Below are 68,493 nucleotides of genomic sequence, written 5' to 3' on the forward strand. Positions count from 1 at the left end.
TTTAACTTGTAAGGCAAGTTTTCTATGTGTGCGACACATAATTAACTTATTCTGTAAGTTACAAATATGTGGTTAACTTGTTGACCAAATTTCTAACCTATCAATCAACCACAAATACATGTAAAGTCAAAGCAGTCTCTATGAAGCTTCTAAAAAGCTTGTCTAAAAACTATTATGAAATAAATCTACTTTTATCTACTTCTACTCAATCATTTAAGTAAATATTAGAATAAATATGTATATTTATCACACAAATATGGAATAAACATATAAGCCATTATCAAGTAGTTTAAAAGCCTTATTAAATACTAAATTCTTCATTTTAAGAAAAAAAAACATCATAATAATTGTATATTTAAAAAAAACAAAAAATCAAAAATATACAATTGAAAACAAAAAGTTCTATTTGAAAAAATTCTCAATCATCATTCTTTTACAATTGGCAACAAGTAAGAAATAAAGATTAGATGAGAGATGTTGGCTTCAAACTACTTTATAGAATAGAATAGTAATTGGTTTATTTAGAATTTATAAAAGATTTTATAAAAAAATATTGCTAAAAGAACAATAATAAATTTTAAAAAGATTGATTCTAACTTAGCTTGAAAATTATATCTTAGATAAGAAACCAAAATATTATCAATAAGAATAAAAAAAATTATGATGATGTTACAATTTAAAAAATAAATATTTTAGATCTATTGAAAAATTTTAAAAATATAAAAAATATTACTATAAATATAAGAAAAAGAAATTTAAGTCTTAAAATTATCTAAATATATAATTTTAAAAAAATCAAAGGCTATAATTTAGAATTTCAATGAAGATGGCATATTTTAAGAAATATTTATTGAGCATTAATAAGATACTTGTCTATACTATTGCAACAAGCAAATAAGCAAGTAACTTTTTTGAATGAGCATCATGTATCTTTTTTTAAATATTAAATAATATTTTATTAAATTCTATAGAAATAGAAAAAAAAATAACATAATATAACATAATATATCATTATAATTATATATTTTTAACAAAAAAATCCAACATAACATAATAAAGACTCTAAGAGTTCTAAAGATATATATATGATATAAATATCCTAAAAAATAAGTATGATAAAAGTTTAGACAAATAAGAATCTTTAAAAAATTCAAAAAATAAAATAGAAATTAAAAAAAATGGTAAAACCAAAAAGAGGTTGCTTGAACCAACCTATTAAATTTGAATAGCTAGAATTATTTTTTGACAATAAGGAGTTGCTTTAAATGTATAAAATCTAAAAATATTATTTTTAACACTACTATAAATATGTATATTATATCTTTTAAAATAATTCAAGGTATTTTTTTAAAAAAAGAATCAAAATATCATATAATCTTGAAAAATATTTGTAGATCCTTAAAACATTTAATACATCTTAGAAGAATCTATAAGATTATTTTTTTATGTTATTATCTAAAAGTTTTTAAAAATCTTCCATAGTCTTTTATTACCATGAAAGATTTTTTCTTGGACTTCTAAAAGATTTTTTAAAATTTTGAAATTTTTTGATAAGTTTTAAACTTCTTTAAGAAGCTCCTATATAACCTAAATATGTTAGTATGAATGAAATTGGCAAGACAAAGAATACGTCAATGTTTTCTGCATAAGTTTAAAAATAATCCAAATAATATCTTATTTATAGTATTGTAGTTGATTTATTTTCTAATCTTATATTTCTTATACTTTTTTTAAAAAAAAATTTCAATGAAATATTAAAAATAGAATTAAGTAATTTTAGAAGATTATTATTAGAAAAAAAGATTTAATTGCTTAATAAACTATAAGAAAAATCTTATTATTATTTATTATATATATAATAAACAACTAAAAGTATTAAATCTTTTTTTAACAAGTATTAAAGTAATTTTTTAGCAATGTATTAAAATAAAATTTAATAATATTATAAAATATATTTTACAATCAACTATATTAGAATAATTATAAAAGGTTTAATTTAAAAGTATTAAAGACCTCCAACATTCAAAGGCAATTCTAAATTCTTTTGGAAATAATATATATATATATATATGAACATATTATGCAATATATTATGTACAAATCTCAAATTGCTATTGATTTTTATTCTTATTTCTAATTTTTTTTTTAAAATATAATAGAAAATATTATATAACATATTATGGTATTAAAGGTAAATATTTAAAATTTGTGATAGTATATTTAATTTCATACAAAAATAATTATTTCAAAGAAAATATATAAAAAGATGAAAATACCACAAAAAATTAACATGTGCAAGAATCATCAGTAATAAAGAAATAATATAAAAAATAAATACTATTTTTCATAGATATTTTTAATGAAGATAATCCAAATATATTTTTTAATGCTAATAAATTATATTTATTATATCCTATTCAAAAATTAATTTAATTCTTTTATTTTTTGAAAGAATAAATTATACCTATAATATTATTTATTATTATTATTATATATATAATATGTTTAATTTACTATCTATTTCAATATATAGAATCATTGATAATATCTTACTTCAATGAATATTAATTAAAAACTTGAATGGTTATTGTATTAAAAATATGTATATTTATTTAATATTAGATAAATTAAATTGTATTATGTAAAAGTGATGAATGCCACCTTTATTTTCTATTTAGTTTATATATATATATATATATAATTTTAAAAAACCATTTTCTTCTTTTTTTAAATATATTGTATTTATATTATTATTTATCACTAATTTAAAATTTAAAATAAGAATGCTGAATTATTCTATGATTATGTTTATTTTTTCTACTACTAATACCTAAAGTAATGGTTTTATTTTATGTTGTTTTTAGATAGCGTATAAATAGTTGAAACAAAAACAGTATTTGTATTTCAAAGTTATAATCATATATCATGTATAATCATAATTATGTAGACTAAGAAACCACATGTGTAAATATGTTGCATATGTTTTTTATTTATATTGAATTTTCATATAATAAATTTTATTAATATTCAGATTTAAAGCATTTCGGAATATTCTTTTTTATGAATTCCAAAATTTCTCCTCTTAATAACAGTAATAAATATATATATATATATATATATATATATATATTGACATATATATTCCAAAAACTTCAAAAAGTTCAATATTGCATTACGGCAAACCTAATCCAAACCGTGGCCAGCAGCTAAGCTGGGCAGAGGGTAGGCTCAAGTGAGGGCCAAGTGGTGGTGCAGACAAGGCTTGTCTTTTGGTGGATGGACCAAGTCCATCAACCAAGGGTACATGCTTCGTACCCAAGTCACCCCTTCAGCTGCAACATTCTTAACACAGTTTCACCGAATTAATGCTAGAATTGAGTACATTCCAAAATTTGGGTTTGAACTTGCAGTAAAAGTCCAAACATTTAGAACTTTTTCTCGGTTGTATTACTTTCATGTGGAGGATATGGATTTCAGGCAGATTTTCAGAGATCATGGTGCCATGCAAGCCTATTTCATTTCATAACGGTTTCAGTTGCCATGATCTCCAAATGCGTGAATTAAAAAGAAATACATTGTGTTTGTCGAGATCTTCTCATTTGCAATGTAAACTTAACCTAACAGGAAGTTTTACACCTTGTTCGCATAGTTTGCAGGAATAACCGTCGAGGTTTAGAAATACAGCATAAAGTGCATGAAAAAAGTTAGAAAATTAGATTACCGTGGCTTGGCTCTTAATTCTGGGTTTGTCGTGGTGCACATCACCAGCTAGCATGACGAAACCAAGCCAGCTAGAGTAACAGACAAGATTTGAATGATTGTACTGAATTACGGTTCAGATTCAAAGTGGATAGATGCTCTTCGCTTCAGCTCAGTAGTGAACACGCATATCTCGATCCGTTGTCTGCGAGTGTCTGCAGAGAGGGAAACCAGGATTGTGCAAGAGCTTCCCACCTCCTGGAAGTGTCCGAGAATATGTTGTTATATGCTCAGCACATGCAAGCTATTGAAACAGGACGCGTTCTGGAATAAGGAAGGCTTGCATGTAAGCATAGCATGTCAAGAAGAACGGGTACGTTATTGCGTCAGAATCCTAAACCAAGGATATGAATGCAACAGCTTAGGTGACCCTCGTTAGATCAGGAAGAGGTGCAATTATGCTGTGAACCGAAGAAAATGTATAGCACTTCTTCTCAGCACGTTGCAGCCTGAAAATACTTACAAGACCCTTGTGAATCTCATACCTCAGAGGTTACCACTTTTCTGTAGGTGTTTCAGCGCACTTGAAAGATTGCGCTCCTCGCGTTTCTTGTTGGCGATAGAATGAAACGTAGCTCAGATAACATCCACATGCCCCAATATAGATAGACAGAGAGATATATAGATAGACAGAGAGAGACCTTACGAGTATACTATTTTGACACAGTTTCACATATGTGGAGGGGCCTTGCATATGTCGCGAAAAAATGTGGACACATACAGGTCCGACTCTATCTACTGGAACTTCCTCTCTGGCTTGACATCCAACCCTGAGCAAAGCAAGCTGGTTTATGCAAGCGATGATGTTAAGGCAATTACAAACACGCTCTTCTAATTGTTCGTTCACTTCTTCATCGAAGCCACCATCATATCAGGTAGTAAAAAGCAAAAGACCTCCAAAGCCTCGGCTTCACTCACAAAGGTCTCTCTTGTTGAGTTGAACATATTAAAGCTGCTGGATCGACGCCCCGTCGGATAGAACCTACCAGGATATAGACATCAACTTTGTAACTGCCTGGACTGATAAGTACTAAGTCCTGGATATCGAACCAAACATAAATAGGATATCCACCGAACAACGGTAACTCTAGTTGTATAAAAACAACTCTCTATAAATGGAACAACAGTTCACTTATTTTATCACCTAGTGGTGTACTAGCGTTCGGGGTTAATCTTTGTGTTCAGTGATTTTTACTCTTATTGTGAATTATAGAACACTGTTGATCATTGGTATTGTATCTTGACTTCTTTCCGTTTCGTGACCTTGCTCAATAAAGCAAGCATCAACATGGTATTAGAGTGAATGATGTGAGAGAAATAAAGCTACGAGAGTGAACTATGGGATTGATGGACTCGATTATTGCAACTTCTAAGATGCTTGCAGGGCCCGATAACTACAAGATGTAGAGCAGCACGATTTGGAGAGTGCAAGAACATGAAGACCTGTGGGACGTGGTGGTTCTGAGCAAAACAATACAAAAGAATCAAAACAAGGAGGCTTCACTATCAGTCAGCGTCACCTCATCGAGCTCAGTCTTGATGGAGAGAGAAGAAATGGGAAGTGTTGATCAAGCGGATGACTCTGCCTCGAAAATTGGTTTAACAAAGCAAGAACTGGAAATCCTCCGCAGACGGAGAACGCGGGCCATGGGATTCCTCCTGCTATCTTTATCAAAAATGGTAAAATTTTATATGCGTGATACTTCTGACCATGCTGTGGCTTGGAAAATTCTAGCAAATATATATTCAACAAAAACAACAGCAGATGTGATGAGAATACTGGACAAGTAGGAAAATCTCAAGATGACAGAAAATATGACATAATCCGCCTTTATGCAGCATGTATACAACTTGCTGAATGACTTGAAAGAAATCAATGAGTTGCCAATAGACGTTGAAATTGTCCACAAGATTCTCAAGAATCTACCTGAAAAATATGAAATGTTTGTGAAGATACTTTAGGCAGAGAAAGTAATGCCATCTCTATCAAATCTGACTAATAGGCTGCATATGGAAGAACTTGAAATGAAATTAAGATCCAAGCTTAATGAGGAAGTGTTTATGATTGGAATAAAAAATACTCCACAAAGAATATTCATTGGATTCAAATATCTGAACTAATCAAGCAATAATTTTTGAACACCTTCTCAAGGTAAGACCATTGTAGGAAAATGCAAAGAACAGCATACAACAACCATATGTCATCAATGTAGCAAATTGGAGCATATAACAAGGTAATGTCAAGCTTTTATGCCAATGAAAGAGTATCGACAGCCACATAGAGCAAATCAAATATCTATTGATAGATTTCCTTCACATAGTAAAATTCAAAATGTCTTACATGTTTTGTCGATAAAATCACAAGAAAAAGATTGGATCATTGATAGGAGCGAGGCTTTATTTGTTGGTGAACGTAGCAACGACTTTGGCCAATGAGAGGAAGGCTTCTTTTATCTCTTTGTGGGATAGCGAGGCTTCGTTCTTCTCACTGTTGTGTAGATAGGGCCTCCCTGAATTGTTCTAGGCTAAGTAGCAGTGGAGCGTATTCTAAAACTCAGTAACAATGAATTCTGAAAAAAGGAACATTGTAGTTGTAAGGGCGCACCAGAGCGCATGGAATGGTTGTGCGAGGAGGGGAAGGGTTTTTCAAATGTGTTCCGTAGTTGATAATGTTGTGGCATGGAAGAGGTCCACTCTCCAGTGTTGCTGTTGCTGTTGCTGTTGTATGTATGTTCCCAGCGGAGGAAGAATGAGCTAAAACAGGAGGCGGTGATGGTGAGGAGGATCTAATGCCAGGGGACGTGGACCAAATCATACCCGGCCAGCGCAATACAATACAATACAGATAGATAGATAGATAGAGAAAATAAATAGGGCACGTGTACTCCTCAGGGTATTCGCAGTGTGGCATCCATAGAAATCAAAACAAGCATGTGAAGCACGTCCTAAGAAACAATAGGGAGTGCAAGCAACACCACTGAACAGAAGAAGCAGCAGCAGCAACATCAACGGCACGCGGGGGGGGGGGGGGGATTGAATTCCCGCTCCCTGCAAGTCCACATCGCCAGGCACGCAGCCACGCTGTCCAGGAAAGGACAGGACAGATCAGATCATCCGTCCATCCATCCACCCATCCGTCCGGGGGACGAATAGACGAATGGGCGGGGGACGGGCTCAGCCGGGATGCTCGTGATGCCCCCCACAGAGGGCCTGCGGAAGTCCGGGTAGCTGTCCGGACTCCAATCCATTGGGAGAGAAATGCACAAGGGAAAAATTGGTTCTCGCTGCTGCTGGCTATGGCGATGGCGCTGCTGGGCATCATCCCGAACCTTCTCTGCCTTTGCTGCTAGCACCCTTCCTCCCTCTGCTGTCCCCCTTTTCCCTCCCCATCCCTCCGTCGTCTGCCTGCTCCGCTCCGCCCCCCTCCTCTCTCTCCCCCTCCCTCCTCTTCTCCGCCTCTCTGAATAATGCGCCTCTCTTCTCCGATGCTTTTGGTGGAGATGGTGGAGATGGTGGAGATTGCGAAATATTCTCCATGTTCCCTCGATCGACCTTGGCTAGGGTTTTCTCCGTAGGCGCGCTGGGTTGAATTTGCGGTGGATTTCTGCGGAGTGCACAGTCCGGCGGAGATCCCTTTTTGAGCCTTCCTCAGTTCTGTGGCTGGATCGGTGTTGGCGTTCCTTTTTATTCGTCGGCAATCTTCTGCGTTGTGGGGACTTGGCCGATGGTTGTGCAGTCGACCGAACTTCTTCTACTTCAGTTTAGTTTATTTTATTTTTTTGACACAGTGCTGTCCGTCTTAAATCTGAGATGCAGGGGCGGTCTATTTTCTGGCTCTGGGTTTTGACAGCCTTGGTGATTTGAGCAGCGGAATATCTGAGCTGCTTTCTATGGCGCAAGGGCTCTTGTTATGTCGTTTGATGTACCGTCGATTTATGAAGGCCCAGGTGTCTAGGAAATGAGGTGCTAGGGCGTTGTTGAATTGGACGCGAAGGTGTTTCTCTGCGTTTAGGGCACCTTTTATGTAGCTTCCTGCATCGAAAGGTGGAGGAGGATTTCTTCCAGCTGCGGTCTTTTCAGTGATTTTTTCGGCGTTGAGAAGCTGGATGCGTGGAGTTGTTCTTGGCGTGAACGCAGGGAATTCTGTGCTGGACATAACCGGCAGTGCTTGCTGCCCGTGCATTTGATGGAGAACCGCATGCGAGGAGGATCGTGATGGATGGGTTAAGACTTGCATGACGTCCTTATGTTGATAGACGTATCTATGTGGGTTCCGAGACATGGGGCATTTGGATGATTCAGTGGCAGGTTGGGAATGGGACAGTGTGCTCCTTCTGGCCAACCCGTCCTTAGACACTAGTCCTTTGCAGAGCTCGCTCCAGGCGCACTCTTCTCTTGATTACATCACAGATTTTGCTGTGGGGCAGTCCTGGGCTGGGTTGGGAAGTCTTCAGACGAGCTCGCCGAAGCCCCCGGATGGAAAAGTAGCGGCTGGACCTCAATCGAGCTCTTCGGCTGAGAAAACGACGACCTCAGATTACGAATTGTTTCGAGACCCGCGCCTTGATTGCCCCAATTTTCTGGCTGGGAGGGTTCCTTGTGCCTGTACTGATGAGGACGACGACGAGGGAGGGAGCCGAAGCAAGAGGGCCAAGGTGTCTGCTCGTTGCCAGGTCCCCGCTTGCGGAGCTGATTTGGCTGGTCTCAAGGGTTACCATCAGCGGCACCGGGTGTGTCTCCAGTGTGCAAATTCGACCACAGTGATTTTGCGTGACATCCCCCACCGATATTGTCAGCAGTGCGGCAAGTAAGTACTATTTTCAGTTGGACCGAAGTTGTGTCGACCAATTTGCTGTATACCCTATCGGCTCCCATCGAAGCGCTCACTTAGTTCGTTTGGGTTGAGTACATGTGATGAACAACATTTAAATGTTTGGGTACCTTCAAACTTCTCTAGGAATGGGAGTTTGGGGCTTAACATTCAGCCAAGGGCCACAATCTTCGAAGTAAGTGCAAATGCTCTAGAGCTGAGCTTGTTAGCAGTTACTTCCAATGTGGGATGCAAAACATGATGTAACTAGTCAAAGTGATTTTCCAGGGGGTGTTTGAGTGTTGTGTTACTGGGAACACGGTAGCACGTGAAAGCGTTCTCGGTGATTCACAAAGCCGTTTTTTGGGGGCGTCAGGGTAAAACCTCGCTAGTTACCCAGGAGAGTGTAGTTTCCACATGTGATTCCTTCACTATTCGAATTTGCTGAGGTGGGAGGAGTTGGTTGCGTGTACGAAAGGCACATAGTTGTATTGTTTTTTGATGGCTCAAAGGCGTGGGCTAATGCCTGATGCACGCTTGTTAAATGCCTCTTTCTACCAGTTGGAGCTGCAGTAAGTGATCCGTATTTGTCGATGCTGCATGGTCTGTTTTGTGCTGGGACATAACACTCTGTAAAGCACGGGTTCCATTTGTTGGGTGTGCAATCACCTCTTGTGACGACATGCTATACGTCTCTCAAGCAGCGATTTCTGAAACAGGTTTCATGTGTTGAGCGACTTCGACGAGGGCAAACGGAGCTGTCGATTTAAACTAGAACGCCACAACAATAGGCGGCGGAGGAAGGTACAAGAATCTGGAGAAGACGGTGCAACTCCAGGCGGTGGAAGCGATAAAGCCAGCCTCAATAGTGGTTCGTGTTACAGCTTAGTGTGCCTCTTAATATCTTGCGCTATCGTTGTAGTTTTGGTTGCATGTGATGAATTTTGGCTTTCCACCCGTGCACATAGCGGCCAGTTGGGTCCGCATAGCTGAGCCTGACCACTCAGACTTCCCGGTGTGTTAGAATGTTGAGGAAACTGGGTGCGTAATTTTCGTCAGCTTTATTTGGAAGAAATGTTGAGGGGCTGTTTGTGTCATCAGATTTTGTTGCAATGTAGTATGGATGTGAAGTTTATTTTGGGTTTTATTTTTGAGGTTGTATTTTGGATAAAAGCACTAGTCACCTGAAAATATGTCTAGGCTGAACCTGGGAGCTTGAACGTTCCTGTGCTACAGGAGAAGTTTTTGGGTGCTTATCCTGGGAGTGCATGCGCTTTATAATGCATGGGTATGGCATTGATGGTTTGGGTGTTGTATCGTTTCCTCGAAGGTGGAGGAAGGGTGAACGGAGACGAAAATTCTGCAGTTGAAAGCAAAGCCCACGCAGAAGTAGAGCAAAGCGTAGTGGTGCAGGTTTCTAAAGAGGCTTCCTCTCCTGTTGAGCAATCTGATACAACCGACACCACACAGATCCTTTCTGCTGGGATAGTCGATGGTTCTGGATCAAGAACTGATGGTGAGGGCACTGATTTCGCTGATTTTTATTAAGACCTGAGACTGAAATCAACATTACAACATTATTTTAGCACATGTGTTCTGCACTGCACATGAGCGGTATGTCACATAGGTGTCCTTCATGCTAATGTTGTCACGATTTTGTACTCAGGCTTGCTCACTTACGTGTCTGGTTTCTTTTGTCTTCTAGTTGCCATGCTTCCGGTCTAATCCATGTGCGATCTTTGCGGGTTTTTACGCATCCTAAGATGGCTGTATGGGAATTCTGAAAATAATGCCCCCCCCGCCCTATTGATCGAGTGTCGGTGATGATTAGGGTAGTGTTGATGATCTATCAAGATTGTGGATTTTTGGAGAAAGGTTTGTTACCTGAGTTGGTTATCAATGCCTGGTTACAACTTTTCCAAACGCGCGTTCTTATCTACTGTATTGAGAACAGCTTTGATTTATCGCGTAATTACTGCAATTACTGCAGGTGCACAAGAGGCTCTTTCTGCCCCAAGGAGCAAGGAGTACACCATGCCTGGCCCCAATGTTTCTGGTATTGCAGAGTCCGCTCCACTGTGGAACTCCACAGAAACGCCTGGCGGTGTTTCCAACGGGCACAAGAGCGGAGTTGACGAAGATTCTTTACTAGCATTATTGTTGGAAGACTCTCCAAACGTAGACGAGCGGTTGCCCTCCCGTGGTTTTGAATCGACGTCTCCTATCCCGCCAAGGTCCTCCAAGAAGCCAAGCGCATATGCATCTTCGGTGGGTTGTGCTTTATCGCGGTTTAATCTGCGTCTTGTGTTACACATGCGTTTGTTTGTATAGATTTGTTTTACTGCACATACCGAAGTGCGTGACCTTTACAAGGTCCATGCAGCATCTCATGCACTTGCCAATTGGTGTCAGTCGGAGTTTAATACTAGTGTGTTTTTTCAGCACCCAACTGCCCGGATCTCCTTCAAATTATACGACTGGAATCCAGGGGACTTTCCTCGTAATTTAAGGCAACAGGTACGGAATTTTGGTATTTATTTCACGTTCTGGAAATTCCACGGAAGGTTGCCGTATTTACGTTGAAAACAGTGTAGCAGTTTGCATTTAAGCTCGAGGGGTTTGAACTGATCGCACATGCAATGGGCGTTGTGGGTAGGTTTGCCCAGGGTTATAGTTGGTGCTGTCATTTTCTGTGATAAATTGACAGCGTAGATATCGGTGCTGCAGATTTTGGAGTGGCTGTCGAATATGCCTGTGGATCTCGAAGGGTACATACGCTCCGGCTGCACCATCCTCACCCTATTCATTTCTATGCCTCAGTCCATGTGGGAGGGGGTAATGGACCTCGACCAATTTTAGCCATATCGTTATCTGTACAATTATGAGCCTTATTTTGGGTTGAATCTTGCTGTCATCATTTTGCGAACTAGAGCCTACATTCGATTTTGGGTGCTTAGTATAATTTTATTTGAGAAATTAATGTGGTGGTGATTTGTTTTGGCAGCTGAATGCAGACTGGGAAGGTGCCGTTGCGAGGCTTGTGTGCAACCCTCAGAACACATCGGGGTTCTGGGAAAAAGGGTACTTCAAGGCCAAGCTCGGCCGCCAGACAGTACACTTTGAAAATGGTAAGCTCCCCTCTTTTCAGGAGTTGGCGCTGGCCAGTTTTGGACGCAGTTTCTTCAAACTCATAAGTGCACTGGTTGTCGTTGAATTGTTTGTTGTATGTTTCATTGAGGATGGTAGAAGTTGTTGTGGGCTTGCATACAAGGACGTGTACATGTATTGTTAAAATAGGTGGTTTGCGAGATCAGGAAAAGCGGTGAATAGGAGTGGCGGAAAAGAAGACTGCATGCCGTGCATGCCTGTCCTGCAATCTGTTGAGCCTGTATGTTTTCGGGCAGGCACAGGCTGCATGCTAAGCATTACTGGCCGCAACTTGCTACAAGCAAATACAAAGTGAGTTTTCTGGTGCATGGCTGTGTGAAGTTGATACACATCGTCTTCTTTGCCGATCAGGTGTAAACCTGTTCGGATCCCGCTTGTTTTTTGGGTTGACCTTAGTAATATCAGTTAACAATAGCAAATACCATGAATAGAGGGGATCGTTTGGAGTGTTGTGCACGCCACCGTCATGTGACTTCCATCATCGTAGTTGGATCTCATGCAATTAACTTGTCTTGCAGGTTGCTGATGTCTCACGGCGGAAAGTACATTAAGGCTTGGGTGCTGAAAGCAAGTTCTGAGGGTAAGCAGGAGGATAAGTGGCAGATCGTTGTTCCGCCTGTCGACGAGTGTCAGGCTGGGCCTGTTTTCATTGAGGTACCGGTTTGGCCTAGTTGAATCCTAAATGTGTATTGGTTGATAAGTATGACGGATATAAGGTAGTGTTTATGTTATTGCCATGCGATGTGAGCTACCCACATGACGTGTGTCGCTGGCAACTACGAGCATGACGAGTGCAGTGTATACGTTCTGTTTGGTTTACGTCCGGGCAGAACATGTTGGGTTGGATTTAGATACTTTTGGCGTGGTGCTGGGCTCAAGTCTTTGAGTCGGAAGTTTGATGTTACTGGTGTTTCTTGGGAAGACCGTTCTATGGTGCTTGTCGTTGACAACAGGCGACTAGACGAATTTCATGAAGTGGAACTTGTGAATATCAGGTTGAGAACGAAGACAGACTCAGCAACATTATGGTGGTGCTAGTCGGGGATGCAGAATTTTGCAATGAGGTGGAAAGCATGGAGTTGTATACTAGCAGCTGCGAAGCTCAAGATCTGCTGTTCGACTTGGGTTGGATGCTCAAGGAGAGCACCCTTGATTCGGGTGTTTTGATTCAACGTCTCCGTTCGCTGCTCGATTATGCGAATGCGAAAGGATGGGAGCGAGTTGCTGAGCGCATTCTAGAAGCAGCTGACAGGCGGGGTGTTTTGCGTAAATTAGTCGGAGCCGCGGACGCACGCTCTTTTGACTGGAGAAACATCTGGGCCGAAAGCACCGGGCATAGTCACTCGACTTACAAGCTTTCATCATTTGCGGTTCCAGTATCGAGCCGAAGTTACTCCATGCCATCGCTGGCACAGAGCAAGGTTCGTGTGTTTTGTTATTATTGTTGGGAGTTATTCTGTGAATTGGGTTGGAGGACTGGGTTTTTATCTGGTCATTGATTTCTAACTGAATGGCAACCGATAGTAGTCGTCGGCATGTGTAAATTAGAATTAGGTGAATGTTTACACTCGCAGTTACGTGGTTTTTGTGCGTTGATAGTTGATGAATTGTGTTTTACATAATGCCAAGTAAGTTATTAAATTTGTGTCCCATGCGGGGCTTTGTTGGTGTCAGAGAGATGCGGACGAGCATACACACATTGTAGTTTGTAACAGCAGCAGCAAGGATTTAACGACCACGTCTCTACTATCACAACGGGGGATGAGAGAGAAGCGTCGTTCTCCATGGGGTAGGAACACCTACAGGCTTGTGTTTGCTGTTGCAAGCGCGACGGCAGCATGTGCAGGACTTTGCGTAGTCCTGCAACACCCGGAACAGGTTGCCCAACTATCGACATCATTGCGGCGTTGCCTTTGGAGTAATTGATTTAGTGTACTTTGATCAAGTGGGTTCTGCGGAGAGAATATGTACATGCTTCGAGGGAATATTTGTACTTACAGCCCATTTCAAATAGCCAGTTCTGGGAGTCTTCAGGACCCTTCGGACTTAGAATGTATTCATGCGCTTTTGTAATTAATGAGGAGGTCTTGAATTTAGATGAGAATGCTGGTGAAATTGTTGAGTAGGTTGAGACGAGCTCTGAACTTGCCTCCGTGTATACTAGCCTTGGAGGTTTTAGTCAAGCTTTATAGGTACGATGTGGCGTGAGGTATTGTATTTGATTGAGGATTCGTATTGTTGTTGAGTTTTTGATGTATACCTGTCATCATACTAAAAAACAATGGTAATTTTTAGTCTCTCATTGATTATTTAACTAATTGACAAACAAAACGGGAGATTCAAATCCTTGAACAATATTCGCAGTATTCATCAACTATCACCTATTACCATTGCAATTTGACACCTCTCTTGCTGTTACTACAATTTCCGTATAATAATGTAATTCTCTCCGCTATCCAATACACCGTGTTTTGCCATTCATGGTTCTAATCCACATTCTGATGTCTAACTTTTGTAAAGTTAAAATTCTAACACCAAAGAGTTCATCCCAATAAGCATCAAAGCTTCATACGACAACAAAAGTACCACTACACAAGACTCGAGAACAACAAATAGCATATGTCAGAGATTTTAGAAAATACCTTTCACCATTAGTAGATGGTGATAAGGTACGGTTATTCTATCATCAAATCAAGACTAATCAGCCTCATGACAACTATGATTATCAAAAATTTAGATTGAATATTATTCAAAAACTCGCACATCCTGTGATTCCAACACATTGACCAATTTAGTAACTTCATTCTCATTCATGAAAGTATATGATTCTTAACACTCTCAATCTACATTGCGACACAGAGGATGCTTGCTAAAAATATCTAACATTACCGGAACAAAAGTGATGGAAAAGAATACTACTTCAGACAGTACTAATAACAGTCTACATAGGATTCAAGACCATTTCTTACAGCCACGGCTCTTCTCGTCCAGTACAATCCTCACTGCAGCGAAATCAACACACCCGTGCACACAGTGCAGCATGGCTCAACTTTCAAAGGAACCGCTGCCAAGTGGTCAGATCAGCGAACTGCATCATTTGAAATTCCAGACCAAAATGATGCAACAAGGTTGCACATACCTCAACTCAACCACCCAATCATTCGAACCAGTAATTCAACCTAATACCTAACCCAAGTGTAACAAACAGACTCTAAACAACCAAACGCCCACACTAAAAAATTATCACGACCACACCGACCAATCTGAACCCAACCACTATTTACAAAGGGGCATCCGTACCTTCTAGGTCCAAAGGGTCCTAAAGACTCCCAGAACTGGCTATTTGAAATGGGCTGTAAGTACAAATATTCCCTCGAAGCATGTACATATTCTCTCCGCAGAACCCACTTGATCAAAGTACACTAAATCAATTACTCCAAAGGCAACGCCGCAATGATGTCGATAGTTGGGCAACCTGTTCCGGGTGTTGCAGGACTACGCAAAGTCCTGCACATGCTGCCGTCGCGCTTGCAACAGCAAACACAAGCCTGTAGGTGTTCCTACCCCATGGAGAACGACGCTTCTCTCTCATCCCCCGTTGTGGTAGTAGAGACGTGGTCGTTAAATCCTTGCTGCTGCTGTTACAAACTACAATGTGTGTATGCTCGTCCGCATCTCTCTGACACCAACAAAGCCCCGCATGGGACACAAATTTAATAACTTACTTGGCATTATGTAAAACACAATTCATCAACTATCAACGCACAAAAACCACGTAACTGCGAGTGTAAACATTCACCTAATTCTAATTTACACATGCCGACGACTACTATCGGTTGCCATTCAGTTAGAAATCAATGACCAGATAAAAACCCAGTCCTCCAACCCAATTCACAGAATAACTCCCAACAATAATAACAAAACACACGAACCTTGCTCTGTGCCAGCGATGGCATGGAGTAACTTCGGCTCGATACTGGAACCGCAAATGATGAAAGCTTGTAAGTCGAGTGACTATGCCCGGTGCTTTCGGCCCAGATGTTTCTCCAGTCAAAAGAGCGTGCGTCCGCGGCTCCGACTAATTTACGCAAAACACCCCGCCTGTCAGCTGCTTCTAGAATGCGCTCAGCAACTCGCTCCCATCCTTTCGCATTCGCATAATCGAGCAGCGAACGGAGACGTTGAATCAAAACACCCGAATCAAGGGTGCTCTCCTTGAGCATCCAACCCAAGTCGAACAGCAGATCTTGAGCTTCGCAGCTGCTAGTATACAACTCCATGCTTTCCACCTCATTGCAAAATTCTGCATCCCCGACTAGCACCACCATAATGTTGCTGAGTCTGTCTTCGTTCTCAACCTGATATTCACAAGTTCCACTTCATGAAATTCGTCTAGTCGCCTGTTGTCAACGACAAGCACCATAGAACGGTCTTCCCAAGAAACACCAGTAACATCAAACTTCCGACTCAAAGACTTGAGCCCAGCACCACGCCAAAAGTATCTAAATCCAACCCAACATGTTCTGCCCGGACGTAAACCAAACAGAACGTATACACTGCACTCGTCATGCTCGTAGTTGCCAGCGACACACGTCATGTGGGTAGCTCACATCGCATGGCAATAACATAAACACTACCTTATATCCGTCATACTTATCAACCAATACACATTTAGGATTCAACTAGGCCAAACCGGTACCTCAATGAAAACAGGCCCAGCCTGACACTCGTCGACAGGCGGAACAACGATCTGCCACTTATCCTCCTGCTTACCCTCAGAACTTGCTTTCAGCACCCAAGCCTTAATGTACTTTCCGCCGTGAGACATCAGCAACCTGCAAGACAAGTTAATTGCATGAGATCCAACTACGATGATGGAAGTCACATGACGGTGGCGTGCACAACACTCCAAACGATCCCCTCTATTCATGGTATTTGCTATTGTTAACTGATATTACTAAGGTCAACCCAAAAAACAAGCGGGATCCGAACAGGTTTACACCTGATCGGCAAAGAAGACGATGTGTATCAACTTCACACAGCCATGCACCAGAAAACTCACTTTGTATTTGCTTGTAGCAAGTTGCGGCCAGTAATGCTTAGCATGCAGCCTGTGCCTGCCCGAAAACATACAGGCTCAACAGATTGCAGGACAGGCATGCACGGCATGCAGTCTTCTTTTCCGCCACTCCTATTCACCGCTTTTCCTGATCTCGCAAACCACCTATTTTAACAATACATGTACACGTCCTTGTATGCAAGCCCACAACAACTTCTACCATCCTCAATGAAACATACAACAAACAATTCAACGACAACCAGTGCACTTATGAGTTTGAAGAAACTGCGTCCAAAACTGGCCAGCGCCAACTCCTGAAAAGAGGGGAGCTTACCATTTTCAAAGTGTACTGTCTGGCGGCCGAGCTTGGCCTTGAAGTACCCTTTTTCCCAGAACCCCGATGTGTTCTGAGGGTTGCACACAAGCCTCGCAACGGCACCTTCCCAGTCTGCATTCAGCTGCCAAAACAAATCACCACCACATTAATTTCTCAAATAAAATTATACTAAGCACCCAAAATCGAATGTAGGCTCTAGTTCGCAAAATGATGACAGCAAGATTCAACCCAAAATAAGGCTCATAATTGTACAGATAACGATATGGCTAAAATTGGTCGAGGTCCATTACCCCCTCCCACATGGACTGAGGCATAGAAATGAATAGGGTGAGGATGGTGCAGCCGGAGCGTATGTACCCTTCGAGATCCACAGGCATATTCGACAGCCACTCCAAAATCTGCAGCACCGATATCTACGCTGTCAATTTATCACAGAAAATGACAGCACCAACTATAACCCTGGGCAAACCTACCCACAACGCCCATTGCATGTGCGATCAGTTCAAACCCCTCGAGCTTAAATGCAAACTGCTACACTGTTTTCAACGTAAATACGGCAACCTTCCGTGGAATTTCCAGAACGTGAAATAAATACCAAAATTCCGTACCTGTTGCCTTAAATTACGAGGAAAGTCCCCTGGATTCCAGTCGTATAATTTGAAGGAGATCCGGGCAGTTGGGTGCTGAAAAAACACACTAGTATTAAACTCCGACTGACACCAATTGGCAAGTGCATGAGATGCTGCATGGACCTTGTAAAGGTCACGCACTTCGGTATGTGCAGTAAAACAAATCTATACAAACAAACGCATGTGTAACACAAGACGCAGATTAAACCGCGATAAAGCACAACCCACCGAAGATGCATATGCGCTTGGCTTCTTGGAGGACCTTGGCGGGATAGGAGACGTCGATTCAAAACCACGGGAGGGCAACCGCTCGTCTACGTTTGGAGAGTCTTCCAACAATAATGCTAGTAAAGAATCTTCGTCAACTCCGCTCTTGTGCCCGTTGGAAACACCGCCAGGCGTTTCTGTGGAGTTCCACAGTGGAGCGGACTCTGCAATACCAGAAACATTGGGGCCAGGCATGGTGTACTCCTTGCTCCTTGGGGCAGAAAGAGCCTCTTGTGCACCTGCAGTAATTGCAGTAATTACGCGATAAATCAAAGCTGTTCTCAATACAGTAGATAAGAACGCGCGTTTGGAAAAGTTGTAACCAGGCATTGATAACCAACTCAGGTAACAAACCTTTCTCCAAAAATCCACAATCTTGATAGATCATCAACACTACCCTAATCATCACCGACACTCGATCAATAGGGCGGGGGGGGCATTATTTTCAGAATTCCCATACAGCCATCTTAGGATGCGTAAAAACCCGCAAAGATCGCACATGGATTAGACCGGAAGCATGGCAACTAGAAGACAAAAGAAACCAGACACGTAAGTGAGCAAGCCTGAGTACAAAATCGTGACAACATTAGCATGAAGGACACCTATGTGACATACCGCTCATGTGCAGTGCAGAACACATGTGCTAAAATAATGTTGTAATGTTGATTTCAGTCTCAGGTCTTAATAAAAATCAGCGAAATCAGTGCCCTCACCATCAGTTCTTGATCCAGAACCATCGACTATCCCAGCAGAAAGGATCTGTGTGGTGTCGGTTGTATCAGATTGCTCAACAGGAGAGGAAGCCTCTTTAGAAACCTGCACCACTACGCTTTGCTCTACTTCTGCGTGGGCTTTGCTTTCAACTGCAGAATTTTCGTCTCCGTTCACCCTTCCTCCACCTTCGAGGAAACGATACAACACCCAAACCATCAATGCCATACCCATGCATTATAAAGCGCATGCACTCCCAGGATAAGCACCCAAAAACTTCTCCTGTAGCACAGGAACGTTCAAGCTCCCAGGTTCAGCCTAGACATATTTTCAGGTGACTAGTGCTTTTATCCAAAATACAACCTCAAAAATAAAACCCAAAATAAACTTCACATCCATACTACATTGCAACAAAATCTGATGACACAAACAGCCCCTCAACATTTCTTCCAAATAAAGCTGACGAAAATTACGCACCCAGTTTCCTCAACATTCTAACACACCGGGAAGTCTGAGTGGTCAGGCTCAGCTATGCGGACCCAACTGGCCGCTATGTGCACGGGTGGAAAGCCAAAATTCATCACATGCAACCAAAACTACAACGATAGCGCAAGATATTAAGAGGCACACTAAGCTGTAACACGAACCACTATTGAGGCTGGCTTTATCGCTTCCACCGCCTGGAGTTGCACCGTCTTCTCCAGATTCTTGTACCTTCCTCCGCCGCCTATTGTTGTGGCGTTCTAGTTTAAATCGACAGCTCCGTTTGCCCTCGTCGAAGTCGCTCAACACATGAAACCTGTTTCAGAAATCGCTGCTTGAGAGACGTATAGCATGTCGTCACAAGAGGTGATTGCACACCCAACAAATGGAACCCGTGCTTTACAGAGTGTTATGTCCCAGCACAAAACAGACCATGCAGCATCGACAAATACGGATCACTTACTGCAGCTCCAACTGGTAGAAAGAGGCATTTAACAAGCGTGCATCAGGCATTAGCCCACGCCTTTGAGCCATCAAAAAACAATACAACTATGTGCCTTTCGTACACGCAACCAACTCCTCCCACCTCAGCAAATTCGAATAGTGAAGGAATCACATGTGGAAACTACACTCTCCTGGGTAACTAGCGAGGTTTTACCCTGACGCCCCCAAAAAACGGCTTTGTGAATCACCGAGAACGCTTTCACGTGCTACCGTGTTCCCAGTAACACAACACTCAAACACCCCCTGGAAAATCACTTTGACTAGTTACATCATGTTTTGCATCCCACATTGGAAGTAACTGCTAACAAGCTCAGCTCTAGAGCATTTGCACTTACTTCGAAGATTGTGGCCCTTGGCTGAATGTTAAGCCCCAAACTCCCATTCCTAGAGAAGTTTGAAGGTACCCAAACATTTAAATGTTGTTCATCACATGTACTCAACCCAAACGAACTAAGTGAGCGCTTCGATGGGAGCCGATAGGGTATACAGCAAATTGGTCGACACAACTTCGGTCCAACTGAAAATAGTACTTACTTGCCGCACTGCTGACAATATCGGTGGGGGATGTCACGCAAAATCACTGTGGTCGAATTTGCACACTGGAGACACACCCGGTGCCGCTGATGGTAACCCTTGAGACCAGCCAAATCAGCTCCGCAAGCGGGGACCTGGCAACGAGCAGACACCTTGGCCCTCTTGCTTCGGCTCCCTCCCTCGTCGTCGTCCTCATCAGTACAGGCACAAGGAACCCTCCCAGCCAGAAAATTGGGGCAATCAAGGCGCGGGTCTCGAAACAATTCGTAATCTGAGGTCGTCGTTTTCTCAGCCGAAGAGCTCGATTGAGGTCCAGCCGCTACTTTTCCATCCGGGGGCTTCGGCGAGCTCGTCTGAAGACTTCCCAACCCAGCCCAGGACTGCCCCACAGCAAAATCTGTGATGTAATCAAGAGAAGAGTGCGCCTGGAGCGAGCTCTGCAAAGGACTAGTGTCTAAGGACGGGTTGGCCAGAAGGAGCACACTGTCCCATTCCCAACCTGCCACTGAATCATCCAAATGCCCCATGTCTCGGAACCCACATAGATACGTCTATCAACATAAGGACGTCATGCAAGTCTTAACCCATCCATCACGATCCTCCTCGCATGCGGTTCTCCATCAAATGCACGGGCAGCAAGCACTGCCGGTTATGTCCAGCACAGAATTCCCTGCGTTCACGCCAAGAACAACTCCACGCATCCAGCTTCTCAACGCCGAAAAAATCACTGAAAAGACCGCAGCTGGAAGAAATCCTCCTCCACCTTTCGATGCAGGAAGCTACATAAAAGGTGCCCTAAACGCAGAGAAACACCTTCGCGTCCAATTCAACAACGCCCTAGCACCTCATTTCCTAGACACCTGGGCCTTCATAAATCGACGGTACATCAAACGACATAACAAGAGCCCTTGCGCCATAGAAAGCAGCTCAGATATTCCGCTGCTCAAATCACCAAGGCTGTCAAAACCCAGAGCCAGAAAATAGACCGCCCCTGCATCTCAGATTTAAGACGGACAGCACTGTGTCAAAAAAATAAAATAAACTAAACTGAAGTAGAAGAAGTTCGGTCGACTGCACAACCATCGGCCAAGTCCCCACAACGCAGAAGATTGCCGACGAATAAAAAGGAACGCCAACACCGATCCAGCCACAGAACTGAGGAAGGCTCAAAAAGGGATCTCCGCCGGACTGTGCACTCCGCAGAAATCCACCGCAAATTCAACCCAGCGCGCCTACGGAGAAAACCCTAGCCAAGGTCGATCGAGGGAACATGGAGAATATTTCGCAATCTCCACCATCTCCACCATCTCCACCAAAAGCATCGGAGAAGAGAGGCGCATTATTCAGAGAGGCGGAGAAGAGGAGGGAGGGGGAGAGAGAGGAGGGGGGCGGAGCGGAGCAGGCAGACGACGGAGGGATGGGGAGGGAAAAGGGGGACAGCAGAGGGAGGAAGGGTGCTAGCAGCAAAGGCAGAGAAGGTTCGGGATGATGCCCAGCAGCGCCATCGCCATAGCCAGCAGCAGCGAGAACCAATTTTTCCCTTGTGCATTTCTCTCCCAATGGATTGGAGTCCGGACAGCTACCCGGACTTCCGCAGGCCCTCTGTGGGGGGCATCACGAGCATCCCGGCTGAGCCCGTCCCCCGCCCATTCGTCTATTCGTCCCCCGGACGGATGGGTGGATGGATGGACGGATGATCTGATCTGTCCTGTCCTTTCCTGGACAGCGTGGCTGCGTGCCTGGCGATGTGGACTTGCAGGGAGCGGGAATTCAATCCCCCCCCCCCCCCGCGTGCCGTTGATGTTGCTGCTGCTGCTTCTTCTGTTCAGTGGTGTTGCTTGCACTCCCTATTGTTTCTTAGGACGTGCTTCACATGCTTGTTTTGATTTCTATGGATGCCACACTGCGAATACCCTGAGGAGTACACGTGCCCTATTTATTTTCTCTATCTATCTATCTATCTGTATTGTATTGTATTGCGCTGGCCGGGTATGATTTGGTCCACGTCCCCTGGCATTAGATCCTCCTCACCATCACCGCCTCCTGTTTTAGCTCATTCTTCCTCCGCTGGGAACATACATACAACAGCAACAGCAACAGCAACACTGGAGAGTGGACCTCTTCCATGCCACAACATTATCAACTACGGAACACATTTGAAAAACCCTTCCCCTCCTCGCACAACCATTCCATGCGCTCTGGTGCGCCCTTACAACTACAATGTTCCTTTTTTCAGAATTCATTGTTACTGAGTTTTAGAATACGCTCCACTGCTACTTAGCCTAGAACAATTCAGGGAGGCCCTATCTACACAACAGTGAGAAGAACGAAGCCTCGCTATCCCACAAAGAGATAAAAGAAGCCTTCCTCTCATTGGCCAAAGTCGTTGCTACGTTCACCAACAAATAAAGCCTCGCTTGACTTACGAAATGGTCTTTTCAATGTTTTTCGTTGATTTTTGATGGGGGCAATCAACTCTGAAGATTGGAGAGTGAATGCTGCCGGGGGCTTCCACACTCGAGTAGCTGTGGGGTGATGGAGTTGCAACTGCTTGCGACCGCTCGACCTCGTCACCTGTTAGCAATGTTTAAATTGGGAGTGTAGGGCTCTTTGTTTTGTGGATGAAGATCATTGCCCTATCCTACGACGTAATATCTCCGTTTTAAGTCATTCATTCATTGTCGGGCACTGCGGCAGGTTCCAGGAATCCGGAAGGGGTGACGACTTCTCGGTTGGGAAGATCCCGTCGCATTTCGTGTGATGAGGAATCTTGGCGTTCGTACTTGGCTTATGGCGGGCCCGCTTGAGGGTTTGCCGTCGATGGCCAGGGATAGCTGCCTTGCCCTTGTTGGCCCCATGACGACATCCTTCTCGTATGATTTCTTCCTTTTGGGTGCCCTATTCCATTCTCACTGTGCAGGGTCTTTGCATATACTTTTATGGTCGGTTGACCTTAAATATTGTGCATTGATTCGCCTATGATATTATCACCTTCCTTGTACAGACTGCTTTTCATATTGTTATTGTAGTGCTATATATTTCCATTGGGTTGTATTTAGAGTATGTGTATTTGAATATGGCAAAGTGTTAATGTCCTCGATTTGTTTGTCACTCATGACACAAGCAACTAAACACAGTTTAATAATTTGGAATCCAAGTGGCTTGTGTCCCTCTCTGTTTGCGGAGAGGTGCACAAGTTGTGTTCCACTTGAAATGCATGACGGTTTGTCGAAATTCATGCTTTACCAACTTGCTTCATCACCATAATCTGGTTGTGTTAAATTGAAGCAAATGAGAGGTTTTTTTTTTTTGTTTTAACCTTCTTATTGTTCATCACTTACAATTTGGGTTGCAATTGTATGACAACCGTTTCTATTGTATGAGTTTGGTTTTTCTTGTGAGAATTAAGATTCACCATAGAAATGGGATGGCAGTTGAATAAGACTTGTGGAGCTCTTGTTTTACATATAGGGTGTTTTTTATAGATAGCTCTTCTTATAAGTAAGTATATAAGACATTCACTCACTTGAGTTTGTTTTATTGTCAATCTTCAATAGTTTATAATGTCATATATATATATATATATATATATATATATATACTTTTATCACTTATTGTATTGTGTTTTGATAAGATATTTTATTTTAAAATTAGCTCAAAAATTCTTTGATAATAATATATCTTAAAGAAATATTTTTTAGCTTTATTTTATTTTTTAAAAAACTATATAATTTTATATTTCATAATTATATATTGAAATTACATATCAATCTATATTGAAATGAAGAATGAAGAGTATATACTTTAAAATTGTAACTTTTATTAAGCTTGAGTATTGGTATATTTGTTCCATTTTGTGATTATTTTTATATTATTGAATTATTTAAGATAATATAAAGTTTAAGAAGTAATTAATATTAATCTTAAATTCTTGAATGTGTTTCAAATAATTACAAAGAAATTTGTATATAGCTGTTTTATTCTTTGTAATCATTTCAATAAAATAATTGCATAGATAACATATTGTAAGTAGTTCATACTTCTTCTAATGATAGGTTTAATCAATAGATTATGTAAAATAATATTTTTTAGTATTATGTTGTTTTTTTGTATTCATTTAACAAAATCTAAGTTAAATTTAAGTAATTGAATTCCTATTGTTCTCATATAAAATATACAAAAAAATTAATTAATTTTGTACAATGAACTACTTCTAAAGTTTAATTATGAGAAAGCAAAAATTGTGCTAAGTTATCCAATCATGTATTTTATATAGAGATTCACATAGAGATGGTTGTTAGCTGGAAATCAATGCTAGCCTCAAAATCAACAAAGTGTAAGTCAAGAAGCTATGGAGAGCTCAAATTGCAAGTGGAAGTAAGACTAGAGTTGCAATAAGAGAGATACCATAAAAAGTAAATATATCATAAATAATGTAATTACCAAAAGAGATAGTAGACTAAAGCCTAATCATTGCATACTCTACTAAACAACCCCCTTCAAGCAAGAACTATTCTAATGCATTGTATATAAGGCTTATTCAAGATATGCTTATTAGGATAGCCAATTAAAAGGCTAATTTGTCTCCATGATTTATCTTGTTGATTTATATCCCTCCATAATGTGTTTTATATAATAGATACTTAATGAAGGATTTTATAAAAAATTATTTAACTTTCCATTGCTTTCTATATTACAGAAAATATTAAGACTGTAAATGAGCATTAGAAGGACTTCATACAAGAATTAGATAGTACGCATTGTTTCTAATAAGAATTATTTTGTAATTAAATGATAGTGAAGTTTGCTAAATAATGCTACAAATTTATTGTACTTTCTACCAACAAATGTTTGAACTTAGATTTACTACAAATTTAGCCATTCTAAAATATGTTGTATACTTATATTTTTTTTATAGTTTTTCTACAACATTGATATAGGATAGATGTAGTTGGTGTCATTGTTAAAGCATTTGTATCAACAACCAATTGTACCAAACTATGTTTAATTAACATTTATTCACTTCTAACATTACACACATAGGCAAAAAAGTAGATAAATAAGAATTTTATAGTGTTGAAAGATTTTCTTTTTATTATATTATTAATAATATTAAAGTGAATTCAAGAGCATATTTGGCCTGTTTTATATTCTTCTATGATCCTTCAATATATATTGTATTATTCTATATGCAATAAATGTTTTATAGTCTTTTTTAGCAAATAATTCATCATATTGACATAAATATCATTTTTCATCATAATGCACTTATATTAGTACTTTCTAATAAATCAATTTATAAGTGAATCCATGAAAAAATATTTATAAAAGACCAATTAGGATTTTTGTTTATTATCTTTGTGTTTTTTTATTTTCCACTTAGTTTTTTCAATTAAAAAAAATATTGAGTATTTATATTCTAATTGAATTATAAATTATATAAAATATATTTCATTGATTTTTTTTTTTTTTTTCTATTTGGCTTTATTAATGTCTATTTTTATTAAATTTTTATGTAAAATATTTATTCTACATGCATCTAATATTTTGGTACTTAATTTAGTTTATGATTGCACTTATTCAAATGTTATATTATAAAGCTAAACTTTAATAAATAATATTATAAAAAAATTACAAATATAAAATATAATTTTTTAAATGTCCAAAATAAGAGAATCCTCACTGCAGCGAAATCAACACACCCGTGCACACAGTGCAGCATGGCTCAACTTTCAAAGGAACCGCTGCCAAGTGGTCAGATCAGCGAACTGCATCATTTGAAATTCCAGACCAAAATGATGCAACAAGGTTGCACATACCTCAACTCAACCACCCAATCATTCGAACCAGTAATTCAACCTAATACCTAACCCAAGTGTAACAAACAGACTCTAAACAACCAAACGCCCACACTAAAAAATTATCACGACCACACCGACCAATCTGAACCCAACCACTATTTACAAAGGGGCATCCGTACCTTCTAGGTCCAAAGGGTCCTAAAGACTCCCAGAACTGGCTATTTGAAATGGGCTGTAAGTACAAATATTCCCTCGAAGCATGTACATATTCTCTCCGCAGAACCCACTTGATCAAAGTACACTAAATCAATTACTCCAAAGGCAACGCCGCAATGATGTCGATAGTTGGGCAACCTGTTCCGGGTGTTGCAGGACTACGCAAAGTCCTGCACATGCTGCCGTCGCGCTTGCAACAGCAAACACAAGCCTGTAGGTGTTCCTACCCCATGGAGAACGACGCTTCTCTCTCATCCCCCGTTGTGGTAGTAGAGACGTGGTCGTTAAATCCTTGCTGCTGCTGTTACAAACTACAATGTGTGTATGCTCGTCCGCATCTCTCTGACACCAACAAAGCCCCGCATGGGACACAAATTTAATAACTTACTTGGCATTATGTAAAACACAATTCATCAACTATCAACGCACAAAAACCACGTAACTGCGAGTGTAAACATTCACCTAATTCTAATTTACACATGCCGACGACTACTATCGGTTGCCATTCAGTTAGAAATCAATGACCAGATAAAAACCCAGTCCTCCAACCCAATTCACAGAATAACTCCCAACAATAATAACAAAACACACGAACCTTGCTCTGTGCCAGCGATGGCATGGAGTAACTTCGGCTCGATACTGGAACCGCAAATGATGAAAGCTTGTAAGTCGAGTGACTATGCCCGGTGCTTTCGGCCCAGATGTTTCTCCAGTCAAAAGAGCGTGCGTCCGCGGCTCCGACTAATTTACGCAAAACACCCCGCCTGTCAGCTGCTTCTAGAATGCGCTCAGCAACTCGCTCCCATCCTTTCGCATTCGCATAATCGAGCAGCGAACGGAGACGTTGAATCAAAACACCCGAATCAAGGGTGCTCTCCTTGAGCATCCAACCCAAGTCGAACAGCAGATCTTGAGCTTCGCAGCTGCTAGTATACAACTCCATGCTTTCCACCTCATTGCAAAATTCTGCATCCCCGACTAGCACCACCATAATGTTGCTGAGTCTGTCTTCGTTCTCAACCTGATATTCACAAGTTCCACTTCATGAAATTCGTCTAGTCGCCTGTTGTCAACGACAAGCACCATAGAACGGTCTTCCCAAGAAACACCAGTAACATCAAACTTCCGACTCAAAGACTTGAGCCCAGCACCACGCCAAAAGTATCTAAATCCAACCCAACATGTTCTGCCCGGACGTAAACCAAACAGAACGTATACACTGCACTCGTCATGCTCGTAGTTGCCAGCGACACACGTCATGTGGGTAGCTCACATCGCATGGCAATAACATAAACACTACCTTATATCCGTCATACTTATCAACCAATACACATTTAGGATTCAACTAGGCCAAACCGGTACCTCAATGAAAACAGGCCCAGCCTGACACTCGTCGACAGGCGGAACAACGATCTGCCACTTATCCTCCTGCTTACCCTCAGAACTTGCTTTCAGCACCCAAGCCTTAATGTACTTTCCGCCGTGAGACATCAGCAACCTGCAAGACAAGTTAATTGCATGAGATCCAACTACGATGATGGAAGTCACATGACGGTGGCGTGCACAACACTCCAAACGATCCCCTCTATTCATGGTATTTGCTATTGTTAACTGATATTACTAAGGTCAACCCAAAAAACAAGCGGGATCCGAACAGGTTTACACCTGATCGGCAAAGAAGACGATGTGTATCAACTTCACACAGCCATGCACCAGAAAACTCACTTTGTATTTGCTTGTAGCAAGTTGCGGCCAGTAATGCTTAGCATGCAGCCTGTGCCTGCCCGAAAACATACAGGCTCAACAGATTGCAGGACAGGCATGCACGGCATGCAGTCTTCTTTTCCGCCACTCCTATTCACCGCTTTTCCTGATCTCGCAAACCACCTATTTTAACAATACATGTACACGTCCTTGTATGCAAGCCCACAACAACTTCTACCATCCTCAATGAAACATACAACAAACAATTCAACGACAACCAGTGCACTTATGAGTTTGAAGAAACTGCGTCCAAAACTGGCCAGCGCCAACTCCTGAAAAGAGGGGAGCTTACCATTTTCAAAGTGTACTGTCTGGCGGCCGAGCTTGGCCTTGAAGTACCCTTTTTCCCAGAACCCCGATGTGTTCTGAGGGTTGCACACAAGCCTCGCAACGGCACCTTCCCAGTCTGCATTCAGCTGCCAAAACAAATCACCACCACATTAATTTCTCAAATAAAATTATACTAAGCACCCAAAATCGAATGTAGGCTCTAGTTCGCAAAATGATGACAGCAAGATTCAACCCAAAATAAGGCTCATAATTGTACAGATAACGATATGGCTAAAATTGGTCGAGGTCCATTACCCCCTCCCACATGGACTGAGGCATAGAAATGAATAGGGTGAGGATGGTGCAGCCGGAGCGTATGTACCCTTCGAGATCCACAGGCATATTCGACAGCCACTCCAAAATCTGCAGCACCGATATCTACGCTGTCAATTTATCACAGAAAATGACAGCACCAACTATAACCCTGGGCAAACCTACCCACAACGCCCATTGCATGTGCGATCAGTTCAAACCCCTCGAGCTTAAATGCAAACTGCTACACTGTTTTCAACGTAAATACGGCAACCTTCCGTGGAATTTCCAGAACGTGAAATAAATACCAAAATTCCGTACCTGTTGCCTTAAATTACGAGGAAAGTCCCCTGGATTCCAGTCGTATAATTTGAAGGAGATCCGGGCAGTTGGGTGCTGAAAAAACACACTAGTATTAAACTCCGACTGACACCAATTGGCAAGTGCATGAGATGCTGCATGGACCTTGTAAAGGTCACGCACTTCGGTATGTGCAGTAAAACAAATCTATACAAACAAACGCATGTGTAACACAAGACGCAGATTAAACCGCGATAAAGCACAACCCACCGAAGATGCATATGCGCTTGGCTTCTTGGAGGACCTTGGCGGGATAGGAGACGTCGATTCAAAACCACGGGAGGGCAACCGCTCGTCTACGTTTGGAGAGTCTTCCAACAATAATGCTAGTAAAGAATCTTCGTCAACTCCGCTCTTGTGCCCGTTGGAAACACCGCCAGGCGTTTCTGTGGAGTTCCACAGTGGAGCGGACTCTGCAATACCAGAAACATTGGGGCCAGGCATGGTGTACTCCTTGCTCCTTGGGGCAGAAAGAGCCTCTTGTGCACCTGCAGTAATTGCAGTAATTACGCGATAAATCAAAGCTGTTCTCAATACAGTAGATAAGAACGCGCGTTTGGAAAAGTTGTAACCAGGCATTGATAACCAACTCAGGTAACAAACCTTTCTCCAAAAATCCACAATCTTGATAGATCATCAACACTACCCTAATCATCACCGACACTCGATCAATAGGGCGGGGGGGGCATTATTTTCAGAATTCCCATACAGCCATCTTAGGATGCGTAAAAACCCGCAAAGATCGCACATGGATTAGACCGGAAGCATGGCAACTAGAAGACAAAAGAAACCAGACACGTAAGTGAGCAAGCCTGAGTACAAAATCGTGACAACATTAGCATGAAGGACACCTATGTGACATACCGCTCATGTGCAGTGCAGAACACATGTGCTAAAATAATGTTGTAATGTTGATTTCAGTCTCAGGTCTTAATAAAAATCAGCGAAATCAGTGCCCTCACCATCAGTTCTTGATCCAGAACCATCGACTATCCCAGCAGAAAGGATCTGTGTGGTGTCGGTTGTATCAGATTGCTCAACAGGAGAGGAAGCCTCTTTAGAAACCTGCACCACTACGCTTTGCTCTACTTCTGCGTGGGCTTTGCTTTCAACTGCAGAATTTTCGTCTCCGTTCACCCTTCCTCCACCTTCGAGGAAACGATACAACACCCAAACCATCAATGCCATACCCATGCATTATAAAGCGCATGCACTCCCAGGATAAGCACCCAAAAACTTCTCCTGTAGCACAGGAACGTTCAAGCTCCCAGGTTCAGCCTAGACATATTTTCAGGTGACTAGTGCTTTTATCCAAAATACAACCTCAAAAATAAAACCCAAAATAAACTTCACATCCATACTACATTGCAACAAAATCTGATGACACAAACAGCCCCTCAACATTTCTTCCAAATAAAGCTGACGAAAATTACGCACCCAGTTTCCTCAACATTCTAACACACCGGGAAGTCTGAGTGGTCAGGCTCAGCTATGCGGACCCAACTGGCCGCTATGTGCACGGGTGGAAAGCCAAAATTCATCACATGCAACCAAAACTACAACGATAGCGCAAGATATTAAGAGGCACACTAAGCTGTAACACGAACCACTATTGAGGCTGGCTTTATCGCTTCCACCGCCTGGAGTTGCACCGTCTTCTCCAGATTCTTGTACCTTCCTCCGCCGCCTATTGTTGTGGCGTTCTAGTTTAAATCGACAGCTCCGTTTGCCCTCGTCGAAGTCGCTCAACACATGAAACCTGTTTCAGAAATCGCTGCTTGAGAGACGTATAGCATGTCGTCACAAGAGGTGATTGCACACCCAACAAATGGAACCCGTGCTTTACAGAGTGTTATGTCCCAGCACAAAACAGACCATGCAGCATCGACAAATACGGATCACTTACTGCAGCTCCAACTGGTAGAAAGAGGCATTTAACAAGCGTGCATCAGGCATTAGCCCACGCCTTTGAGCCATCAAAAAACAATACAACTATGTGCCTTTCGTACACGCAACCAACTCCTCCCACCTCAGCAAATTCGAATAGTGAAGGAATCACATGTGGAAACTACACTCTCCTGGGTAACTAGCGAGGTTTTACCCTGACGCCCCCAAAAAACGGCTTTGTGAATCACCGAGAACGCTTTCACGTGCTACCGTGTTCCCAGTAACACAACACTCAAACACCCCCTGGAAAATCACTTTGACTAGTTACATCATGTTTTGCATCCCACATTGGAAGTAACTGCTAACAAGCTCAGCTCTAGAGCATTTGCACTTACTTCGAAGATTGTGGCCCTTGGCTGAATGTTAAGCCCCAAACTCCCATTCCTAGAGAAGTTTGAAGGTACCCAAACATTTAAATGTTGTTCATCACATGTACTCAACCCAAACGAACTAAGTGAGCGCTTCGATGGGAGCCGATAGGGTATACAGCAAATTGGTCGACACAACTTCGGTCCAACTGAAAATAGTACTTACTTGCCGCACTGCTGACAATATCGGTGGGGGATGTCACGCAAAATCACTGTGGTCGAATTTGCACACTGGAGACACACCCGGTGCCGCTGATGGTAACCCTTGAGACCAGCCAAATCAGCTCCGCAAGCGGGGACCTGGCAACGAGCAGACACCTTGGCCCTCTTGCTTCGGCTCCCTCCCTCGTCGTCGTCCTCATCAGTACAGGCACAAGGAACCCTCCCAGCCAGAAAATTGGGGCAATCAAGGCGCGGGTCTCGAAACAATTCGTAATCTGAGGTCGTCGTTTTCTCAGCCGAAGAGCTCGATTGAGGTCCAGCCGCTACTTTTCCATCCGGGGGCTTCGGCGAGCTCGTCTGAAGACTTCCCAACCCAGCCCAGGACTGCCCCACAGCAAAATCTGTGATGTAATCAAGAGAAGAGTGCGCCTGGAGCGAGCTCTGCAAAGGACTAGTGTCTAAGGACGGGTTGGCCAGAAGGAGCACACTGTCCCATTCCCAACCTGCCACTGAATCATCCAAATGCCCCATGTCTCGGAACCCACATAGATACGTCTATCAACATAAGGACGTCATGCAAGTCTTAACCCATCCATCACGATCCTCCTCGCATGCGGTTCTCCATCAAATGCACGGGCAGCAAGCACTGCCGGTTATGTCCAGCACAGAATTCCCTGCGTTCACGCCAAGAACAACTCCACGCATCCAGCTTCTCAACGCCGAAAAAATCACTGAAAAGACCGCAGCTGGAAGAAATCCTCCTCCACCTTTCGATGCAGGAAGCTACATAAAAGGTGCCCTAAACGCAGAGAAACACCTTCGCGTCCAATTCAACAACGCCCTAGCACCTCATTTCCTAGACACCTGGGCCTTCATAAATCGACGGTACATCAAACGACATAACAAGAGCCCTTGCGCCATAGAAAGCAGCTCAGATATTCCGCTGCTCAAATCACCAAGGCTGTCAAAACCCAGAGCCAGAAAATAGACCGCCCCTGCATCTCAGATTTAAGACGGACAGCACTGTGTCAAAAAAATAAAATAAACTAAACTGAAGTAGAAGAAGTTCGGTCGACTGCACAACCATCGGCCAAGTCCCCACAACGCAGAAGATTGCCGACGAATAAAAAGGAACGCCAACACCGATCCAGCCACAGAACTGAGGAAGGCTCAAAAAGGGATCTCCGCCGGACTGTGCACTCCGCAGAAATCCACCGCAAATTCAACCCAGCGCGCCTACGGAGAAAACCCTAGCCAAGGTCGATCGAGGGAACATGGAGAATATTTCGCAATCTCCACCATCTCCACCATCTCCACCAAAAGCATCGGAGAAGAGAGGCGCATTATTCAGAGAGGCGGAGAAGAGGAGGGAGGGGGAGAGAGAGGAGGGGGGCGGAGCGGAGCAGGCAGACGACGGAGGGATGGGGAGGGAAAAGGGGGACAGCAGAGGGAGGAAGGGTGCTAGCAGCAAAGGCAGAGAAGGTTCGGGATGATGCCCAGCAGCGCCATCGCCATAGCCAGCAGCAGCGAGAACCAATTTTTCCCTTGTGCATTTCTCTCCCAATGGATTGGAGTCCGGACAGCTACCCGGACTTCCGCAGGCCCTCTGTGGGGGGCATCACGAGCATCCCGGCTGAGCCCGTCCCCCGCCCATTCGTCTATTCGTCCCCCGGACGGATGGGTGGATGGATGGACGGATGATCTGATCTGTCCTGTCCTTTCCTGGACAGCGTGGCTGCGTGCCTGGCGATGTGGACTTGCAGGGAGCGGGAATTCAATCCCCCCCCCCCCCCGCGTGCCGTTGATGTTGCTGCTGCTGCTTCTTCTGTTCAGTGGTGTTGCTTGCACTCCCTATTGTTTCTTAGGACGTGCTTCACATGCTTGTTTTGATTTCTATGGATGCCACACTGCGAATACCCTGAGGAGTACACGTGCCCTATTTATTTTCTCTATCTATCTATCTATCTGTATTGTATTGTATTGCGCTGGCCGGGTATGATTTGGTCCACGTCCCCTGGCATTAGATCCTCCTCACCATCACCGCCTCCTGTTTTAGCTCATTCTTCCTCCGCTGGGAACATACATACAACAGCAACAGCAACAGCAACACTGGAGAGTGGACCTCTTCCATGCCACAACATTATCAACTACGGAACACATTTGAAAAACCCTTCCCCTCCTCGCACAACCATTCCATGCGCTCTGGTGCGCCCTTACAACTACAATGTTCCTTTTTTCAGAATTCATTGTTACTGAGTTTTAGAATACGCTCCACTGCTACTTAGCCTAGAACAATTCAGGGAGGCCCTATCTACACAACAGTGAGAAGAACGAAGCCTCGCTATCCCACAAAGAGATAAAAGAAGCCTTCCTCTCATTGGCCAAAGTCGTTGCTACGTTCACCAACAAATAAAGCCTCGCTTGACTTACGAAATGGTCTTTTCAATGTTTTTCGTTGATTTTTGATGGGGGCAATCAACTCTGAAGATTGGAGAGTGAATGCTGCCGGGGGCTTCCACACTCGAGTAGCTGTGGGGTGATGGAGTTGCAACTGCTTGCGACCGCTCGACCTCGTCACCTGTTAGCAATGTTTAAATTGGGAGTGTAGGGCTCTTTGTTTTGTGGATGAAGATCATTGCCCTATCCTACGACGTAATATCTCCGTTTTAAGTCATTCATTCATTGTCGGGCACTGCGGCAGGTTCCAGGAATCCGGAAGGGGTGACGACTTCTCGGTTGGGAAGATCCCGTCGCATTTCGTGTGATGAGGAATCTTGGCGTTCGTACTTGGCTTATGGCGGGCCCGCTTGAGGGTTTGCCGTCGATGGCCAGGGATAGCTGCCTTGCCCTTGTTGGCCCCATGACGACATCCTTCTCGTATGATTTCTTCCTTTTGGGTGCCCTATTCCATTCTCACTGTGCAGGGTCTTTGCATATACTTTTATGGTCGGTTGACCTTAAATATTGTGCATTGATTCGCCTATGATATTATCACCTTCCTTGTACAGACTGCTTTTCATATTGTTATTGTAGTGCTATATATTTCCATTGGGTTGTATTTAGAGTATGTGTATTTGAATATGGCAAAGTGTTAATGTCCTCGATTTGTTTGTCACTCATGACACAAGCAACTAAACACAGTTTAATAATTTGGAATCCAAGTGGCTTGTGTCCCTCTCTGTTTGCGGAGAGGTGCACAAGTTGTGTTCCACTTGAAATGCATGACGGTTTGTCGAAATTCATGCTTTACCAACTTGCTTCATCACCATAATCTGGTTGTGTTAAATTGAAGCAAATGAGAGGTTTTTTTTTTTTGTTTTAACCTTCTTATTGTTCATCACTTACAATTTGGGTTGCAATTGTATGACAACCGTTTCTATTGTATGAGTTTGGTTTTTCTTGTGAGAATTAAGATTCACCATAGAAATGGGATGGCAGTTGAATAAGACTTGTGGAGCTCTTGTTTTACATATAGGGTGTTTTTTATAGATAGCTCTTCTTATAAGTAAGTATATAAGACATTCACTCACTTGAGTTTGTTTTATTGTCAATCTTCAATAGTTTATAATGTCATATATATATATATATATATATATATATATATACTTTTATCACTTATTGTATTGTGTTTTGATAAGATATTTTATTTTAAAATTAGCTCAAAAATTCTTTGATAATAATATATCTTAAAGAAATATTTTTTAGCTTTATTTTATTTTTTAAAAAACTATATAATTTTATATTTCATAATTATATATTGAAATTACATATCAATCTATATTGAAATGAAGAATGAAGAGTATATACTTTAAAATTGTAACTTTTATTAAGCTTGAGTATTGGTATATTTGTTCCATTTTGTGATTATTTTTATATTATTGAATTATTTAAGATAATATAAAGTTTAAGAAGTAATTAATATTAATCTTAAATTCTTGAATGTGTTTCAAATAATTACAAAGAAATTTGTATATAGCTGTTTTATTCTTTGTAATCATTTCAATAAAATAATTGCATAGATAACATATTGTAAGTAGTTCATACTTCTTCTAATGATAGGTTTAATCAATAGATTATGTAAAATAATATTTTTTAGTATTATGTTGTTTTTTTGTATTCATTTAACAAAATCTAAGTTAAATTTAAGTAATTGAATTCCTATTGTTCTCATATAAAATATACAAAAAAATTAATTAATTTTGTACAATGAACTACTTCTAAAGTTTAATTATGAGAAAGCAAAAATTGTGCTAAGTTATCCAATCATGTATTTTATATAGAGATTCACATAGAGATGGTTGTTAGCTGGAAATCAATGCTAGCCTCAAAATCAACAAAGTGTAAGTCAAGAAGCTATGGAGAGCTCAAATTGCAAGTGGAAGTAAGACTAGAGTTGCAATAAGAGAGATACCATAAAAAGTAAATATATCATAAATAATGTAATTACCAAAAGAGATAGTAGACTAAAGCCTAATCATTGCATACTCTACTAAACAACCCCCTTCAAGCAAGAACTATTCTAATGCATTGTATATAAGGCTTATTCAAGATATGCTTATTAGGATAGCCAATTAAAAGGCTAATTTGTCTCCATGATTTATCTTGTTGATTTATATCCCTCCATAATGTGTTTTATATAATAGATACTTAATGAAGGATTTTATAAAAAATTATTTAACTTTCCATTGCTTTCTATATTACAGAAAATATTAAGACTGTAAATGAGCATTAGAAGGACTTCATACAAGAATTAGATAGTACGCATTGTTTCTAATAAGAATTATTTTGTAATTAAATGATAGTGAAGTTTGCTAAATAATGCTACAAATTTATTGTACTTTCTACCAACAAATGTTTGAACTTAGATTTACTACAAATTTAGCCATTCTAAAATATGTTGTATACTTATATTTTTTTTATAGTTTTTCTACAACATTGATATAGGATAGATGTAGTTGGTGTCATTGTTAAAGCATTTGTATCAACAACCAATTGTACCAAACTATGTTTAATTAACATTTATTCACTTCTAACATTACACACATAGGCAAAAAAGTAGATAAATAAGAATTTTATAGTGTTGAAAGATTTTCTTTTTATTATATTATTAATAATATTAAAGTGAATTCAAGAGCATATTTGGCCTGTTTTATATTCTTCTATGATCCTTCAATATATATTGTATTATTCTATATGCAATAAATGTTTTATAGTCTTTTTTAGCAAATAATTCATCATATTGACATAAATATCATTTTTCATCATAATGCACTTATATTAGTACTTTCTAATAAATCAATTTATAAGTGAATCCATGAAAAAATATTTATAAAAGACCAATTAGGATTTTTGTTTATTATCTTTGTGTTTTTTTATTTTCCACTTAGTTTTTTCAATTAAAAAAAATATTGAGTATTTATATTCTAATTGAATTATAAATTATATAAAATATATTTCATTGATTTTTTTTTTTTTTTTCTATTTGGCTTTATTAATGTCTATTTTTATTAAATTTTTATGTAAAATATTTATTCTACATGCATCTAATATTTTGGTACTTAATTTAGTTTATGATTGCACTTATTCAAATGTTATATTATAAAGCTAAACTTTAATAAATAATATTATAAAAAAATTACAAATATAAAATATAATTTTTTAAATGTCCAAAATAAGAGAATCCTCACTGCAGCGAAATCAACACACCCGTGCACACAGTGCAGCATGGCTCAACTTTCAAAGGAACCGCTGCCAAGTGGTCAGATCAGCGAACTGCATCATTTGAAATTCCAGACCAAAATGATGCAACAAGGTTGCACATACCTCAACTCAACCACCCAATCATTCGAACCAGTAATTCAACCTAATACCTAACCCAAGTGTAACAAACAGACTCTAAACAACCAAACGCCCACACTAAAAAATTATCACGACCACACCGACCAATCTGAACCCAACCACTATTTACAAAGGGGCATCCGTACCTTCTAGGTCCAAAGGGTCCTAAAGACTCCCAGAACTGGCTATTTGAAATGGGCTGTAAGTACAAATATTCCCTCGAAGCATGTACATATTCTCTCCGCAGAACCCACTTGATCAAAGTACACTAAATCAATTACTCCAAAGGCAACGCCGCAATGATGTCGATAGTTGGGCAACCTGTTCCGGGTGTTGCAGGACTACGCAAAGTCCTGCACATGCTGCCGTCGCGCTTGCAACAGCAAACACAAGCCTGTAGGTGTTCCTACCCCATGGAGAACGACGCTTCTCTCTCATCCCCCGTTGTGGTAGTAGAGACGTGGTCGTTAAATCCTTGCTGCTGCTGTTACAAACTACAATGTGTGTATGCTCGTCCGCATCTCTCTGACACCAACAAAGCCCCGCATGGGACACAAATTTAATAACTTACTTGGCATTATGTAAAACACAATTCATCAACTATCAACGCACAAAAACCACGTAACTGCGAGTGTAAACATTCACCTAATTCTAATTTACACATGCCGACGACTACTATCGGTTGCCATTCAGTTAGAAATCAATGACCAGATAAAAACCCAGTCCTCCAACCCAATTCACAGAATAACTCCCAACAATAATAACAAAACACACGAACCTTGCTCTGTGCCAGCGATGGCATGGAGTAACTTCGGCTCGATACTGGAACCGCAAATGATGAAAGCTTGTAAGTCGAGTGACTATGCCCGGTGCTTTCGGCCCAGATGTTTCTCCAGTCAAAAGAGCGTGCGTCCGCGGCTCCGACTAATTTACGCAAAACACCCCGCCTGTCAGCTGCTTCTAGAATGCGCTCAGCAACTCGCTCCCATCCTTTCGCATTCGCATAATCGAGCAGCGAACGGAGACGTTGAATCAAAACACCCGAATCAAGGGTGCTCTCCTTGAGCATCCAACCCAAGTCGAACAGCAGATCTTGAGCTTCGCAGCTGCTAGTATACAACTCCATGCTTTCCACCTCATTGCAAAATTCTGCATCCCCGACTAGCACCACCATAATGTTGCTGAGTCTGTCTTCGTTCTCAACCTGATATTCACAAGTTCCACTTCATGAAATTCGTCTAGTCGCCTGTTGTCAACGACAAGCACCATAGAACGGTCTTCCCAAGAAACACCAGTAACATCAAACTTCCGACTCAAAGACTTGAGCCCAGCACCACGCCAAAAGTATCTAAATCCAACCCAACATGTTCTGCCCGGACGTAAACCAAACAGAACGTATACACTGCACTCGTCATGCTCGTAGTTGCCAGCGACACACGTCATGTGGGTAGCTCACATCGCATGGCAATAACATAAACACTACCTTATATCCGTCATACTTATCAACCAATACACATTTAGGATTCAACTAGGCCAAACCGGTACCTCAATGAAAACAGGCCCAGCCTGACACTCGTCGACAGGCGGAACAACGATCTGCCACTTATCCTCCTGCTTACCCTCAGAACTTGCTTTCAGCACCCAAGCCTTAATGTACTTTCCGCCGTGAGACATCAGCAACCTGCAAGACAAGTTAATTGCATGAGATCCAACTACGATGATGGAAGTCACATGACGGTGGCGTGCACAACACTCCAAACGATCCCCTCTATTCATGGTATTTGCTATTGTTAACTGATATTACTAAGGTCAACCCAAAAAACAAGCGGGATCCGAACAGGTTTACACCTGATCGGCAAAGAAGACGATGTGTATCAACTTCACACAGCCATGCACCAGAAAACTCACTTTGTATTTGCTTGTAGCAAGTTGCGGCCAGTAATGCTTAGCATGCAGCCTGTGCCTGCCCGAAAACATACAGGCTCAACAGATTGCAGGACAGGCATGCACGGCATGCAGTCTTCTTTTCCGCCACTCCTATTCACCGCTTTTCCTGATCTCGCAAACCACCTATTTTAACAATACATGTACACGTCCTTGTATGCAAGCCCACAACAACTTCTACCATCCTCAATGAAACATACAACAAACAATTCAACGACAACCAGTGCACTTATGAGTTTGAAGAAACTGCGTCCAAAACTGGCCAGCGCCAACTCCTGAAAAGAGGGGAGCTTACCATTTTCAAAGTGTACTGTCTGGCGGCCGAGCTTGGCCTTGAAGTACCCTTTTTCCCAGAACCCCGATGTGTTCTGAGGGTTGCACACAAGCCTCGCAACGGCACCTTCCCAGTCTGCATTCAGCTGCCAAAACAAATCACCACCACATTAATTTCTCAAATAAAATTATACTAAGCACCCAAAATCGAATGTAGGCTCTAGTTCGCAAAATGATGACAGCAAGATTCAACCCAAAATAAGGCTCATAATTGTACAGATAACGATATGGCTAAAATTGGTCGAGGTCCATTACCCCCTCCCACATGGACTGAGGCATAGAAATGAATAGGGTGAGGATGGTGCAGCCGGAGCGTATGTACCCTTCGAGATCCACAGGCATATTCGACAGCCACTCCAAAATCTGCAGCACCGATATCTACGCTGTCAATTTATCACAGAAAATGACAGCACCAACTATAACCCTGGGCAAACCTACCCACAACGCCCATTGCATGTGCGATCAGTTCAAACCCCTCGAGCTTAAATGCAAACTGCTACACTGTTTTCAACGTAAATACGGCAACCTTCCGTGGAATTTCCAGAACGTGAAATAAATACCAAAATTCCGTACCTGTTGCCTTAAATTACGAGGAAAGTCCCCTGGATTCCAGTCGTATAATTTGAAGGAGATCCGGGCAGTTGGGTGCTGAAAAAACACACTAGTATTAAACTCCGACTGACACCAATTGGCAAGTGCATGAGATGCTGCATGGACCTTGTAAAGGTCACGCACTTCGGTATGTGCAGTAAAACAAATCTATACAAACAAACGCATGTGTAACACAAGACGCAGATTAAACCGCGATAAAGCACAACCCACCGAAGATGCATATGCGCTTGGCTTCTTGGAGGACCTTGGCGGGATAGGAGACGTCGATTCAAAACCACGGGAGGGCAACCGCTCGTCTACGTTTGGAGAGTCTTCCAACAATAATGCTAGTAAAGAATCTTCGTCAACTCCGCTCTTGTGCCCGTTGGAAACACCGCCAGGCGTTTCTGTGGAGTTCCACAGTGGAGCGGACTCTGCAATACCAGAAACATTGGGGCCAGGCATGGTGTACTCCTTGCTCCTTGGGGCAGAAAGAGCCTCTTGTGCACCTGCAGTAATTGCAGTAATTACGCGATAAATCAAAGCTGTTCTCAATACAGTAGATAAGAACGCGCGTTTGGAAAAGTTGTAACCAGGCATTGATAACCAACTCAGGTAACAAACCTTTCTCCAAAAATCCACAATCTTGATAGATCATCAACACTACCCTAATCATCACCGACACTCGATCAATAGGGCGGGGGGGGCATTATTTTCAGAATTCCCATACAGCCATCTTAGGATGCGTAAAAACCCGCAAAGATCGCACATGGATTAGACCGGAAGCATGGCAACTAGAAGACAAAAGAAACCAGACACGTAAGTGAGCAAGCCTGAGTACAAAATCGTGACAACATTAGCATGAAGGACACCTATGTGACATACCGCTCATGTGCAGTGCAGAACACATGTGCTAAAATAATGTTGTAATGTTGATTTCAGTCTCAGGTCTTAATAAAAATCAGCGAAATCAGTGCCCTCACCATCAGTTCTTGATCCAGAACCATCGACTATCCCAGCAGAAAGGATCTGTGTGGTGTCGGTTGTATCAGATTGCTCAACAGGAGAGGAAGCCTCTTTAGAAACCTGCACCACTACGCTTTGCTCTACTTCTGCGTGGGCTTTGCTTTCAACTGCAGAATTTTCGTCTCCGTTCACCCTTCCTCCACCTTCGAGGAAACGATACAACACCCAAACCATCAATGCCATACCCATGCATTATAAAGCGCATGCACTCCCAGGATAAGCACCCAAAAACTTCTCCTGTAGCACAGGAACGTTCAAGCTCCCAGGTTCAGCCTAGACATATTTTCAGGTGACTAGTGCTTTTATCCAAAATACAACCTCAAAAATAAAACCCAAAATAAACTTCACATCCATACTACATTGCAACAAAATCTGATGACACAAACAGCCCCTCAACATTTCTTCCAAATAAAGCTGACGAAAATTACGCACCCAGTTTCCTCAACATTCTAACACACCGGGAAGTCTGAGTGGTCAGGCTCAGCTATGCGGACCCAACTGGCCGCTATGTGCACGGGTGGAAAGCCAAAATTCATCACATGCAACCAAAACTACAACGATAGCGCAAGATATTAAGAGGCACACTAAGCTGTAACACGAACCACTATTGAGGCTGGCTTTATCGCTTCCACCGCCTGGAGTTGCACCGTCTTCTCCAGATTCTTGTACCTTCCTCCGCCGCCTATTGTTGTGGCGTTCTAGTTTAAATCGACAGCTCCGTTTGCCCTCGTCGAAGTCGCTCAACACATGAAACCTGTTTCAGAAATCGCTGCTTGAGAGACGTATAGCATGTCGTCACAAGAGGTGATTGCACACCCAACAAATGGAACCCGTGCTTTACAGAGTGTTATGTCCCAGCACAAAACAGACCATGCAGCATCGACAAATACGGATCACTTACTGCAGCTCCAACTGGTAGAAAGAGGCATTTAACAAGCGTGCATCAGGCATTAGCCCACGCCTTTGAGCCATCAAAAAACAATACAACTATGTGCCTTTCGTACACGCAACCAACTCCTCCCACCTCAGCAAATTCGAATAGTGAAGGAATCACATGTGGAAACTACACTCTCCTGGGTAACTAGCGAGGTTTTACCCTGACGCCCCCAAAAAACGGCTTTGTGAATCACCGAGAACGCTTTCACGTGCTACCGTGTTCCCAGTAACACAACACTCAAACACCCCCTGGAAAATCACTTTGACTAGTTACATCATGTTTTGCATCCCACATTGGAAGTAACTGCTAACAAGCTCAGCTCTAGAGCATTTGCACTTACTTCGAAGATTGTGGCCCTTGGCTGAATGTTAAGCCCCAAACTCCCATTCCTAGAGAAGTTTGAAGGTACCCAAACATTTAAATGTTGTTCATCACATGTACTCAACCCAAACGAACTAAGTGAGCGCTTCGATGGGAGCCGATAGGGTATACAGCAAATTGGTCGACACAACTTCGGTCCAACTGAAAATAGTACTTACTTGCCGCACTGCTGACAATATCGGTGGGGGATGTCACGCAAAATCACTGTGGTCGAATTTGCACACTGGAGACACACCCGGTGCCGCTGATGGTAACCCTTGAGACCAGCCAAATCAGCTCCGCAAGCGGGGACCTGGCAACGAGCAGACACCTTGGCCCTCTTGCTTCGGCTCCCTCCCTCGTCGTCGTCCTCATCAGTACAGGCACAAGGAACCCTCCCAGCCAGAAAATTGGGGCAATCAAGGCGCGGGTCTCGAAACAATTCGTAATCTGAGGTCGTCGTTTTCTCAGCCGAAGAGCTCGATTGAGGTCCAGCCGCTACTTTTCCATCCGGGGGCTTCGGCGAGCTCGTCTGAAGACTTCCCAACCCAGCCCAGGACTGCCCCACAGCAAAATCTGTGATGTAATCAAGAGAAGAGTGCGCCTGGAGCGAGCTCTGCAAAGGACTAGTGTCTAAGGACGGGTTGGCCAGAAGGAGCACACTGTCCCATTCCCAACCTGCCACTGAATCATCCAAATGCCCCATGTCTCGGAACCCACATAGATACGTCTATCAACATAAGGACGTCATGCAAGTCTTAACCCATCCATCACGATCCTCCTCGCATGCGGTTCTCCATCAAATGCACGGGCAGCAAGCACTGCCGGTTATGTCCAGCACAGAATTCCCTGCGTTCACGCCAAGAACAACTCCACGCATCCAGCTTCTCAACGCCGAAAAAATCACTGAAAAGACCGCAGCTGGAAGAAATCCTCCTCCACCTTTCGATGCAGGAAGCTACATAAAAGGTGCCCTAAACGCAGAGAAACACCTTCGCGTCCAATTCAACAACGCCCTAGCACCTCATTTCCTAGACACCTGGGCCTTCATAAATCGACGGTACATCAAACGACATAACAAGAGCCCTTGCGCCATAGAAAGCAGCTCAGATATTCCGCTGCTCAAATCACCAAGGCTGTCAAAACCCAGAGCCAGAAAATAGACCGCCCCTGCATCTCAGATTTAAGACGGACAGCACTGTGTCAAAAAAATAAAATAAACTAAACTGAAGTAGAAGAAGTTCGGTCGACTGCACAACCATCGGCCAAGTCCCCACAACGCAGAAGATTGCCGACGAATAAAAAGGAACGCCAACACCGATCCAGCCACAGAACTGAGGAAGGCTCAAAAAGGGATCTCCGCCGGACTGTGCACTCCGCAGAAATCCACCGCAAATTCAACCCAGCGCGCCTACGGAGAAAACCCTAGCCAAGGTCGATCGAGGGAACATGGAGAATATTTCGCAATCTCCACCATCTCCACCATCTCCACCAAAAGCATCGGAGAAGAGAGGCGCATTATTCAGAGAGGCGGAGAAGAGGAGGGAGGGGGAGAGAGAGGAGGGGGGCGGAGCGGAGCAGGCAGACGACGGAGGGATGGGGAGGGAAAAGGGGGACAGCAGAGGGAGGAAGGGTGCTAGCAGCAAAGGCAGAGAAGGTTCGGGATGATGCCCAGCAGCGCCATCGCCATAGCCAGCAGCAGCGAGAACCAATTTTTCCCTTGTGCATTTCTCTCCCAATGGATTGGAGTCCGGACAGCTACCCGGACTTCCGCAGGCCCTCTGTGGGGGGCATCACGAGCATCCCGGCTGAGCCCGTCCCCCGCCCATTCGTCTATTCGTCCCCCGGACGGATGGGTGGATGGATGGACGGATGATCTGATCTGTCCTGTCCTTTCCTGGACAGCGTGGCTGCGTGCCTGGCGATGTGGACTTGCAGGGAGCGGGAATTCAATCCCCCCCCCCCCCCGCGTGCCGTTGATGTTGCTGCTGCTGCTTCTTCTGTTCAGTGGTGTTGCTTGCACTCCCTATTGTTTCTTAGGACGTGCTTCACATGCTTGTTTTGATTTCTATGGATGCCACACTGCGAATACCCTGAGGAGTACACGTGCCCTATTTATTTTCTCTATCTATCTATCTATCTGTATTGTATTGTATTGCGCTGGCCGGGTATGATTTGGTCCACGTCCCCTGGCATTAGATCCTCCTCACCATCACCGCCTCCTGTTTTAGCTCATTCTTCCTCCGCTGGGAACATACATACAACAGCAACAGCAACAGCAACACTGGAGAGTGGACCTCTTCCATGCCACAACATTATCAACTACGGAACACATTTGAAAAACCCTTCCCCTCCTCGCACAACCATTCCATGCGCTCTGGTGCGCCCTTACAACTACAATGTTCCTTTTTTCAGAATTCATTGTTACTGAGTTTTAGAATACGCTCCACTGCTACTTAGCCTAGAACAATTCAGGGAGGCCCTATCTACACAACAGTGAGAAGAACGAAGCCTCGCTATCCCACAAAGAGATAAAAGAAGCCTTCCTCTCATTGGCCAAAGTCGTTGCTACGTTCACCAACAAATAAAGCCTCGCTTGACTTACGAAATGGTCTTTTCAATGTTTTTCGTTGATTTTTGATGGGGGCAATCAACTCTGAAGATTGGAGAGTGAATGCTGCCGGGGGCTTCCACACTCGAGTAGCTGTGGGGTGATGGAGTTGCAACTGCTTGCGACCGCTCGACCTCGTCACCTGTTAGCAATGTTTAAATTGGGAGTGTAGGGCTCTTTGTTTTGTGGATGAAGATCATTGCCCTATCCTACGACGTAATATCTCCGTTTTAAGTCATTCATTCATTGTCGGGCACTGCGGCAGGTTCCAGGAATCCGGAAGGGGTGACGACTTCTCGGTTGGGAAGATCCCGTCGCATTTCGTGTGATGAGGAATCTTGGCGTTCGTACTTGGCTTATGGCGGGCCCGCTTGAGGGTTTGCCGTCGATGGCCAGGGATAGCTGCCTTGCCCTTGTTGGCCCCATGACGACATCCTTCTCGTATGATTTCTTCCTTTTGGGTGCCCTATTCCATTCTCACTGTGCAGGGTCTTTGCATATACTTTTATGGTCGGTTGACCTTAAATATTGTGCATTGATTCGCCTATGATATTATCACCTTCCTTGTACAGACTGCTTTTCATATTGTTATTGTAGTGCTATATATTTCCATTGGGTTGTATTTAGAGTATGTGTATTTGAATATGGCAAAGTGTTAATGTCCTCGATTTGTTTGTCACTCATGACACAAGCAACTAAACACAGTTTAATAATTTGGAATCCAAGTGGCTTGTGTCCCTCTCTGTTTGCGGAGAGGTGCACAAGTTGTGTTCCACTTGAAATGCATGACGGTTTGTCGAAATTCATGCTTTACCAACTTGCTTCATCACCATAATCTGGTTGTGTTAAATTGAAGCAAATGAGAGGTTTTTTTTTTTTGTTTTAACCTTCTTATTGTTCATCACTTACAATTTGGGTTGCAATTGTATGACAACCGTTTCTATTGTATGAGTTTGGTTTTTCTTGTGAGAATTAAGATTCACCATAGAAATGGGATGGCAGTTGAATAAGACTTGTGGAGCTCTTGTTTTACATATAGGGTGTTTTTTATAGATAGCTCTTCTTATAAGTAAGTATATAAGACATTCACTCACTTGAGTTTGTTTTATTGTCAATCTTCAATAGTTTATAATGTCATATATATATATATATATATATATATATATACTTTTATCACTTATTGTATTGTGTTTTGATAAGATATTTTATTTTAAAATTAGCTCAAAAATTCTTTGATAATAATATATCTTAAAGAAATATTTTTTAGCTTTATTTTATTTTTTAAAAAACTATATAATTTTATATTTCATAATTATATATTGAAATTACATATCAATCTATATTGAAATGAAGAATGAAGAGTATATACTTTAAAATTGTAACTTTTATTAAGCTTGAGTATTGGTATATTTGTTCCATTTTGTGATTATTTTTATATTATTGAATTATTTAAGATAATATAAAGTTTAAGAAGTAATTAATATTAATCTTAAATTCTTGAATGTGTTTCAAATAATTACAAAGAAATTTGTATATAGCTGTTTTATTCTTTGTAATCATTTCAATAAAATAATTGCATAGATAACATATTGTAAGTAGTTCATACTTCTTCTAATGATAGGTTTAATCAATAGATTATGTAAAATAATATTTTTTAGTATTATGTTGTTTTTTTGTATTCATTTAACAAAATCTAAGTTAAATTTAAGTAATTGAATTCCTATTGTTCTCATATAAAATATACAAAAAAATTAATTAATTTTGTACAATGAACTACTTCTAAAGTTTAATTATGAGAAAGCAAAAATTGTGCTAAGTTATCCAATCATGTATTTTATATAGAGATTCACATAGAGATGGTTGTTAGCTGGAAATCAATGCTAGCCTCAAAATCAACAAAGTGTAAGTCAAGAAGCTATGGAGAGCTCAAATTGCAAGTGGAAGTAAGACTAGAGTTGCAATAAGAGAGATACCATAAAAAGTAAATATATCATAAATAATGTAATTACCAAAAGAGATAGTAGACTAAAGCCTAATCATTGCATACTCTACTAAACAACCCCCTTCAAGCAAGAACTATTCTAATGCATTGTATATAAGGCTTATTCAAGATATGCTTATTAGGATAGCCAATTAAAAGGCTAATTTGTCTCCATGATTTATCTTGTTGATTTATATCCCTCCATAATGTGTTTTATATAATAGATACTTAATGAAGGATTTTATAAAAAATTATTTAACTTTCCATTGCTTTCTATATTACAGAAAATATTAAGACTGTAAATGAGCATTAGAAGGACTTCATACAAGAATTAGATAGTACGCATTGTTTCTAATAAGAATTATTTTGTAATTAAATGATAGTGAAGTTTGCTAAATAATGCTACAAATTTATTGTACTTTCTACCAACAAATGTTTGAACTTAGATTTACTACAAATTTAGCCATTCTAAAATATGTTGTATACTTATATTTTTTTTATAGTTTTTCTACAACATTGATATAGGATAGATGTAGTTGGTGTCATTGTTAAAGCATTTGTATCAACAACCAATTGTACCAAACTATGTTTAATTAACATTTATTCACTTCTAACATTACACACATAGGCAAAAAAGTAGATAAATAAGAATTTTATAGTGTTGAAAGATTTTCTTTTTATTATATTATTAATAATATTAAAGTGAATTCAAGAGCATATTTGGCCTGTTTTATATTCTTCTATGATCCTTCAATATATATTGTATTATTCTATATGCAATAAATGTTTTATAGTCTTTTTTAGCAAATAATTCATCATATTGACATAAATATCATTTTTCATCATAATGCACTTATATTAGTACTTTCTAATAAATCAATTTATAAGTGAATCCATGAAAAAATATTTATAAAAGACCAATTAGGATTTTTGTTTATTATCTTTGTGTTTTTTTATTTTCCACTTAGTTTTTTCAATTAAAAAAAATATTGAGTATTTATATTCTAATTGAATTATAAATTATATAAAATATATTTCATTGATTTTTTTTTTTTTTTCTATTTGGCTTTATTAATGTCTATTTTTATTAAATTTTTATGTAAAATATTTATTCTACATGCATCTAATATTTTGGTACTTAATTTAGTTTATGATTGCACTTATTCAAATGTTATATTATAAAGCTAAACTTTAATAAATAATATTATAAAAAAATTACAAATATAAAATATAATTTTTTAAATGTCCAAAATAAGAGAATAATCAATTAATCATTGCAAATTCATCAAATATATCAAAACACAGAATTTTAAAATTTTAAAAAAGAAAATAAAAGAAAGAGTTAAAATAATAATAATAAGAATAAGAATATGATTGATTTATATTTTATTGTAAACATTTTAAATGTTTTAAAATAATCTTAGGAGATCTAAATAAATGTAGAAGAATCTAAAAAGGATTAGAGGTATATATCCATAATAAGAAGAAGTGAAGAAAGAATGCCTTTTAAGTTTTATAAATAATATTATAAGGTATTGTTAATGCCACAATAGTTTTTGCTACTGCCACCACAACCCACTACCCAATTGACATATTTTTTTTAGTCTTTTTTTATTCCAATAAAAAATTATGTTCAATCAAATGGCTTAAAAGGTACTAAACAAAGGTGACATGTGGTAGATAGAAGGTTGTGGTGGTAGTAGCAAAAATTATAGTAGTATTAGCAATATCCATATTATAACATCAAATAATTTTCTTTACATAGCTTTTAAGGACTTATTGATATACTTCTAAATTAACTAGAATCCCAATCACAAATGAAGAACTTTAACAAAAATGAATTTTTGTCTTACTATTTATATTTAGTTATAATTTTTTGGTATCTTCTATAATTTATGAATTAAAAATTTAATCACTTTATAAATATATAAAAATATATACAAAAAATTATTTTGTAAATAAAATTATAGTTATTAAATTAAAAAATATATTTTAAAGATCAATAAAGTTAATATAATATTTATATTTAAAATTAAAATCCGACCAAAAAAAGTAAATACATTTTTTGTTGGTAAATTATGCATGAACTAATATTTTTTTCTTTTAAAACTATTGAAGATGATTTATAAAAAAAAAAATGATAAAACATGTTGAATAAAACCTAATTGTAGTGTGCATATAAAAATCAATATTTTCAAGTTGAAATTAAGCTGATTAGACATTGTCATTGATATCACAATTCAACATTATCTATGTTTTATAGAATAAATCATCAAAACTTTGATTTTTTTTAAAAAATTACTCAGAAATGTGATGAGTATTATAATTATGAAGTAGTAATTCATGTATAACTTTATAGTGTATTCTCCTGCAATTTCGATGTTTCCATTATTTATACGTTTTCATTTTCAGTATTTTTCAGAAATCTTTGAGAAAAAACGGTATAACATGCTGACTTTTGAAATACAAGGAAAGATTTCTGAATAAAAAGGTTATTTAGTTGATAGTAGTAAACCTTTACAAAACAAGGTGCAGTGTTGAGAAAAAGACGTCCTTGTGGCCAAATTTTAAAAAAATTTCAACAAAATATCATACATTTGTAACTTCTTTGTTTGATGGGTGCATACTTTTCTTTATTCAATATTACCTTATATGTATATTTTTCCAATAATTTCTACGATGGGTATCTGAATTATGCAGAAGAATATAAGATGGAAGTACAAGAATCCAAGACATACCATACCACATATTATGTCTGTTTCTCAATTTACGAATTCACTCAGTTGTTGAACAATTGATCGACATGAACATTTGGTGTTGAAATATGTCAAAAAGAAAAGAAAAACTTCCGGTGTTGCGATTAAAGTTCCTGAACACTCACTCACACCACAACCACCTAATTGATATAGCTGCTCAGACGGTTCTCAATCTCATGCTGCCATCCATAAATCATCAAAGCTCCTGCAAAAGAAGCAGCTGAGTTTGTGAAGACTGACTGTAAGCATTAGACCTGTAAGTACACATGAAAACCGAATACGAGTTAGGGACAGTCTACCCCAGGGATCACTAGAGTGTCCATGAACTCAGTAAGTCATGTAATCGTTGAAATGGATGACGACATATATGAGAGGATCAACGGAGAATGTTTACAAGCTCTAATATTGCTTTTAGGACTTGGAGAAGACGTCAAGTGAACACACTGGCGAACGGTATTCTCTATAAATCTAATGATTAAATGAATACTTCATTATTGATTAGCAGTAAATAAGCTATTTTAAGTTAAAGAAGCAAATAAATACCAAGCTCGAGCCAGCAGGAAGTCGCGTACCTCTCAAGGAAGCATGACTGAATACTAAGAATATCAATGAACTGAATGTGATTCGAGGAACGTTCAACAAGGTGAGAATGATCTTGAGAAAGAATCCCCACTTGAACTCCATGGCTCTACAAAGGTTTTCATACAAATACTGCACATGTCACCTCAATTCCACTGATTAGCAGCAGCGTCTCTGTGCCTAGCCTCTTCCACCCTCGCAAGCTCATTCATTGCATTTTCACGCGCTCGACCATTGAGCAATCTTTGAGCAATTCGTTCCTTGACAGTAGGATTTTTTTTCAGCAATGCGGTCAATCCCCCTCGTGCTCTCTTCTTTCCTATCCTCATCTTTGCGACATCGTCAAACTCTTCTCCGAACAACTCCTGACAGGTTCCTGATAGTGCAGATGCTCTCAGAACTGCATCATTGTGTTCTCTATCTCTCTTGGATTGTGTCCGCTTCGCCTTGACCTTTTCATCTCTTCTCTTCCTTGCTTCGGCTTCATCCCTCTCCCTCACATTAGCAATTGCTTCCTTTGCCAAATCGGCTACAGTAATTGATGAAGACGCATTCTTTGATGAACTTGAGGCAGAAAGAAAGTCTTCCTTGTTGATATCTGAAAACTCCTCCATAGGCGCCTTATCTGCTGGTTTGGCTGCTGATGTATCAATTTCTAGTGTTCGGATAGGGTTACCATTGTCATCGCGTGGAATGATGGGTCCATGAAGGGGACATCGGAAAAGGTCCCTCCGGGGGCAAAGTCCTCCTTTCTTTAATGGAGCTCTACAAGGAACAATTTCTCTTTCGGGGGGCTTGTAGAAAGAAGAACGAACGTTCATTTCCGCAATTTTATCGCCTGGGATCATCGCCTCACTGTCAAACCTACCCCAGTGATTATCCATTTCTAGGCCTCGCTGATTAGCAGGAACGTCGCTCGTCGCACCCCAGCTGTCCAAAAAGGAGCCATAAGGAAGAATAGGAGCTTTTTCTAACAACTCCGCTCGTGGACCAGTTTCAGCTCTTTCCTTTTTAGCTTCAGACTGAGTAACTGCACTTGAACTATGCAGTTCCTTGTCGCTTGGCAAAGAGTTATTTGATTCTGCATAAGCATAAAATTGGCCACAAGAATTGACAATGGCTGACACAAAAGTCATACTAAGTACTTGGTGAACATTTTTTTATCTGATTCATTCCACTTACTGAAGTGGTCACGTCTTGGTAGATAAACTCAAAGCATGAAATAACAGACCAAAAGGACATCCTTACAACTCTTTGAATGTAACCAAATAATGAGCTCAAGGACAACGCAATACAATCGCTTTCATCAAGTCACATTCAATATGACACTTACTTGCGAAACTGTTAAAAACTGATTTGCGAAAAAAACAAAATAACCTCACCTTTCTCCATATTGAAAGCATAAGAGGTACTGGCGATTTCGCCCAAGTCTTTATCCGCCTCTGCGTCTCCTGGCTCCCAAATAATATCGTCGTCAACTTCACCTACCGTGAACCTGCTTGTCGAAGCTTTTTCTGTACGGTCAATGCCAAGGCTTTCACATTTGACGAGGGAACCCAGCAGCTGTGTGCGGAGGTCAATCACCTCTTTCAATACTGCATCACGAGATCGAGTATCCGAAACATCCACTCTCGTTAAAATTGATAGCCATTCCTGGGTGGTTCTAAGGTGATTTGATTCCACTAGCTTGTAAAGGTCTCGAAGAGTTTCAAAAAGTGCCGAATTATCAGTAGTTTCTTTCTGCATCAATTTGCAAAGTTTAAACGCCATCCATGTGAAAAGAAGAAAATAATGCGCTGTGTGAAACGAAATCAAGCTCAAGGTCAGCCACTTGTGCAAGTACATCGAATCTACCGATTAACACCTAAATGATTGCGCGTTTTCCTATCACAACCACCACATCAAGCTATTGCTGAAACTTCATAAAGTAGTATAGATATCTACCAGCTTCTCAGTAACTGCGACCTGTTCCGGAACCTCTTTGTGAAGTTCCCGCCGAAGACTGGAATCACCATATTCTTCATACTCGTCATCTCCAAATACGAGACTCTCCAGATCTGCTTCCAACACCGGTTCATTGTCTTCTAGTGCTGACGCACTCTCTAGCTCAAGTATCTTGCAACATTCAGCTATTTCATCCAATGTTGTATGAATTTCAGTCCTCAATTCTGAAAAGTTTTGGCACAGACTCTCGTATTTCTTCAGAATCAGTGCCTGCGTACAAGATTTGTAGAGATTCGAGTTCAGATGCGTCAGCGAAATTAATATCATGCTCTAGAATAAAATAGATACACACACACACACAGCGAGCGAGAGAGTGAGAGAGAGAAGGATGATGGTACTCCTTCAAACTTGATCAGGAACTCAAGACTTCCGATAGGACATGGAGAAATGTCTGGCATGCAAAGAACTAAAAAGTGCCCCCACCTGCTAATTCTTACCTGTGTTCTTGCTTCTTTCTCTTGTCGCTGCTGTTCCGCCAAAGCAGTTGCTGCTCTGAGATTAGGAAACTGCAGCCTGAGGGTCTTTTTTAGATATTCATACCCCAAACGGACTTGCTTATAGTGCACACCAAAGGTGTCGTTCCACTTCTCCACGAGTTCCATGCTTGTAGTTCTCAACAAGGTAGCTCGATCCGGCGGCTTTGGGAGGGGAAAGTCATCTCGATACCCGATGGTCAGAAGCATGAACATCTCGAATTTCGGAACCAATAACGACCGGAAAAGTTTCGACCGCGTGAATAATTCATCAATAAGTAGAACAGCGAGGAAGCGAACCTGTCTCAAGACAGATCTTATCAGCATCTTCTAGAGAAGCAAAAATAATGTTTCGGCAAAGGCTAGCAGAAGTCGCCATATCAGACAATTGAAAAGCATTATGCAGGGTTTCGATTATCAGAGATTTAAACAACTATTATCTACCATTGATCTGATTCCACCGAATTAATCGTGTGAATAGCAGACTACCTGAAATCAACAAAAATGTAACAGCTAAATAAAATTCTCACAAATCGAAAGGTCCTGCTCGATTCCAAATTCTCATCCTCTGGAACATTTCCTCTACCTAATCGAAACGAAGGCAAGCGCAAACTCACTAGGACTCCTTTCAACTAAATATTGAAAATATCAAAATAAAAGAAAGAAAGATGATTCCTAATAGCGATGGACGCGTTAAAAGGATCAGAAACACAGAAGAATTCCACAACATGAAAAAGATAAAACAGTTTCTACATTTTCCACGAATTCAATTTTGAAATCCTTCCTAATTCTCCTGAAGTACTCCTATCGATCGCTTACTCTTATGTTGCTGCGAAATTTAAGGAACCCATATCACCAACGAAAAGCGCAAAGCACTTCTAAATCACTCTAACCTAATTGAATCAACACCAAACCAGGCGTGTCGAACCAAGGCATATAATCCCCTCTAAATCTCACATGGCGCACATAAAAAATGCAGAGGAAACCAAAAAAATCCTCTAAATAATAAGGATATCACACCTGCGAGTGCTGTCTTTGCAGCTTGTCAAATAAAGTGTCGAAGGCAGTGCGGACATTAGCGTCCGAAGAGCGCACCAAAGCCTTAATGGACTGCAGCAATCCGATGTCCAAGCTCTTTGCAGGCGAAACGGTAGCATCTTCGATAAGGTATGTGAGCTTGCGCCGGTCTCTAGAAACCTCCCCGACCTCCATAGCTCCAGCCCCTTTCAGTGTTCACGTTGCTCTTCATGAAATCACCATCGCTGCCGCCATAGCCATCTCTTGAGCGAGCTTGAGATGGAAAGTATAATGTGGATGGAAATCACGAAGTTGGATGGGTGAGTGAAGGATGCATTGGGTCTCATCCATGTGACGCCAAACTACACTAAACTAAACTAAACTCCCATGTGCACAACGCCAAACCAAACTGTTTCGTTGTTCTACATTGTTAAACTCAAAGTGATAGAGCGAGAAAAAGGTTAATGTAAATAGTCTTCTAAAATTCAAAAAGAATTGGATATGAATTCTGAAACCTTGTACAGAAGAATTACAATTTTAGAAACTTTAGTTTTCATTTTTTCTTAATTTTTTTTAACTTGTTAAAAGTTGCATGATTTATGACTGTGATATTTAATAATAGATATACAAATTTCTAATGTCTTTGATTTTTCTTTGAAGATTATGGTAAATGTATTGGAGCAAAAATTTAAATTTAAATTAAATTAAATTACATGACTGAGTATAAATAAATAAATAAATAAACTCCAAAACAAGTAGATCATTTTATCAGATTATATGGTATTTTAAGAAAAATTCGATCAAAATTTTCCAATACTCAATTGAATTCACATGAAGAGTTTGAATACACAATAGTGTAGGGTAAAATATCCAATTACTTTCAATTCAATTAGATCTACTTTGGCATTATAATTATGATAAAAAAAATCACTTAATAAAGATTTTGAAGATTTATGAAATTGATTCACCCAAATCTATATGCATATACATATATGTATATTTTTCTGAAAAATGGTTAACCCATATATTTTTATATATATATATATATATATATACATACGTATGTATTAATTCAAATAATGGTTCACCCTAAGACGGATTAAATATACTAATCTAGAAATGTTAAAGATTATATACATATATATATATATATATATATATATATATTATGAATAATTTTCTTTGCAAATAAAAACTTTATTTAATGATATTTTACATCAAACCTAGGAAAAGAATTATCATTTTTGATATTATTATTATTGTTATTATTGACTTGAATGAATTGCGATAGGCTAAAAAGTCTCACACTTTTTTTTTATTTTATTAACTAAAGCTTTCAACTTGTTGCTTTAGTAACGACCCAACTTGAAATTTTATGTATTCTAAATAATTAATGGATTCTCAATGCAAAATTTAGACACTGTCTTTCCTTTAATATATGTTTTAAATTTTATTTTCCTCAACAAGTATGTCATTATTTGTGCTTTATCAAACAAAACATCATTAAATATTAAAATATTGTATTTGAAATTATGCATCAAAGAGTCAAAATAAAATTCTATCTTATAAATTTTATTAAAACACACAGTATAAAAATATTTATAATTATTTTTTAAAAAACATAACATAATTGTTAAAAATTGATCAAATTCTATGTTAATTAAATGAATAAAATAATATTGAGTTAATATGTATGCATATTACAATAACACTCCTTAATGATAATTTTTATCTATATTTTTCACCTTAATCAACTGTATCAATCTTCAGCCTAAAAATATATAGTACACTGAATTATTAACATTTTAAAATTTTAAGTAATTATTTAAACTACAAAAAATAAACATTATAATATTTATCTACTTATTTATTGATTATAATTAAAATAAGAAAATAAGTGATTTTAATGTTGAACATGTAATTTTCAACCAAAAGAACTAAATTTGGTTCCAACATTAGCTTATTCAAGTACAAGATAAGCCACAAAAACATCATACAATTTGTATGTACGAGGCTGATGTATCGCTGGTGGGTCCGAAATGATACCTTGCAGTGGTGCACGTTCAGGGTATCGGTGTAAGCAGGTAATATCCGTGGAGCGCGGGATGCACATACGGGTACCGGGAAAGATACCGCCGCACCCTGGTATTGGCCGGATAGTTCCGGACTGTTTCAGGGAGTCAAGTAATCGCGGCAGGCTGTGGGCGTTGCCCCGCCTCTCCGTTCACCCGGGCATGCTACGGACCTGCGGCGTCCCTCCCATTTAAAGCTGCTTCCTCGTACAAACAATTCGTCCCCGCCTCCGCCTGCGCATCCACCAGTTCGCGTAGCCGCTTTACGGGCATCGCTGGACTCCACCAGTGCTCACACACCTCGTCATAGTGATTGGGATGCTTAAAGTTACGACGACGGAGCAGATGCGATTGCAGTAGCTCAGGATTGAGGATTGAGCGAATTGGCGTTTACAGTAGTGTTGAGAACTGCGCCAATCAGGATTAAGGGCTGGGATGATACGGTCATTGCCGAGTCGATGACCTTCCAATGATAGGACCCGTGCATTTAGCGCTGCAGCGAATCCAAGCTGGTCCTGTATGCTGACCGTTGTACTGCAGTGTGGGCTTCGGTGGCAGCGACCTCTGTGCAAGTGCATCGGGTTCGAGGAGCTTCGTGCTGCGGTATATTTGGATTCCTGCAGGTTGTATTTGTTTTAGAGGAGTCAAGCGGTTCGAGGGGTGATTATTCTTTTTGGGATTGGCAAATGTTTTTGGTGGAATAATGAGCATCTTCCGCTCCAGCTACCTTGATTGAGGTGATTGTATGCTATGGTCTTCCTAGTGTAATATTTGTTAGACTCTCTATGAGAATCAGGTGTCTTTCTACGTTAACAAGCCAAAGTTTTGTTTTTAGACCTTGGTCTTGTTTGCTGGAGTCACTTTGGTCAGTGATATAGTTGTGTTCTCTAAAATGTCAGTTTAGGTGTCGTTCTACAGGATTCTTTCCTCGCACAATTGCTGACCCGGCAAGAATCGGGCGTTCTACGTTGTGTTGTTACAGCCAAAAGATTAGCTCAGATTTATACAAAGGGCGACAGGGGGGACGAGACCAGTAATGGAGCCGCCACGGTTCCGCCAGTCGAGCTCTTTCCATGATGATACATTGTCTCTCCACATCAGTCCCGCTCGGCGCCTTCCCGACTTTCTGCAACAAGTTAATATGAAGTACTTGAAGCTGGGTTACCATAACCTGATCCAGCACCTCGTCATCCTCATCTTCATCCCCCCGTTGCTAGTCACTTTTCTAGAGGTCCGGCGTATGGGACTGAACGAGCTCTGGAAGCTCTGGGAAAGTATGCAGTTCAACCTCATAAGCGTGATCATCTGCTCCGCCTTACTTGTATTCAGTGGGACAATGTATGTGATGTCAAGACCGCAGCCCATCTGTTTGGTGGACTTCTCCTGCTACCTACCCGACGGACAGTACGAAGTGCCCCTGGGCTTGTTCATAGAGCGCTCGAGGCAGACAGGCTATTTCGATGAGCGGTGCTTGGAATTCCAAGAAAAGATCTTGGAGAGGTCAGGCCTTGGAGAGAAAACGTACTTTCCCCCTGCAATGTTCCATGTTCCTCCGAAAATCAGCACGCAGGCAGCGCGGGAGGAGTCCGCGGCCGTTATCTTCGGGTGCTTGGACGAGCTCTTTGAGAAGACTAAGATCATGCCCAAGGACGTGGGCGTACTTGTGGTGAATTTCTCCCTGTTCAATCCCACTCCCTCCCTGGCCTCCATGATTGTGAACAATTACAAAATGCGGGGCAACATAAGGACTTACAATTTGGGTGGGATGGGGTGCAGCGCCAGCATCATTGCGATTGACCTGGCAAAGGACATGCTTCAACTGCAGGGGAATTCCTACGCCATTGTTGTCAGCACTGAAAACATAACGCAGAACTGCTACACTGGGAAGCAGAAGTCTATGCTGGTCCCAATTGCCTTTTCCGAGTCGGTGGAGCTGCTATTCTGCTCTCGAACAAGCGGAAGGATAGGAAACGGACCAAGTACAAACTTAACCACGTGGTGAGGACGCACAAGGGCGCCGACGAGAAGTGCTATCGGTGTGCGTATCAGGAACAGGACGAGGAGGGAAAGATGGGCGTGTCTCTTTCCAAGGATCTCATGGCAATCGCAGTGGACGCCTTGAAAAGTAACATCACCACTCTCGGCCCGCTCGTGCCTCCTATCTCGGAGCAGATTGTGTTCTACGGCTTCATCGTGGCACGCGAGGTGTTCAACCTGAAAGTGAAGCCTTACATCCCCGATTTCAAACTTGCATTCAATCATTTCTGCATACACGCAGGTGGGCGCGCCGTCATCGACAAGGTGGAGAAGAATCTAAACCTAACACCGGAGCATTGCGAGCCCTCCCGCATGACGCTTCACCGATTTGGCAACACCTCCTCCTCGTCTATCTGGTACTCGCTTGCTTACACGGAAGCCAAGGGGCGCATGCGTAAGGGAAATACGGTGTGGCAGATTGCATTTGGAAGCGGATTCAAGTGTAACAGCGCAGTATGGCAAGCGTTGCGTAACATAGAGCCTTCCGAGCACTCACCTTGGGCTCACTGCATCGACGAGTATCCGGTGCATATCAAAGACGCGGAGAAGGTCATCAACCAATCTTAACAATCGAAGCTCTTAGATATTTTTTTCACTGTTCGCAAAATGTTGGCCGGTGAATCAGATATAAGTGTGTATATTGTTCCAAAGCCCTAAATGTAAGAGCAGTTGATGATTATTTTTGCTCGAATTCTTCTAGAGTTTTCTCTTGTGATCTCTTGGAGGCCTCTACACTATTCCACTTCATGGTTTCTAGCAGCATGGAGAAGAAGATACGAATTGCGTATGTGATGTACCCTAGAATTCATTATCTGAGAAGACATATCATGAAAAGGCGGTCCATTTTAGCATTTTAGCATACATTATGAGGCGGTCCTATTTCGATGCCTCAAAATCTCTTGTATCAATGCTCCTCCTTGTTTCCTATAATTGCATGCATCCCACCCTCAAGTTTGGATCCGATTCTGATCATTTTTCCTCGTGATGTCCATGCTCTCTTTCAAAACTCATCCCGAAATTACGCTTGATGATTGTCTACAGCAGAGCCATGAAATTTTCTGTCGTGTTTGCGGTTTAGAAGTAAGCACATGCAACCGCTCCGCTCTCAAAAGAGAGATGTTTCGCTCTTGGACTAAATGGAATCTCAAAATTTAGTAAATTATCACAGAAAATGGTTTTTTACCAGTGGTACATCGGCAAGTTGAAGATATGCGAGAGACAACAGTTGTTTCGGATTCGTGAAGAATTTAGACTAGCTTATCTCGATAGCAATGAGGCCACGATTCCAAGTTGCTCCTCACGAAACCAAGTCCTCCGCTTCCCGTCTAATCACTGATACCTCACGTACACCTCCACACCCTGGAATGCCGTGCTCCAACTGCAGAATTCCCCTTCTAGCTTCGAAGTACGCTGTTCATTCAGCACGCTTCACATCTCTCACATGGCAACACGGTGGACCATCTTAAACCGCGTCAGAAATCTCTACAACAAGGCCCTCTTCTTGTGAGACAATTAGGACCCAACTGCAGTGTCAAGACTGCATGTCAGGTGATCCAATGGTGGCCTTCAATGCTTCTAAATCAGGAGCCAGCAACGAGTTTTGCAGAGATGAATCTTTACCAGATAGCTCCCTCCACGAGAGCTGAATCGTCGGTGGACCTCCGTGAGGATCTTTGCATTGAAGGCCTTTTATTCAAGCCCCCCTCACACTCCAGTGCGCTTCAGAATCAAACTGGGTGCAGTTGACATGAACATTAGCAGAGGCAGGTGGCAGCACAAATCCCATGCATGCATGTGCATTTACGAGCTTTCATGATTCTTCATGTTGTACCCACCTGGGTATTTCGCAGCATATGATGGCTCTTCATGGCAGCAGCTGCGCAGCCCAGCAGCAGGAACAGGGAACGCTTAGTCGGTGAGTGGGAAACCATCTCAATGCATGACGACTATCAACACAATGTTTGTGTAGATTGGGAAATGTAGAGGATATCGTTAGCAGCAGTTTGAGTCGAATGGAATAAACGCAAGGAAGTGGGCCTACATCAGCGTCATCGTTCATATAGGTTCTGAATAACTGTTTTTCATTCGTATTTCAAGATATGTCATATATATATATATATATATATATTAAGTATTATTGAGTCAAACATGGTCTGTTTTAGCATTATGCCAAGTTCATTCATGTGTGAATATGTGGGCGGATAAAACACCTGTTTTACCATACATTATTAAAAAGAACAGGATGAGAAATGTATTCACTGTTGGCAAAGTTACACTCACCGCCTCTAAAATATATAAATATTTTTTAAAATTGTAATTTTGAACTTACAAAAACTTTTGGAAATAATTAAGTTATGTGAAAATTTAGTTTTTTTTTTGGTAAGAATCATTTGATTTAGGAAGTTTTTAATGCGGTGCCAAAAGAGGTCTCAGTTCATTACATCATGTTTTGCTACTATTATGCTACTATGGCAGAATGCCACTTCATGTGCAGAATGATGGTGGTTAAGTATAAAAAATAATGAATGATAATCTTAAAACCTATTCAATTGATTATCATGAAAAGCAGTAAAGCATTTTAATGAGCACTTAAATGGTATTTTGAATGCATAGCAAGTAGTGTATTCATTAGTTAAAAAAAGAAAAAAGTAAAAAACATGAATATTAACATTGAACTTCAAACCATCCAAGTTAATGTGTGCATTGTCATAGAAAGCTTAAACATGTAGATAAGCTAAATTTGATTGCTACCAATCAAAATAATCACAAAGTTTGTACATCATCACATGCTTAGGTCGATGGTACAATATTTCATATAATTAATTTTATGAAATTGTGTTATATTACTCATTTAATAGCATCTTAAAGAAGATTGATGATATTAAATATTAAATTTTCCAAACACACATTGCAAATAAGGTACATGAACATGCTAATAGAATAGCTCTGCCTAGTATTTTACATAATAGCACAAATAAACGTTTCAAGTACACCAGTCTTATTAACACGAAAGTTGATCGGTTAGTATAACATCACAATCAAAGACGTAACCATAACAGAAAGATAATACAATCATTTCAGAATAATAGAATTGTAAATCATCTATTCTTTTTACAATTTACCCTTCAGATTCGCATGACCCCAATTGTAGTATCCCCAATGGAGTACGAAGCCATGACAGATAGGAGTTGCTATAAAAGAATGGGTCTCTGTAAGGATTGGGAATGAACTATCTCTATTAAAAATAATGAAGGTTAAGAGAATCAATCGAGCCGGAATTCATCACACTGATACATAGATGTGGCTGGATCTGGGCCTCTTTTGCTAACCTGAAAAACCTGGATTGCCTGAATTCCTGAGCACCCTGAGGAATTCCCTGCTCAGTTATCCGATGCAGCAATGTGATGGATAGCACTTGAAAGTAGCTACCCCTACCTGAATAGATTTTCAGGACTGGAAAAGTAAACTGAAATCGCCTGCCAACCGTGTCAGTTGCATTTAATTCGAATTGAGTGTTCAAAGCGAAAAATATCTACTTGAATCCACAATAGTTTCAGAAGCACTTGCATGTTGAACATGGTTTCTAACATTTTCCTCTCCCAATTACAGAAAATTATTGTGTACAAAACTGGATAAGCTTTGTTCTGTGAAGCTGGGGACGGATATCTGTTGGCGACGGAATGCTTACCTACACCTCTGTCAAGCAAGGTCGGATCTTTACACTCAAGTTTTGAGATAAGCACCTTGAAGACTCATGCCGTGCAGCCGAAGGCAGTGGCTTGGCTACAGACACGGTAGTCCAGCGTTGAAACAATGGCAAATGGGGAGGTTGCGCTGCTGCGATTTGTTAGGAGGATGAGTGCACAGTCACAGCCTTAAAGTGGATTTCTGGTGTGTGGGTTGCTAATGTGCTGCCTACGCTAATCGCATGAAATCGTTGGCGTTGATGTGTGATCTTAGCCTTGGCGGGTGATGCGCCGCACCCCATTCATTGCAAGATGAGAAGCCTCGAATCTTGCGGTTGCGTCTGCGAGCAACTTCATATTTGCAGGTTCTTTAAACGGTGCCACCTCTAATTGTAGCCCAACACTAGCCATTCTCCTCGTCCTTCACCTCACAAGGAGGCATGTTTCACCCTAAAGCGAAATTTGAACTTTGGCTAGTCTGAGCATAATGGGTGATGAAGGATTCCAACAGAAACCACCTTCAACATGTGTCCTGTCAGGAAGAAATTGTTTAAGTAATTTGTGTGTGTATGTTTCTGCATGTATGGTATAATAAATCTGAATACGTTCTTGCCATCCAAGCATTAATTATTATAGCTTACAACTGGAATACAAGATAAAATTTACGATACAGGGGGCTCTCCACAACTTAATAAGTGCCATGGCGGAGCTCCTTACACAATTTGGACACATCAATTGACTTTGATAAGTGGAATTAGTTTACCCTAGTCACCTACACGAGACATACTTCTGTAAAAGATGCGGGGGGCAGCTTCATGTCATGGGCGACGCTACGGCCATTGTAAAGCAATTACAGCTATAGCACGATATATTTCTAACATTTGTCTATCGATAAAGTCATGACCGCTGTCCACCACGCCGCCTGCCTCTGGTTGGAGCTTCCTGCCAACCGTCGGCCATCTCCTCCTCTGTTAACGTCGAAACCTTTTCTGCTGGTCGAGAAGATCCACTGCCCTGTGCAGAAGGCCCTCCTGCCTCCCCTGATGGACTGTCCTCTTCCATGATATCGTCGTCACTGTCAGACTCGCCGTCTTCATTGGGTGCCTGAAAAAAGAAAAAAGAAACAGTTAAAAAGAACGCAAAATGAATCTACCAATTGCGATCCGTCACTAGAAAGGCCAACTAACATCTTTCGCAACGCTAACAAAATATCACACAAATGGGGCTCACTCAAAGTACGAGCGAATCTGGTGAACAGAGAGAGCTGATCAAATACCTTTACACTCTTAGCGCTAGCAGGTTTCTGTTGAGACGAATCAGCTGCAAGACTACGAACAGTCTCGTAATTGCCTTGTGAGCACTCTTCGTGAAGAATAAATAGTTGCTCTGCGACCTGCAACATAATCGATACTCCATCAGCAACCGCTGCAGCAAGAAAAGAACAAAAAAGGACGATAGGCAGAGGCCAAAAAAACCTATTAACATTGAACTACACGCGACAGGAATTACGTACCTCCTGTATGCTATCATCTTCAGTCTGCATGCTGAATTGCTCAATCATGGTGTCATCCAACAGCTCCTCCAATTCATCAATATATCGTCTCACTAGGATTGACAACGAAAACCAATTCTTAGAGTGCTGAATGTTTTGAATTAATGAATGCACAAGATTGAAAAAGTCAGAAGAGAGGCAATCCACTAAAATAATCTACTCGTTCATTTTCAATCACAGAAAAAGAGAATCGCCCAAAACTCTTTGAGAAAATTCGATTGCGTCATTAAGCCTCAAACCACCAACCCTAATTGGCAGATTTCGATAGGGCAGCAATCCTCCAAAGAGGCACCAACTACTAACAAAGCACAACAACGAAAATGTGACAGAATCAACAAATGATGAAGCAGTCAAGTAGTACCTTTGGAGTGAACGAACCAAGCAAGGATGTCATTCTCCAGCTGTGCCGCCTTCTGACTGGAGTTCCGCCCACCCCACTCATTCTCTATGGCCAGCTGCAACGCCGTCCATCGGAGGAAGCACGAGTGCACTCCAGAAGCAAACATGGAGATGGCCTCCTGGCTCAAAACAGGCCATGGGGCCTCGTCCGTCGAAGGCACTCCACTACTCATCGCTGTACCTTTCAAACGCAAAGGCGACCCACTCTCGTGGAACAAGAAAAACCTCCGACACAACGAAGCTCGATGCTGAAACTCAAGTGACTGCAGCCAGTTGCAGAAGCACCCATCAATCAATCGCGGAACAGGAGATGGCCATGCTCGAAATCCATGAACAGAAGGAGAGGGTTTAGGGTTTGGGAGAGGATGCCTGCATTGAACGCACTTTGCATATTTTCTTTCCAGAGCCTACTTTATCGTTTCTGTTTTTTTTCTTTTCTTCAAAATTGGACTCCTTTTAAGCGTCGACAGTCCACTGTGCTCTCTCTCTCAGCCGTGGACTATCTCTGATTTCTAGGGCTCCAGGGTTCTAGGGTTCATCAATGCACTGCACCCTACTCTTACTCTTATTGATGTGGGAGCTTCTTCGAGTTCATTCTGCCTCTACCAGCGTTCCTTCCTTCTTTTCTTTTTTCCTTCTTTTTCCCTTCTTTTTTCCTTTTATTTAGCTATATATATATAAATAAATTTCCTTTTGGATAAATCTTTTTGTATCATATATTTTTACAAACAAAGTCAAGAAAATTATAGACTTGGCACAAAAGGTAGGAATATACATTTATTTTATATCCAATTGAATGTCACAAATTGATGTTGTATAAGAAAAATGAATGTGTTTTAATTTTATATTATAAAATATACAAAGAAAAATGTTTGCTTACATTTTATTAGTAATTACTTAAAATTTTGTCTTATTAGTTTTTAATATAAGTGTAGAAAAGATATTGTTGTTATTATTATTATTATTCTTATTCTTATTCTTATTTTATATTAAAATTTTATAAAAATATACATTTTAAATATTATATTTTAATTATTATCAATATTAATTTTTTATTAATCTTGTATCTTACTAACTCAACATACAATCAAAATATAAGAATATAGATTAGTAATTAAGCTTTTTTTGGAATTAAAAAATAATAATATTTTTATACCTTATATTAATATTTTAATTTTAATTATTAATCAATATAATTAAAAATATTTATTCAATGCAACTTCTTTATATAACACCAATTCTATAATTTTAATGTATATTTACATTAAAATATTTAAAAATATAGAAATTCAAATTTAACATCTTTTTTGTAATAAAGCTATAATATTATTAAATAACTACTAAATAGATATTTTTTTTTAATTTTTTTATTGTATAGATGCTTCTTTATACCACACTAACAATATACTATATCAAGGATATGAATTACAAACCATAAAATCCTCAATACATTCATGTGTTATTAAAAAATTATAGATATTTATTGAAAGATAGTATAGTATTAGAATAGTATATATATATATATATATATAATAGCAACATTCTATAGGATCTTCAACACATTTCCAACTTAAAAGACATATGTCTAATTTGCAAAATAAGTTTCTTATATGTACACTAAATAGCCAACTTATACTACAAGTTAATAACATGTGCAACATGTAGCAAGGTTGTTCATCAAATTTTTAACCTACTATTACAGACATACATATTTATTCTAATATTTATCTATATAATTAACTAGAAATAAGTAAAAATAGATTTATTTCATAATATTTTTTAGAAAAGCTTCTTAGAAGCTTCATAGATGTTTTGACTTTACATGTGTTTGTAGTTGATTGATAGGATAGAAACTTTGTCAACAAGTTAATTACATGTTAGTAGCTTGCAAAACAAGCTAATTATGTGGCATACATATAAAAAACTTACATTGCTAGTTAAGATATATGTCTTGCAAAGTCAATATGCTTTAGAGGTCTTATAAGATATTGCCACGTAGCTCCTACTTAAGAGTATATATAGAGGCAAGAATGAAGCCTTCTTCATTCTTCTCAATGTTTTTCTAGTCTTTAGTCTTATTTCAAGACTTTCTAATCTTCTTGTCTTTGGCAATAGCCATTATAGTTCAATATATTACCATCTTTGAATAATTTTTTAGTCTTTTTGAGTGACACAAGGATATATTGCTATTTTAATTCATTGAAGTTCATATCCTTGACACCTACCAATCAACTATAAATATGTAAAAAGTCAACTCTATATCTTTGAAGTTTCCAAGACGTTTTTCCATATGATATTTTCAAATCTATTTACTTCTACTTATTTCTATTAGCTTTATTAATCTAGGTAAATATGTATGTTTGTGACATTACCTCGTTTTTTAGGGATAAGTTCCACAATGAACCATAATCATATATTGAAGAAGTCTAAAATGCAACAAATTATATTTATTACACACCTTGATTTTTTTTTTTTTTTTTTTTTTTTTTTAAGATAGTTGATAGATCTTTTCAACCATTGATAATATTACATATTAAGAAAAGAAGACCATATTGATATTTGATCATTATTGAGGTCTTTGTAACTTCCTTTAAGTAAAACATTTGAAATACCATCATAGGTGGTTTCTACCTCTAATAATATTATCAAACGTTGGTAGTCTCTTTTAAGATTGTGATATGAAATATATTATATTTCATCATCTATTTAAACAAGAACATATGGTTCTTGAGGATCTTCATCTCTATTATATTGTTTTAGAAGTTGAGTTAATCTCAATACCTTGTTTAATAACTTAACAAATGCTAGCTATTGAATTGAATTTGCTCATTGTTGGTTTTTTTTTTTTTTTTTTTTTTTTAGCATAAAAAATATACAAAAAATCACAAACAATGATTAAAGATAATATGAAATCTTTATTAAAATTTTTTTCCTTTATAGTAAAAATTGATTGACTCTTTATTTTGGTTTTTATGTATCTGTTGTCTTGTATGGTTTAAAATGAGATACTTTAAACTTATGATAGATTTCCATAAATTCTAAAAGATGTAATTAATATGCAAGTAGGTTGATTTGTTCACAAATAAGAAATGGTCATAGTTTACAATAATCCAACTTATTGTAAAGACGACTAGTTTTAATATTACGACAAAGTAATCATACCTTATGATTAATATAAGAACTGATATTATTCCTTATGTTAGATATTTATATTGATTTTTTTTAAAATCAATTTTAAGATTCTTTTAACTGTATATTTGTTGTTGCATGTAGCTTTGATAAATAATTTTCCAAGTCTTATGCCGCAATATTATTAACTTTTAAAAAATCAAAAAAATTAAATTATGCATAATAATTATAATTAAAAAAATAATTATTTATTAAATAGAAAAATATATTATTTTATTATAATAAATAATTAAAATTATATATTATCTAATCATCTTGATGGCACTTAATAGTACATCTTAAATACTCACTCAAAACTCAATTTGCTTATTTGATTTATCTATCAATTTGAAGATAGAATTCTAAAGATAGATTTATATCCACCTTCAATATCTTGAAAAGAATTTTCAAAAATCGGGAGCAAGATTACATCTACAACAACATTGCACAAGTATATATTTAGGAACAACTCATTGATATTCAAATTTGGTGTCATATAGAGAGGTCTTAAGAGGTAATTAGTGATCATGTTTTATTTCTTGATAATATAAACAAATTTGAAGTCATATTCTATGAGCAACATTATCCATTTAGCAATGCAGCTGATAATCATGGATTGATTTTTTGGGTGCAATAATGCATGATGATCAACAACAAACTAAAATTTTTACTAGACCAAATAATACTTATATTTTTCCATGGCATAGACTATTATCAAGGCCTTGCATTCTATCGTTGAATAATTTTGATTTGCCATGCTTAACCTTTAGCCTATATATAATACAATTTTATTTGCCTTCCTTTTATAATTTTATGCAAGCATTATTTCAATGGAAAAATTAGATATTTTAATATATATACAAAATAAGAATTATTGATTAAAAGCCAACAATATTAGATGATTGGTGTATATGCATCTGACTTCTTTGAAAGCTTTAGCAACTTTTGCATGTTAATGTAGCTTATATTTATACTTGGATTTGTTGAGTTTGAATATAGACAAGATCATTTGTACCAAATTTTTTATAAATGTCTTTTTAAATTGAGAAATTTTGGAAATATTTTGTACAATTTTTTGATTGCAAGGTGGAGGAATGTTTTGTATTTGCTTGATTTTCTTAATATTTGGCAACTTATTCAAATCAAAAACAACATATCTAAGTATGAACTCAAAGAAGAATAAAAACATGCATTTATTTATATTGACACTATGTTAAGGATAAGAACTCAATAAAAGGGAATAAATAAATGAAACTTTCTTAAAAAAATATAATAAAATAGAAATAAAAAATATGTATATTAAAAAAAAACTAGAATGGCTATTGCTAAAAGACAAGGAAACTAAAGACTCTTGAAACTAGACTAGAAGCAAAAAAAGAATTGACAAGAGTGAAGAAGGCTTCACTCTTGCCTCTATATATACTATTTACTTGGGATCTATATGGTGATGTTCTATAGGACCTCCAAAAATATGTTGACTTTGCATAATACATATCTTAACTTACAAGGTAAGTTTTTGATATGGGCACCATATAGTTAGCTTGTTCTACAAGCTATCAATACATGTGGCATGTAGTTAGTTTGTTGACCAAGTTTTTAACCTACCAATCAACTACAAACACATGTAAAGTCAAATCAACATCTAAAAAGCTTCCAAGAAGCTTTTCT

At 39.9% G+C, this 68,493-nt stretch overlaps 6 protein-coding genes, 3 long non-coding RNA genes and 1 pseudogene across 20 annotated transcripts; 5 read left to right on the forward strand and 5 right to left on the reverse strand.

The window, feature by feature from the left end:
* Nucleotides 1-8,039: 8,039 nt before the first annotated feature.
* LOC112280627 (squamosa promoter-binding-like protein 7) lies at nt 8,040-13,841 on the forward strand. Its single transcript, XM_024516302.3, has 11 exons — nt 8,040-8,566; nt 9,289-9,440; nt 9,900-10,085; nt 10,560-10,837; nt 11,012-11,086; nt 11,297-11,404; nt 11,574-11,697; nt 11,884-12,028; nt 12,256-12,391; nt 12,733-13,158; nt 13,412-13,841. The coding sequence occupies exons 1-11, from the start codon at nt 8,040-8,042 to the stop codon at nt 13,661-13,663; spliced, it is 2,409 nt and encodes an 802-aa protein (XP_024372070.2). The 3' UTR covers nt 13,664-13,841.
* A 946-nt stretch (nt 13,842-14,787) lies between these two features.
* On the reverse strand, nt 14,788-20,788 carry LOC112280628 (squamosa promoter-binding-like protein 7). Its single transcript, XM_024516304.3, has 11 exons — nt 20,262-20,788; nt 19,388-19,539; nt 18,743-18,928; nt 17,991-18,268; nt 17,742-17,816; nt 17,424-17,531; nt 17,131-17,254; nt 16,800-16,944; nt 16,437-16,572; nt 15,670-16,095; nt 14,788-15,416 (listed from the first exon to the last, which is right to left on the reverse strand). The coding sequence occupies exons 1-11, from the start codon at nt 20,786-20,788 to the stop codon at nt 15,165-15,167; spliced, it is 2,409 nt and encodes an 802-aa protein (XP_024372072.1). The 3' UTR covers nt 14,788-15,164.
* Nucleotides 20,789-22,059: 1,271 nt separating this feature from the next.
* On the forward strand, nt 22,060-24,899 carry LOC141045214 (uncharacterized). 4 transcript variants are annotated; one of them, XR_016502291.1, is made up of 3 exons: nt 22,070-23,134; nt 23,696-23,762; nt 24,538-24,899. It is a non-coding gene; the product is annotated as an uncharacterized LOC141045214 (long non-coding RNA). The 4 variants fall into 4 exon arrangements; XR_016502292.1 differs by lacking the exon at nt 23,696-23,762 and having other exon boundaries at nt 22,073-22,861; nt 22,959-23,134; XR_016502293.1 differs by lacking the exon at nt 23,696-23,762 and having other exon boundaries at nt 22,073-22,837; nt 22,959-23,134.
* A 1,092-nt stretch (nt 24,900-25,991) lies between these two features.
* LOC149989587 (squamosa promoter-binding-like protein 7) lies at nt 25,992-31,992 on the reverse strand. The gene is made up of 11 exons (XM_090249217.1): nt 31,466-31,992; nt 30,592-30,743; nt 29,947-30,132; nt 29,195-29,472; nt 28,946-29,020; nt 28,628-28,735; nt 28,335-28,458; nt 28,004-28,148; nt 27,641-27,776; nt 26,874-27,299; nt 25,992-26,620 (listed from the first exon to the last, which is right to left on the reverse strand). Exons 1-11 carry the CDS (start codon nt 31,990-31,992, stop codon nt 26,369-26,371), a joined length of 2,409 nt encoding a protein of 802 aa, XP_090105343.1. The 3' UTR covers nt 25,992-26,368.
* Nucleotides 31,993-33,263: 1,271 nt separating this feature from the next.
* On the forward strand, nt 33,264-36,103 carry LOC149989588 (uncharacterized). 4 transcript variants are annotated; one of them, XR_012217214.2, is made up of 3 exons: nt 33,274-34,338; nt 34,900-34,966; nt 35,742-36,103. It is a non-coding gene; the product is annotated as an uncharacterized LOC149989588 (long non-coding RNA). The 4 variants fall into 4 exon arrangements; XR_016502288.1 differs by lacking the exon at nt 34,900-34,966 and having other exon boundaries at nt 33,277-34,065; nt 34,163-34,338; XR_016502289.1 differs by lacking the exon at nt 34,900-34,966 and having other exon boundaries at nt 33,277-34,041; nt 34,163-34,338.
* Nucleotides 36,104-37,195: 1,092 nt separating this feature from the next.
* LOC149989589 (squamosa promoter-binding-like protein 7) lies at nt 37,196-43,196 on the reverse strand. Its single transcript, XM_090249218.1, has 11 exons — nt 42,670-43,196; nt 41,796-41,947; nt 41,151-41,336; nt 40,399-40,676; nt 40,150-40,224; nt 39,832-39,939; nt 39,539-39,662; nt 39,208-39,352; nt 38,845-38,980; nt 38,078-38,503; nt 37,196-37,824 (listed from the first exon to the last, which is right to left on the reverse strand). The coding sequence occupies exons 1-11, from the start codon at nt 43,194-43,196 to the stop codon at nt 37,573-37,575; spliced, it is 2,409 nt and encodes an 802-aa protein (XP_090105344.1). The 3' UTR covers nt 37,196-37,572.
* Nucleotides 43,197-44,467: 1,271 nt separating this feature from the next.
* LOC141045215 (uncharacterized) lies at nt 44,468-47,305 on the forward strand. Of its 4 annotated transcripts, none has more exons than XR_012217217.2 (3): nt 44,478-45,542; nt 46,104-46,170; nt 46,944-47,305. It is a non-coding gene; the product is annotated as an uncharacterized LOC141045215 (long non-coding RNA). The 4 variants fall into 4 exon arrangements; XR_012217216.2 differs by lacking the exon at nt 46,104-46,170 and having other exon boundaries at nt 44,481-45,269; nt 45,367-45,542; XR_016502287.1 differs by lacking the exon at nt 46,104-46,170 and having other exon boundaries at nt 44,481-45,245; nt 45,367-45,542.
* Nucleotides 47,306-49,848: 2,543 nt separating this feature from the next.
* Nucleotides 49,849-54,193, reverse strand: LOC112280405 (UV-stimulated scaffold protein A homolog). 2 transcript variants are annotated; one of them, XM_024515866.3, is made up of 6 exons: nt 53,915-54,193; nt 52,859-53,194; nt 52,362-52,631; nt 51,800-52,157; nt 50,411-51,498; nt 49,849-50,043 (listed from the first exon to the last, which is right to left on the reverse strand). In XM_024515866.3, exons 1-5 carry the CDS (start codon nt 54,104-54,106, stop codon nt 50,564-50,566), a joined length of 2,091 nt encoding a protein of 696 aa, XP_024371634.1. In that variant the 5' UTR covers nt 54,107-54,193; the 3' UTR covers nt 49,849-50,043; nt 50,411-50,563. The 2 variants fall into 2 exon arrangements, with proteins under 2 accessions (XP_024371634.1, XP_024371633.1); XM_024515865.3 differs by having other exon boundaries at nt 49,849-50,092.
* Nucleotides 54,194-56,121: 1,928 nt separating this feature from the next.
* On the forward strand, nt 56,122-58,711 carry LOC112279644 (3-ketoacyl-CoA synthase 4 pseudogene; annotated as a pseudogene). The gene is made up of 2 exons (XR_016502294.1): nt 56,122-56,586; nt 56,966-58,711. The product of XR_016502294.1 is annotated as a 3-ketoacyl-CoA synthase 4 pseudogene (transcript).
* A 3,584-nt stretch (nt 58,712-62,295) lies between these two features.
* Nucleotides 62,296-64,003, reverse strand: LOC112279494 (uncharacterized). The gene is made up of 4 exons (XM_024513985.3): nt 63,620-64,003; nt 63,220-63,311; nt 62,983-63,099; nt 62,296-62,810 (listed from the first exon to the last, which is right to left on the reverse strand). Exons 1-4 carry the CDS (start codon nt 63,828-63,830, stop codon nt 62,604-62,606), a joined length of 627 nt encoding a protein of 208 aa, XP_024369753.1. The 5' UTR covers nt 63,831-64,003; the 3' UTR covers nt 62,296-62,603.
* Between the last annotated feature and the right edge of the window lie 4,490 nt (nt 64,004-68,493).

Source organism: Physcomitrium patens, chromosome 3 (assembly GCF_059467195.1).
Source record: "Physcomitrium patens ecotype Gransden chromosome 3, ASM5946719v1, whole genome shotgun sequence".
Lineage (NCBI taxonomy): Eukaryota > Viridiplantae > Streptophyta > Bryopsida > Funariales > Funariaceae > Physcomitrium > Physcomitrium patens.

Bases quoted from the DNA above. Each gene is read 5' to 3' on its own strand.
- LOC112280628 (XM_024516304.3), bottom strand. From the start codon at position 20,788: ATGGGGCATTTGGATGATTCAGTGGCAGGTTGGGAATGGGACAGTGTG. The intron at 17,255-17,423 runs GTAATGGACCTC...TTGTTTTGGCAG, and splicing joins CTCAGTCCATGTGGGAGGGG to CTGAATGCAGACTGGGAAGG. The intron at 16,945-17,130 runs GTAAGCTCCCCT...TTGCGAGATCAG, and splicing joins GACAGTACACTTTGAAAATG to GAAAAGCGGTGAATAGGAGT.
- LOC112279494 (XM_024513985.3), bottom strand. From the start codon at position 63,830: ATGAGTAGTGGAGTGCCTTCGACGGACGAGGCCCCATGGCCTGTTTTG. The intron at 63,312-63,619 runs GTACTACTTGAC...TGTCAATCCTAG, and splicing joins TTGGTTCGTTCACTCCAAAG to TGAGACGATATATTGATGAA. The intron at 63,100-63,219 runs GTACGTAATTCC...ATTATGTTGCAG, and splicing joins AAGATGATAGCATACAGGAG to GTCGCAGAGCAACTATTTAT.
- LOC112280627 (XM_024516302.3), top strand. From the start codon at position 8,040: ATGGGGCATTTGGATGATTCAGTGGCAGGTTGGGAATGGGACAGTGTG. The intron at 11,698-11,883 runs GTAAGCTCCCCT...TTGCGAGATCAG, and splicing joins GACAGTACACTTTGAAAATG to GAAAAGCGGTGAATAGGAGT. The intron at 13,159-13,411 runs GTTCGTGTGTTT...TGTTGGTGTCAG, and splicing joins CATCGCTGGCACAGAGCAAG to AGAGATGCGGACGAGCATAC.
- LOC149989587 (XM_090249217.1), bottom strand. From the start codon at position 31,992: ATGGGGCATTTGGATGATTCAGTGGCAGGTTGGGAATGGGACAGTGTG. The intron at 30,133-30,591 runs GTTCGTGTTACA...GTTTCCTCGAAG, and splicing joins TAAAGCCAGCCTCAATAGTG to GTGGAGGAAGGGTGAACGGA. The intron at 29,021-29,194 runs GTGGGTTGTGCT...GTGTTTTTTCAG, and splicing joins CAAGCGCATATGCATCTTCG to CACCCAACTGCCCGGATCTC.
- LOC112280405 (XM_024515866.3), bottom strand. From the start codon at position 54,106: ATGGAGGTCGGGGAGGTTTCTAGAGACCGGCGCAAGCTCACATACCTT. The intron at 52,632-52,858 runs GTAAGAATTAGC...TCTTGTACGCAG, and splicing joins AGAAAGAAGCAAGAACACAG to GCACTGATTCTGAAGAAATA. The intron at 52,158-52,361 runs GTAGATATCTAT...AAATTGATGCAG, and splicing joins TCGCAGTTACTGAGAAGCTG to AAAGAAACTACTGATAATTC.
- LOC149989589 (XM_090249218.1), bottom strand. From the start codon at position 43,196: ATGGGGCATTTGGATGATTCAGTGGCAGGTTGGGAATGGGACAGTGTG. The intron at 40,225-40,398 runs GTGGGTTGTGCT...GTGTTTTTTCAG, and splicing joins CAAGCGCATATGCATCTTCG to CACCCAACTGCCCGGATCTC. The intron at 37,825-38,077 runs GTTCGTGTGTTT...TGTTGGTGTCAG, and splicing joins CATCGCTGGCACAGAGCAAG to AGAGATGCGGACGAGCATAC.